Source organism: Dicentrarchus labrax, unplaced genomic scaffold (genome assembly GCF_905237075.1).
Source record: "Dicentrarchus labrax unplaced genomic scaffold, dlabrax2021, whole genome shotgun sequence".
Classification (NCBI taxonomy): Eukaryota; Metazoa; Chordata; class Actinopteri; family Moronidae; genus Dicentrarchus; species Dicentrarchus labrax.
This window is the reverse complement of record NW_026136729.1, coordinates 1-70290: the sequence shown is the minus strand read 5'-3', so window position 1 is coordinate 70290 and position 70290 is coordinate 1. Positions and strand designations below refer to the sequence as shown.

Below are 70290 nucleotides of genomic sequence, written 5' to 3'. Positions count from 1 at the left end.
TCCTGAGGTGGAAACTGGCAGATAGGTGCTTCTGGAAGAGAATGGCAGCTTGTGTGAAAAAGCTTGTTTTCTCAGTCTGACAAGCTCATTCGGCACACTTAGGTGGAAAAACACCAAAGTCCCACAGAATTGCATGTGAAACAAGAAAAAGCCAGAATTACATGGGAAACGAAGAAAAGTCACTTTTAATAGTTTTGTGCATTACAGCCAAACTAAGTGACAGAGCCACACAAATCCACTCTATAATGTACAAGTCGCCGCTGTGAGGCTTCCTGAGGTGGAAACTGACAGATAGGTGCTTCTGGAAGAGAATGGCAGCTTGTGTGAAAAAGCTTGTTTTCTCAGCCTGAGAAGCTCATTCGGCACACTTAGGTGGAAAAACACCAAAGTCACACAGAATTGCATGTGAAACAAGAAAAAGCCAGAATTACATGGGAAACGCAGAAAAGTCACTTTTAATAGTTTTGTGCATTACAGCCAAACTAAGTGACAGAGCCACACAAATCCACTCTATAATGTACAAGTCGCCGCTGTGAGGCTTCCTGAGGTGGAAACTGACAGATAGGTGCTTCTGGAAGAGAATGGCAGCTTGTGTGAAAAAGCTTGTTTTCTCAGCCTGGCACACTTAGGTGGAAAAACACCAAAGTCCCACAGAATTGCATGTGAAACAAGAAAAAGCCAGAATTGCATGTGAAACAAGAAAAAGCCAGAATTACATGGGAAACGCAGAAAAGTCACTTTTAATAGTTTTGTGCATTACGGCCAAACTAAGTGACAGAGCCACACAAAACCACTCTATAATGTACAAGTCGCCGCTGTGAGGCTTCCTGAGGTGGAAACTGGCACATAGGTGCTTCTGGAAGAGAATGGCAGCTTGTGTCAAAAGCTTGTTTTCTCAGCCTGAGAAGCTCATTTGGCACACTTAGGTGGAAAAACACCAAAGTCCCACAGAATTGCATGTGAAACAGGAAAAAGACAGAATTACATGGGAAACGCAAAAAAGTCACTTTTAATAGTTTTGTCCATTACAGCTGAACTTTGTGAGAGAGCCACACCAAACCATTTCATGCATCAATTTCATAATGCCACTGTGAAGCTTTGCAAGTCCAGAATGAATTATTCTGTGGTCAAGTGTGCCCTCTTCTGTCTAAAAAGTGTAATTTCAGTTGGAACACAGAGAACCACTCTATAATGTACAAGTCACCGCTGTGAAGCTTCCTGAGGTGGAAACTGGCAGATAGGTGCTTCTGGAAGAGAATGGCAGCTTGTGTGAAAAAACTTGTTTTCTCAGTCTGACAAGCTCATTCGGCACACTTAGGTGGAAAAACACCAAAGTCCCACAGAATTGCATGTGAAACAAGAAAAAGCCAGAATTACATGGGAAACGCAGAAAAGTCACTTTTAATAGTTTTGTGCATTACAGCCAAACTAAGTGACAGACCCACACAAATCCACTCTATAATGTACAAGTCGCCGCTGTGAGGCTTCCTGAGGTGGAAACTGGCACATAGGTTCTTCTGGAAGAGAATGGCAGCTTGTGTGAAAAAGCTTGTTTTCTCAGCCTGAGAAGCTCATTCGGCACACTTAGGTGGAAAAACACCAAAGTCCCACAGAATTGCATGTGAAACAAGAAAAAGCCAGAATTGCATGTGAAACAAGAAAAAGCCAGAATTACATGGGAAACGCAGAAAAGTCATTTTTAATAGTTTTGTCCATTACAGCTAAACTAAGTGAGAGAGCCACACCAAACCACTTCATCCATCACTTTAATTATGCCACTGTGAAGCTTTGCAAGTCCAAAATGAATTATTCTGTGGTCAAGTATTCCCTCTTTTGTCGAAAAGGCGTAACTGCAGTTGGAACACAGAAAACCACTCTATAATGTAAAATTCACCGCTGTGAAGCTTTCTGAGGTGGAAACTGACAGATAAGGGGCAGAACTCAGGTTGCTGATGCGTGCAACTGCATAAAGGGTGGGCCCTGGGGTGATACCAGTGGGTACTAGATTGTAGTGCAGTGTCTCTTCAGCAGTGTGAAACCACATTATTTTCCAATGATGAGACATCCACTCACCCGCCGGCTCCACTGTCTCTGCCATCAGCTGCTCGGCCTCCACCGCTGTGTCTGTATCGTCCTCTTCCCCTGAGGAAGAGGAATCAGGCACTGGCTGGTACTCCTCATCAGTGGTGTTGCTGTCGTCCTCTGAGGAGGGTGTCCAATCATCTTCAGGATGCCGCTGTAAAGCTTCCTGAGGTGGAAACTGGCAGATAGGTGCTTCTGGAAGAGAATGGCAGCTTGTGTGAAAAAGCTTGTTTTTTCAGCCCTGCACACTTAGGTGGAAAAACACCAAAGTCCCACAGAATTGCATGTGAAACAGCAAAAAGCCAGAATTACATGGGAAACGCAAAAAAGTAACTTTTAATATTTTTGTCCATTACAGCCAAACTAAGTGAGAGAGCCACACCAAACCACTCTATAATGTACAAGTCGCCGCTGTGAAGCTTCCTGAGGTGGAAACTGGAAGATAGGTGCTTCTGGAAGAGAATGGCAGCTTGTGTGAAAAAGCTTGTTTTCTCAGCCTGGCACACTTAGGTGGAAAAACACCAAAGTCCCACAGAATTACATGTGAAACAGGAAAAAGACAGAATTACATGGAAAACGCAAAAAGTCCCTTTTCATAGTTTTGTCCATTACAGCTAAACTAAGTGAGAGAGCCACACCAAACCACTTCATCCATCACTTTAATTATGCCACTGTGAAGCTTTGCAAGTCCAAAATGAATTATTCTATGGTCAAGTATTCCCTCTTTTGTCGAAAAGGTGTAACTGCAGTTGGAACACAGAAAACCACTGTATAATGTAAAATTCACCTTTGTGAAGCTTTCTGAGGTGGAAACTGACAGATAAGGGGCAGAACTCAGGTTGCTGATGCGTGCAACTGCATAAAGGGTGGGCCCTGGGGTGATACCAGTGGGTACTAGATTGTAGTGCAGTGTCTCTTCAGCAGTGTGAAACCACATTATTTTCCAATGATGAGACATCCACTCACCCGCCGGCTCCACTGTCTCTGCCATCAGCTGCTCGGCCTCCACCGCTGTGTCTGTATCGTCCTCTTCCCCTGAGGAAGAGGAATCAGGCACTGGCTGGTACTCCTCATCAGTGGTGTTGCTGTCATCCTCTGAGGAGGGTGTCCAATCATCTTCAGGATGCCGCTGTAAAGCTTCCTGAGGTGGAAACTGGCAGATAGGTGCTTCTGGAAGAGAATGGCAGCTTGTGTGAAAAAGCTTGTTTTTTCAGCCCTGCACACTTAGGTGGAAAAACACCAAAGTCCCACAGAATTGCATGTGAATCAGGAAAAAGCCAGTATTACATGGGAAACGCAAAAAATTCACTTTTCATAGTTTTGTCCATTACAGCTAAACTAAGTGAGAGAGCCACACCAAACCACTTCATCCATCACTTTAATTATGCCACTGTGAAGCTTTGCAAGTCCAAAATGAATTATTCTGTGGTCAAGTATTCCCTCTTTTGTCGAAAAGGCGTAACTGCAGTTGGAACACAGAAAACCACTATATAATGTAAAATTCACCGCTGTGAAGCTTTCTGAGGTGGAAACTGACAGATAAGGGGCAGAACTCAGGTTGCTGATGCGTGCAACTGCATAAAGGGTGGGCCCTGGGGTGATACCAGTGGGTACTGGATTGTAGTGCAGTGTCTCTTCAGCAGTGTGAAACCACATAATTTTCCAATGATGAGACATCCACTCACCCGCCGGCTCCACTGTCTCTGCCATCAGCTGCTCGGCCTCCACCGCTGTGTCTGTATCGTCCTCTTCCCCTGAGGAAGAGGAATCAGGCACTGGCTGGTACTCCTCATCAGTGGTGTTGCTGTCATCCTCTGAGGAGGGTGTCCAATCATCTTCAGGATGCCGCTGTAAAGCTTCCTGAGGTGGAAACTGGCAGATAGGTGCTTCTGGAAGAGAATGGCAGCTTGTGTGAAAAAGCTTGTTTTTTCAGCCCTGCACACTTAGGTGGAAAAACACCAAAGTCCCACAGAATTGCATGTGAAACAGCAAAAAGCCAGAATTACATGGGAAACGAAAAAAAGTCACTTTTAATATTTTTGTCCATTACAGCCAAACTAAGTGAGAGAGCCACACCAAACCACTCTATAATGTACAAGTCGCCGCTGTGAAGCTTCCTGAGGTGGAAACTGGCAGATAGGTGCTTCTGGAAGAGAATGGCAGCTTGTGTGAAAAAGCTTGTTTTCTCAGCCTGGAATGCACACTTAGGTGGAAAAACATCAAAGTCCCACAGAATTACATGTGAAACAGGAAAAAGACAGAATTACATGGAAAACGCAAAAAGTCACTTTTCATAGTTTTGTCCATTACAGCTAAACTAAGTGAGAGAGCCACACCAAACCACTTCATCCATCACTTTAATTATGCCACTGTGAAGCTTTGCAAGTCCAAAATGAATTATTCTATGGTCAAGTGTGCCCTCTTCTGTCTAAAAAGTGTAATTTCAGTTGGAACACAGAGAACCACTCTATAATGTACAAGTCACCGCTGTGAAGCTTCCTGAGGTGGAAACTGGCAGATAGGTGCTTCTGGAAGAGAATGGCAGCTTGTGTGAAAAAGCTTGTTTTCTCAGTCTGACAAGCTCATTCGGCACACTTAGGTGGAAAAACACCAAAGTCCCACAGAATTGCATGTGAAACAAGAAAAAGCCAGAATTACATGGGAAACGAAGAAAAGTCACTTTTAATAGTTTTGTGCATTACAGCCAAACTAAGTGACAGAGCCACACAAATCCACTCTATAATGTACAAGTCGCCGCTGTGAGGCTTCCTGAGGTGGAAACTGACAGATAGGTGCTTCTGGAAGAGAATGGCAGCTTGTGTGAAAAAGCTTGTTTTCTCAGCCTGAGAAGCTCATTCGGCACACTTAGGTGGAAAAACACCAAAGTCACACAGAATTGCATGTGAAACAAGAAAAAGCCAGAATTACATGGGAAACGCAGAAAAGTCACTTTTAATAGTTTTGTGCATTACAGCCAAACTAAGTGACAGAGCCACACAAATCCACTCTATAATGTACAAGTCGCCGCTGTGAGGCTTCCTGAGGTGGAAACTGACAGATAGGTGCTTCTGGAAGAGAATGGCAGCTTGTGTGAAAAAGCTTGTTTTCTCAGCCTGGCACACTTAGGTGGAAAAACACCAAAGTCCCACAGAATTGCATGTGAAACAAGAAAAAGCCAGAATTGCATGTGAAACAAGAAAAAGCCAGAATTACATGGGAAACGCAGAAAAGTCATTTTTAATAGTTTTGTGCATTACGGCCAAACTAAGTGACAGAGCCACACAAAACCACTCTATAATGTACAAGTCGCCGCTGTGAGGCTTCCTGAGGTGGAAACTGGCACATAGGTGCTTCTGGAAGAGAATGGCAGCTTGTGTCAAAAAGCTTGTTTTCTCAGCCTGAGAAGCTCATTTGGCACACTTAGGTGGAAAAACACCAAAGTCCCACAGAATTGCATGTGAAACAGGAAAAGACAGAATTACATGGGAAACGCAAAAAAGTCACTTTTAATAGTTTTGTCCATTACAGCTGAACTTTGTGAGAGAGCCACACCAAACCATTTCATGCATCAATTTCATAATGCCACTGTGAAGCTTTGCAAGTCCAGAATGAATTATTCTGTGGTCAAGTGTGCCCTCTTCTGTCTAAAAAGTGTAATTTCAGTTGGAACACAGAGAACCACTCTATAATGTACAAGTCACCGCTGTGAAGCTTCCTGAGGTGGAAACTGGCAGATAGGTGCTTCTGGAAGAGAATGGCAGCTTGTGTGAAAAAACTTGTTTTCTCAGTCTGACAAGCTCATTCGGCACACTTAGGTGGAAAAACACCAAAGTCCCACAGAATTGCATGTGAAACAAGAAAAAGCCAGAATTACATGGGAAACGCAGAAAAGTCACTTTTAATAGTTTTGTGCATTACAGCCAAACTAAGTGACAGACCCACACAAATCCACTCTATAATGTACAAGTCGCCGCTGTGAGGCTTCCTGAGGTGGAAACTGGCACATAGGTTCTTCTGGAAGAGAATGGCAGCTTGTGTGAAAAAGCTTGTTTTCTCAGCCTGAGAAGCTCATTCGGCACACTTAGGTGGAAAAACACCAAAGTCCCACAGAATTGCATGTGAAACAAGAAAAAGCCAGAATTGCATGTGAAACAAGAAAAAGCCAGAATTACATGGGAAACGCAGAAAAGTCATTTTTAATAGTTTTGTCCATTACAGCTAAACTAAGTGAGAGAGCCACACCAAACCACTTCATCCATCACTTTAATTATGCCACTGTGAAGCTTTGCAAGTCCAAAATGAATTATTCTGTGGTCAAGTATTCCCTCTTTTGTCGAAAAGGCGTAACTGCAGTTGGAACACAGAAAACCACTCTATAATGTAAAATTCACCGCTGTGAAGCTTTCTGAGGTGGAAACTGACAGATAAGGGGCAGAACTCAGGTTGCTGATGCGTGCAACTGCATAAAGGGTGGGCCCTGGGGTGATACCAGTGGGTACTAGATTGTAGTGCAGTGTCTCTTCAGCAGTGTGAAACCACATTATTTTCCAATGATGAGACATCCACTCACCCGCCGGCTCCACTGTCTCTGCCATCAGCTGCTCGGCCTCCACCGCTGTGTCTGTATCGTCCTCTTCCCCTGAGGAAGAGGAATCAGGCACTGGCTGGTACTCCTCATCAGTGGTGTTGCTGTCGTCCTCTGAGGAGGGTGTCCAATCATCTTCAGGATGCCGCTGTAAAGCTTCCTGAGGTGGAAACTGGCAGATAGGTGCTTCTGGAAGAGAATGGCAGCTTGTGTGAAAAAGCTTGTTTTTTCAGCCCTGCACACTTAGGTGGAAAAACACCAAAGTCCCACAGAATTGCATGTGAAACAGCAAAAAGCCAGAATTACATGGGAAACGCAAAAAAGTAACTTTTAATATTTTTGTCCATTACAGCCAAACTAAGTGAGAGAGCCACACCAAACCACTCTATAATGTACAAGTCGCCGCTGTGAAGCTTCCTGAGGTGGAAACTGGAAGATAGGTGCTTCTGGAAGAGAATGGCAGCTTGTGTGAAAAAGCTTGTTTTCTCAGCCTGGCACACTTAGGTGGAAAAACACCAAAGTCCCACAGAATTACATGTGAAACAGGAAAAAGACAGAATTACATGGAAAACGCAAAAAGTCCCTTTTCATAGTTTTGTCCATTACAGCTAAACTAAGTGAGAGAGCCACACCAAACCACTTCATCCATCACTTTAATTATGCCACTGTGAAGCTTTGCAAGTCCAAAATGAATTATTCTATGGTCAAGTATTCCCTCTTTTGTCGAAAAGGTGTAACTGCAGTTGGAACACAGAAAACCACTGTATAATGTAAAATTCACCTTTGTGAAGCTTTCTGAGGTGGAAACTGACAGATAAGGGGCAGAACTCAGGTTGCTGATGCGTGCAACTGCATAAAGGGTGGGCCCTGGGGTGATACCAGTGGGTACTAGATTGTAGTGCAGTGTCTCTTCAGCAGTGTGAAACCACATTATTTTCCAATGATGAGACATCCACTCACCCGCCGGCTCCACTGTCTCTGCCATCAGCTGCTCGGCCTCCACCGCTGTGTCTGTATCGTCCTCTTCCCCTGAGGAAGAGGAATCAGGCACTGGCTGGTACTCCTCATCAGTGGTGTTGCTGTCATCCTCTGAGGAGGGTGTCCAATCATCTTCAGGATGCCGCTGTAAAGCTTCCTGAGGTGGAAACTGGCAGATAGGTGCTTCTGGAAGAGAATGGCAGCTTGTGTGAAAAAGCTTGTTTTTTCAGCCCTGCACACTTAGGTGGAAAAACACCAAAGTCCCACAGAATTGCATGTGAATCAGGAAAAAGCCAGTATTACATGGGAAACGCAAAAAATTCACTTTTCATAGTTTTGTCCATTACAGCTAAACTAAGTGAGAGAGCCACACCAAACCACTTCATCCATCACTTTAATTATGCCACTGTGAAGCTTTGCAAGTCCAAAATGAATTATTCTGTGGTCAAGTATTCCCTCTTTTGTCGAAAAGGCGTAACTGCAGTTGGAACACAGAAAACCACTATATAATGTAAAATTCACCGCTGTGAAGCTTTCTGAGGTGGAAACTGACAGATAAGGGGCAGAACTCAGGTTGCTGATGCGTGCAACTGCATAAAGGGTGGGCCCTGGGGTGATACCAGTGGGTACTGGATTGTAGTGCAGTGTCTCTTCAGCAGTGTGAAACCACATAATTTTCCAATGATGAGACATCCACTCACCCGCCGGCTCCACTGTCTCTGCCATCAGCTGCTCGGCCTCCACCGCTGTGTCTGTATCGTCCTCTTCCCCTGAGGAAGAGGAATCAGGCACTGGCTGGTACTCCTCATCAGTGGTGTTGCTGTCATCCTCTGAGGAGGGTGTCCAATCATCTTCAGGATGCCGCTGTAAAGCTTCCTGAGGTGGAAACTGGCAGATAGGTGCTTCTGGAAGAGAATGGCAGCTTGTGTGAAAAAGCTTGTTTTCTCAGCCTGAGAAGCTCATTCGGCACACTTAGGTGGAAAAACACCAAAGTCCCACAGAATTGCATGTGAAACAAGAAAAAGCCAGAATTACATGGGAAACGCAGAAAAGTCACTTTTAATAGTTTTGTGCATTACAGCCAAACTAAGTGACAGACCCACACAAATCCACTCTATAATGTACAAGTCGCCGCTGTGAGGCTTCCTGAGGTGGAAACTGGCACATAGGTTCTTCTGGAAGAGAATGGCAGCTTGTGTGAAAAAGCTTGTTTTCTCAGCCTGAGAAGCTCATTCGGCACACTTAGGTGGAAAAACACCAAAGTCCCACAGAATTGCATGTGAAACAAGAAAAAGCCAGAATTGCATGTGAAACAAGAAAAAGCCAGAATTACATGGGAAACGCAGAAAAGTCATTTTTAATAGTTTTGTCCATTACAGCTAAACTAAGTGAGAGAGCCACACCAAACCACTTCATCCATCACTTTAATTATGCCACTGTGAAGCTTTGCAAGTCCAAAATGAATTATTCTGTGGTCAAGTATTCCCTCTTTTGTCGAAAAGGCGTAACTGCAGTTGGAACACAGAAAACCACTCTATAATGTAAAATTCACCGCTGTGAAGCTTTCTGAGGTGGAAACTGACAGATAAGGGGCAGAACTCAGGTTGCTGATGCGTGCAACTGCATAAAGGGTGGGCCCTGGGGTGATACCAGTGGGTACTAGATTGTAGTGCAGTGTCTCTTCAGCAGTGTGAAACCACATTATTTTCCAATGATGAGACATCCACTCACCCGCCGGCTCCACTGTCTCTGCCATCAGCTGCTCGGCCTCCACCGCTGTGTCTGTATCGTCCTCTTCCCCTGAGGAAGAGGAATCAGGCACTGGCTGGTACTCCTCATCAGTGGTGTTGCTGTCATCCTCTGAGGAGGGTGTCCAATCATCTTCAGGATGCCGCTGTAAAGCTTCCTGAGGTGGAAACTGGAAGATAGGTGCTTCTGGAAGAGAATGGCAGCTTGTGTGAAAAAGCTTGTTTTCTCAGCCTGGCACACTTAGGTGGAAAAACACCAAAGTCCCACAGAATTACATGTGAAACAGGAAAAAGACAGAATTACATGGAAAACGCAAAAAAGTCCCTTTTCATAGTTTTGTCCATTACAGCTAAACTAAGTGAGAGAGCCACACCAAACCACTTCATCCATCACTTTAATTATGCCACTGTGAAGCTTTGCAAGTCCAAAATGAATTATTCTGTGGTCAAGTATTCCCTCTTTTGTCGAAAAGGTGTAACTGCAGTTGGAACACAGAAAACCACTGTATAAAGTAAAATTCACCGCTGTGAAGCTTTCTGAGGTGGAAACTGACAGATAAGGGGCAGAACTCAGGTTGCTGATGCGTGCAACTGCATAAAGGGTGGGCCCTGGGGTGATACCAGTGGGTACTGGATTGTAGTGCAGTGTCTCTTCAGCAGTGTGAAACCACATAATTTTCCAATGATGAGACATCCACTCACCCGCCGGCTCCACTGTCTCTGCCATCAGCTGCCCGGCCTCCACCGCTGTGTCTGTATCGTCCTCTTCCCCTGAGGAAGAGGAATCAGGCACTGGCTGGTACTCCTCATCAGTGGTGTTGCTGTCATCCTCTGAGGAGGGTGTCCAATCATCTTCAGGATGCCGCTGTAAAGCTTCCTGAGGTGGAAACTGGCAGATAGGTGCTTCTGGAAGAGAATGGCAGCTTGTGTGAAAAAGCTTGTTTTCTCAGCCTGGCACACTTAGGTGGAAAAACACCAAAGTCCCACAGAATTGCATGTGAAACAGGAAAAAGCCAGTATTACATGGGAAACACAAAAAATTCACTTTTCATAGTTTTGTCCATTACAGCTAAACTAAGTGAGAGAGCCACACCAAACCACTTCATCCATCACTTTAATTATGCCACTGTGAAGCTTTGCAAGTCCAAAATGAATTATTCTGTGGTCAAGTATTCCCTCTTTTGTCGAAAAGGCGTAACTGCAGTTGGAACACAGAAAACCACTCTATAATGTAAAATTCACCGCTGTGAAGCTTTCTGAGGTGGAAACTGACAGATAAGGGGCAGAACTCAGGTTGCTGATGCGTGCAACTGCATAAAGGGTGGGCCCTGGGGTGATACCAGTGGGTACTAGATTGTAGTGCAGTGTCTCTTCAGCAGTGTGAAACCACATTATTTTCCAATGATGAGACATCCACTCACCCGCCGGCTCCACTGTCTCTGCCATCAGCTGCTCGGCCTCCACCACTGTGTCTGTATCGTCCTCTTCCCCTGAGGAAGAGGAATCAGGCACTGGCTGGTACTCCTCATCAGTGGTGTTGCTGTCATCCTCTGAGGAGGGTGTCCAATCATCTTCAGGATGCCGCTGTAAAGCTTCCTGAGGTGGAAACTGGCAGATAGGTGCTTCTGGAAGAGAATGGCAGCTTGTGTGAAAAAGCTTGTTTTTTCAGCCCTGCACACTTAGGTGGAAAAACACCAAAGTCCCACAGAATTGCAGGTGAAACAGCAAAAAGCCAGAATTACATGGGAAACGCAAAAAAGTCACTTTTAATATTTTTGTCCATTACAGCCAAACTAAGTGAGAGAGCCACACCAAACCACTCTATAATGTACAAGTCGCCGCTGTGAAGCTTCCTGAGGTGGAAACTGGCAGATAGGTGCTTCTGGAAGAGAATGGCAGCTTGTGTGAAAAAGCTTGTTTTCTCAGCCTGGCACACTTAGGTGGAAAAACACCAAAGTCCCACAGAATTACATGTGAAACAGGAAAAAGACAGAATTACATGGAAAACGCAAAAAAGTCACTTTTCATAGTTTTGTCCATTACAGCTAAACTAAGTGAGAGAGCCACACCAAACCACTTCATCCATCACTTTAATTATGCCACTGTGAAGCTTTGCAAGTCCAAAATGAATTATTCTGTGGTCAAGTATTCCCTCTTTTGTCGAAAAGGCGTAACTGCAGTTGGAACACAGAAAACCACTCTATAATGTAAAATTCACCGCTGTGAAGCTTTCTGAGGTGGAAACTGACAGATAAGGGGCAGAACTCAGGTTGCTGATGCGTGCAACTGCATAAAGGGTGGGCCCTGGGGTGATACCAGTGGGTACTGGATTGTAGTGCAGTGTCTCTTCAGCAGTGTGAAACCACATAATTTTCCAATGATGAGACGTCCACTCACCCGCCGGCTCCACTGTCTCTGCCATCAGCTGCTCGGCCTCCACCGCTGTGTCTGTATCGTCCTCTTCCCCTGAGGAAGAGGAATCAGGCACTGGCTGGTACTCCTTATCAGTGGTGTTGCTGTCATCCTCTGAGGAGGGTGTCCCCTCATCTTCAGGAGAGGACGTGTCCTTATCTTGGGTAGAAGATGTCTCCTCCTCAAGCGCAGAGGATTTCTCCCCACCTTCCCTGACCGAGCCCATCACATACTCAAGTGCTTCATTCAGTGAATATGACCTTTTCGCCATCTTGCCAGAGAAAGAATGATCTGGGAGCTGTTAGGCTCACTTATAGCATTAGTACTGACTGCACCTGCATAAACTCCAGGACAGATTTATAAACATTGTCAGACTTTGTTTTTGTTCACCCCGAAGTCAAGATGACCTGTGTTCCTTTTTTTTTTTTTTTTTGGAGAGCAGCTATTTGAGTATGTAAGGGCTATTGTGTAGTTGTGTGTGGCATTCTTTTACAAAAAGATCAAAGCTACAGGTGTTTTCAACTTGTGCATCAAAGCCAAGTTTGCCTTGGAAACTCAAAGCTCAATAGCCTGTACCAAAAGAAATTCACTGAAACTTGGAGGTATGCTACACTGTAATTTATGTCACTCTATCTTGCAAATACATATTTATAGGCAAATTTTTTTTCATGCACAAACACACATCATTATCTGACATCCTTAAGATCACACCTATGTCAAAATTGTGTCATTCATTTGCTCCATTGGAGTGCAGTAAGCCATCATACGCCCCTAGTGGAAACTAAGAATATTACCTGAAATTGCTCCCTTGGCAAAAAATGGACAAATGACATAATCTGGTAGAAAACATTAAAAACTAAAATTTTCAATTGTTGAGTTTAGAATGAAAGCCATTTTACCTAAAATTATATGATTTAATACTGCACATCACAAGGAATTTTAAAAAAAATGTTGTCATGGGTTTCAATTGGCCAAAAGTGTCCATGATAGAGCCACGAGGTACAATTGGAGATATACAGTATAATATTGACATATTTAAAGAGCAGGTTTTGAAAATTAAAAAATCTGAAAAAATCCAGACCCTTGGGCAATAACATTCCATATGCATTAACACAGCTAAAATGGTCAAAAAAAAGGAAGTGAATTGGACACAAACGGCCAGCATAGAGTACAGACGGTTAATAGTTTTGTCCATTACAGCTAAACTAAGTGAGAGAGCCACACCAAACCACTCTATAATGTACAAGTCGCCGCTGTGAAGCTTCCTGAGGTGGAAACTGGCACATAGGTGCTTCTGGAAGAGAATGGCAGCTTGTGTGAAAAAGCTTGTTTTCTCAGCCTAAGAAACTCATTTGGCACACTTAGGTGGAAATACACCAAAGTCCCACAGAATTGCATGTGATACAAGAAAAAGCCAGAATTACATGGGAAACGCAAAAGAGTCACTTTTAATAGTTTTGTGCATTACAGCCAAACTAAGTGAGAGAGCCACACCAAACCACTCTATAATGTACAAGTCGCCGCTGTGAAGCTTCCTGAGGTGGAAACTGGCAGATAGGTGCTTCTGGAAGAGAATGGCAGCTTGTGTTAAAAAGCTTGTTTTCTCAGCCTGAGAAGCTCATTCGGCACACTTAGGTGGAAAAACACCAAAGTCCCACAGAATTGCATGTGAAACAGGAAAAAGCCAGAATTACATGGGAAACGCAAAATAGTCAATTTTCATAGTTTTGTCCATTACAGTCAAACTAAATGAGAGAGCCACACCAAACCACTTCATCCATCACTTTAATTATGCCACTGTGAAAGCTTTGCAAGTCCAAAATGAATTATTCTGTGGTCAAGTATTCCCTCTTTTGTCGAAAAGGCGTAACTGCAGTTGGAACACAGAAAACCATTCTATAATGTAAAATTCACCGCTGTGAAGCTTTCTGAGGTGGAAACTGACAGATAAGGGGTAGAACTCAGGTTGCTGATGCGTGCAACTGCATAAAGGGTGGGCCCTGGGGTGATACCAGTGGGTACTGGATTGTAAGTGCAGTGTCTCTTCAGCAGTGTGAAACCACATAATTTTCCAATGATGAGACATCCACTCACCCTGGCTCCACTGTCTCTGCCATCAGCTGCTCGGCCTCCACCGCTGTGTCTGTATCGTCCTCTTCCCCTGAGGAAGAGGAATCAGGCACTGGCTGGTACTCCTCATCAGTGGTGTTGCTGTCATCCTCTGAGGAGGGTGTCCAATCATCTTCAGGATGCCGCTGTGAAGCTTCCTGAGGTGGAAACTGGCAGATAGGTGCTTCTGGAAGAGAATGGCAGCTTGTGTGAAAAAGCTTGTTTTCTCAGCCTGGCACACTTAGGTGGAAAAACACCAAAGTCCCACAGAATTGAATGTGAAACAGGAAAAAGCCAGAATTACATGGGAAATGCAAAAAAGTCACTTTTAATATTTTTGTCCATTACAGCTGAACTAAGTGAGAGAGCCACACCAAACCACTTATGCATCACTTTAATTATGCCACTGTGAAGCTTTGCAAGTCCAGAATGAATTATTCTGTGGTCAAGTGTGCCCTCTTTTGTCGAAAAAGCATAACTGCATTTGGAACACAGAAAACCACTCTATAATGTACAAGTCACCGCTGTGAAGCTTCCTGAGGTGGAAACTGGCAGATAGGTGCTTCTGGAAGAGAATGGCAGCTTGTGTGAAAAAGCTTGTTTTTTCAGCCTGGCACACTCATGTGGAAAAACACCAAAGTCCCACAGAATTGCATGTGAAACAGGAAAAAGCAAGAATTACATGGTAAACGCAAAAAAGTCACTTTTAATAGTTTTGTTCATTACAGCCAAACTAAGTGAGAGAGCCACATCAAACCACTCTATAATGTACAAGTCACCGCTGTGAAGCTTCCTGAGGTGGAAACTGGCAGATAGGTGCATCTGGAAGAGAATGGCAGCTTGTGTGAAAAAGCTTGTTTTTTCAGCCTGGCACACTCATGTGGAAAAACACCAAAGTCCCACAGAATTGCATGTGAAACAGGAAAAAGCCAGAATTACATGGGAAACGCAAAAAAGTCACTTTTAATATTTTTGTCCATTACAGCCAAACTAAGTGAGAGAGCCACACCAAACCACTCTATAATGTACAAGTCGTCGCTGTGAAGCTTCCTGAGGTGGAAACTGGCAGATAAATGCTTCTGGAAGATAGTGGCAGCTTGTGTGAAAAAGCTTGTTTTCTCAGCCTGTCACACTTGGGTGGAAAAACACCAAAGTCCCACAGAATTGCATGTAAAACGAAAAAGCCAGAATTACATGGGAAACGCAAAAAAGTCACTTTTAATAGTTTTGTGTATTACAACCAAACTAAGTGAGAGACCCACACCAAACCACTCCATAATGTACAAGTCACCGCTGTGAAGCTTCCTGAGGTGGAAACTGGCAGATAGGTGCTTCTGGAAGAGAATGGCAGCTTGTGTGAAAAAGCTTGTTTTTTCAGCCTGGCACACTTATGTGGAAAAACACCAAAGTCCCACAGAATTGCATGTGAAACAGGAAAAAGCAAGAATTACATGGGAAACGCAAAAAAGTCACTTTTAATAGTTTTGTTCATTACAGCCAAACTAAGTGAGAGAGCCACACCAAACCACTCTATAATGTACAAGTCGACGCTGTGAAGCTTCCTGAGGTGGAAACTGGCAGATAGGTGCTTCTGGAAGAGAACGGCAGCTTGTGTGAAAAAGCTTGTTTTCTCAGCCTGAGAAGCTCATTCGGCACACTTAGGTGGAAAAACACCAAAGTCCCACAGAATTGCATGTGAAACAGGAAAAAGCCAGAATTACATGTGAACCGCAAAAAAGTCACTTTTAATAGTTTTGTCCATTACAGCTGAACTAAGTGAGAGAGCCACACCAAACCACTTATGCATCACTTTAATTATGCCACTGTGAAGCTTTGCAAGTCCAGAATGAATTATTCTGTGGTCAAGTCTGCCCTCTTTTGTCGAAAAAGCGTAACTGCATTTGGAACACAGAAAACCACTCTATAATGTACAAGTCACTGCTGTGAAGCTTCCTGAGGTGGAAACTGGCAGATAGGTGCTTCTGGAAGAGAATGGCAGCTTGTGTGAAAAAGCTTGTTTTCTCAGCTGTTGTTCGACGTCATCCCGAGCACATGGTTACTTATCATATGGCGAATTAAAGGCCCCTGCACGCATTTAAAGCAAGGAGACCTGTTTTGTTAAATGTGCATTAATATTTGTATCGTTTTGGCCTCCTGAATGGCTCCAGGTTTAAAAAGTCAAGTTAAAAAGTATTTAAATAGACATGACAAGGTTTTAATCAATTCAATATTTATTAGGAATGGTCAAAATGTATAATAGATAAGCTGGGAAAGTGCAATGTAGCAGCAGCATTACACACAGTAACAACACACAGACATATCAAAAAAATCAACATAGAATGCAATATAAAAAATGGATAAATAACCAGTATAATTGCAGTGCAAACTAAAAATAAAAAATATAAGGTGCAGTGAACAGATGAAACATATAAGGTGCTTGGATAATAGTACAGTAAATATTTAAAAAAAAAAACTTTTAATGTCTTTTTAAACTCTTCTCAGCCAGCCACAGCTCCACAGTCTTCCCTTCATAGAAAGCACAGAAGTGCTCTCCCCCATATTGGCTGTGGCCAAAGTCTTTCTGCTGTGGCTGGCCACAGAGTTGGCAGATCCGCAGTTTGTGGGGCTTCCTCACTTTCCCACCTGGTTTCTCTGGTTTCTCATGCCTCTGTTTGAGGTTCCAGGCTGTTGTTCTGGGGAGCTTCTGTAGCTCACCAGGGCCAAGCTGTTCCCTGATCTACTCTTGCACTGTGCGTCCTCCAGGGCCCTCTTCCACAGCACAAAAGTATTGGCCCTTGAGGTAAGTGTGGCCACCATCCACCGTGCATGCTTGGCCACGGATGTTGCAGGGGTCACCAGGTTTGTGCTGTGGCTTTCCCCTGGTACTTTGGAGGACTTTTTTGTCTTTTGCTGCTTTAATTTTGCGCCTGTACACAGTGCAACGGGTGGGCTTGCTGGTCCCCGCCACTGGCTCTGCTGCCTGAAGCCGTCAAGGAGAGGAGCTGGAGGAGGAGGAGGAGGAGGAGGATGTGCAGTCGTAGTCCACTTAAATACAAATACAATACAGAACTCTGTTAGTCAAGGTACATAGAAACACAGATGCAGTTTAACAAAGTATATTTCTAACAAACCTAATGAAGTGACGTGTTTGGTTTTCCGCGTTGCTTTTCTGCCTTCCATTCTGTCCAACTAAACCCTCAGCACCCCCTGTTGTTTTACAGTGTCCATTTGAGGCCCATTCTCACCTAGTCTCTAGGTAAACCTTTGAACCTGACCCTGGGTTGACCCCTTGACCCTAGTTTTAAGTGAGGAGAGGGAATGATGTATTGTGTGACTGTTACCTGTGGGAATTTAGTGATATCAGGCACCTAGTCTAGATACCTAGTCTTCCCTATATTTATTTAATTTCTTAAAGACCGAAAGAAGCAGGAGAAAGCATTGGTTTAAAAAAGAAAAGTTTATTTAAAACAAAAACAATTAAGACAGCAATATACAACTATATAGATATATATTGGAATTTCCCCATTGTGGGACAAATAAAGGAATATCTTATATAAGACAACTATATACACAATATTTATTTAGCAAACATAATTGACAAACTAAATACACTATATACACAATATTTACAAATCCCTCCCTCCCAAACACACACACACACACACACAAAGCGTTCGCTCAGAGAGGGGAGCCGCCCCATCACTCACTCACACACACACACACACAAAAGTGAAGTGTTCGCTCAGGCAGGGGGGGCTGCTCCATCACGCCCCTTCACCTCTGCCAGCCACTGCTCCACAGTTCTCCCTTTCCCCTCGGCCCGGGAGCAGAAGGTCTCCTTCTTGTAGCGGCTGTGGCCAAACGCCCGCGTCTTCGGTTGGCCACTGCGCCTGCAGTTAAAGTGGGAGACCTTCTTTGCTGGTTTTAAGTGTTCTCCCAGCTCCCGGCACAACGCTCTTTCTCCTCCTGGAGCTTGCGCCTCCAGGCGGTGTTCCTTGGCACTGGTGGAGCAGTGGCAGCTGTGGCTGTGGAGGGGATGTCACCGGCCTCCGCGCTGACGCTGGTGGACAGGACGGCGTCCGCGCTGGAGGCTTGTGGGGTGGCTGATGAGGAGGAGGAGTAGGCAGTGGAGGAGCTGGCGACGATGAGGTCCAGGACCAGAAGCGTCCGTGGGCAGGCGGTGCTGGAGGGGCTGGTCTGGCTGCTCAGGCTGCTGCAGCACAGTCGGTGGGGCAGGCAGGGGCTCCGCTGCAGTCTGGGGAGTGCTGGGCCCCAGGACTGCAATGGTGATGGTGTCCCTCATCATGGCCTTGCTCCTCTGGTTGTGCCTTAAAAAACAGAATGTAACAAATGCACATTAGTAATCATGACATCACACACACACACTCACACAGTGCCACTTCAAATCAGATGTGAGAGAAAGGATCAGGTCTTACCATTGCGTCAGGGTCCGCCGATTGACATCATATAGCTGGATGCGGGTGCTCGTCATGAGGGCTGCACAACTATAAACATTCTCGCGAATTGTTAGATAGTCCCTCATGACGGCACCCCAGCGAGGAATCCAGACCCCGGCAATCTTCCTGCCCTCGCTGCAGTGGAGGATGCTGAGGTCCAGCAGGACAGCCTCCACAAGCCTCGACACATCGGGAGACTGCGCCGCTCCCGCCCCCCTTGCCCAGGACCGCACTACATAGACAGAGAGAGAGAGAGAGAGAGAGAGAGAGAGAGAGAGAGTGAGTCAGTGAGTTAATTAGTGACTGACAGGACAGGACAAGAACCAAAAAAAGCTTGGAAATTTATTGTGACTGCTTACCGCTTCACACTATCCACACCCCTGGCATGTGAGCGTGCCGCTGGGTGGTCCGGAATCGGCCTTGGACAAGCCGGCCCTGGTGACGGGGGGGGGAATTTGACCGCTGCCTTGTCCCAATCACTCAACTTCAGCCAGAGAGCGGTGATCTCTCTGGCTTGCCTGGGAGTGACGTAGCGGCGGTGGCGCAGTTCCACGAGGGCCTGGGCCAGGGCCACGACGTGCTGGTAGCTGCCTCCACCTGGCCCGATAACATCCTCCTCCTCCTCCTCCTCCTCCTCCCCCAGCCTGCTGCACCTCCATTTGGTCCACGCGGGTGAGGTTTGAGGACTGAAGGAGAGCGCTGTGGTGTTCGAGGAGACGAATCTCCTCTGGTTCCTCCTCCTCGAACTCTTCATCACTGCCCCCCCCACCCCCCCCCGGCTTCGTCCTCATCAGTCCCTCCTGGAGCGTCAGGATCATCCAGGTCCTTCTGCAGCACAGCGCCCGTCTGGGAGAACAGGTACTCCACCCCAATGAGTTCCCCTGTGGGCACACAGAGACACAGATGTTAAATGACAGACACCTAAGACAGGTGTTAAACGTTACCGTTACCTCAGACAGATTTATGACTTACCTGTGTACTCCCTGGGCATGGTGTACGTGTCGACCAGCGTGAGCCCAAGAAGCTCTTGGGTCAGCTGGTTGAAGCTGTGCTGCAGCTGGGCACTGTAGCAACGCAGCGCCGACCTCTGTCCTCCCTCGATTCTCGTTCCACCGCACCAGGCCCTCCAGCAGGTACACCTGGAAGTGTACATCACTTGCAGATTGTCCTAAGCAGAAACAAAGCAACACAGTTAGTGTGAGAACAAATAAACACACAAATACATAATTGAGTCTGTGTTGTAAACCACACATGTACTTACCTGGGATGAAGCGGCACAGGTGCAGGTGGAACGATTCCAGGGAAGTGGAGCCTCGGCCGCACCGGTAGACGGGGAGCCTCACCCCGCCTTTGGTGAGCTCTCCCGTCTTGGTGTAGAGGTCCACTCCCGCAGGGTCCTGGATGCAGTCGAGGTGTCGGCGCTGCGTGCTCCAGATCTCCTCCATTCGGGCGCGGTCGATCAAAGGGACGCCCATGCTGTCCGTCACGTGCCAGAAGGTGTCCAGCACCTCTTGGACCAGCCGCTCCGTCTCCACTGCACCCCTGGTGCGGCGCCGGCAGTGACGGGCGAGCTCCTTGGCGGACAGCTTGACCTCCTGGGCGTCCCTCCCCTCCTCGGACTGCTTGGCTCCTCTCAGGCGGGACACGTCTTCGGCGTCCCACTCAAAAATGGCGAAGGAGAGCCTCGCCATGAAGAGGCCGTAGAGCTGGTGGCTGTCGGTGGTCACCCCTCTGGCGAAACGCCGCATGAGGTGCCACACGTCGAGCCTGACGACCAGCTCGTGCCACTCGTGGAACAGCTTGGACGTTTGACACTGTCCCACGGTGGCACAGCAGTCCCGGTCCACGTACAGGACCCTTGGAGGGGCCTTCCCGGCTTCGCGGTACCATGCCATGTCGACAAGTCCGCCCCCCCTCAGCTGCGGTGAGGACGGACATGAGCACCTGCCCGTACTCATTGCCGACGTTGGTGACCCAGGCGGCCGTCCCGGCAGCACCGCCCGCAAGCTTTTTGGTGATCTGTGTGACACAGCAACACAACAACATTCAGACACATGACAAAACAAACATTACACTGGGTACACGGCACGCTGTGGTGGATAACAAAACCTACCTTCTTGGTGGAGTCCATCTTCAAAAGATCACCAAAGATGGAAGTGACTCTGGCTCTCGTCTCGTCGAGCCTCGTCAAGGCGTCCCTGACGTAGACGTTGATGAGCCAGAGCACTGTGGGCACCGGGTGCATGGTTGGGAGCGACGACGCCGCCAGCGGCGCAGCGCCCGGTACCCGAAGCTTGCGGAGCACGGAAAGGTACAGCATCGACCGCGCCATCCACTCTCTGGTGTGCTGCTCCACCAGAGAGGCACGGAGGCGAGACGCACTGTTGCCCAAAGTGCGCTCCTTCATGAGCCCGATCACAGCTCTGTCGCAGGACAACCTGGGAGGGGAAAGAGGTGATCAGAGGTTACTGGAGAAAACCACAGAAATACATTACTGTTGCTGTTACTGTTTACATTACTTACTTGTACGTGAGAACTGCTGGAAACTGCTCACGATGGGCCATGTCCAGCTGTCCCAAGATGTCCTGCGACCATCCCGGCATCTTCTTGTGACAGGAGCTGCATTCCAGGTACTCCGTGCCCATGAAGTACCAGCAGCTCCTGTCCAAGACCCTCCTCACCGTCTTGTAGAGGCCAGCTCCCGCAAGCTTGCCCCCACAGGCGACGATGGGGCAGCGGAGGTGGTACGCCCACATCCTGTAGGGCACCCACAGGAAAAAGGGACTCTGGAAAAAGGGGTGGGCTGTGGCGGGTGGCTGGGTGTAGAGGGGCCGGGCACCTGGTGGGTGCCACCACAGGCGGAGTTCAGATGTGAGGACACCCTGCCCGTTGGGTGCCCTCCTGAACAGTGCCCTGCCCACCCAGTCGTGCTGCTCTTCGGGGAGCGTCAGCCTCCAGCCACGTGGTAGCAGCTGAAACACACAGCAGTGTCAGACCGTTAGTGTACTGAACACAGACACACACACACTACAACACAATATGTCATCACTGAGCATACCTGTGCGCCGGGGCCTGACCTCTCCCCACAGGTGTTGTCCTGAAGGGGACGTTCCGGTGGCTGGGAGAGAGAGAAGGGGGGGCACGGCTGATGGGGCATCCCTGCACGGGTCGACCTCCATGGCGGCAGCGAGCAGGTCAGCATCCGAGGGTCCATCCTGGGGACCAACAGCGTCCAGGGGTGGTTGTGGTGGTTGTGCTGCCAGGGCTGCCTTCTCTGCATCCCGGGCCTGCACATATTTTTTTAAGTCCACCAACCTGGACGCTTTGGCTGTGGGTGCCGCCTGCCTCACAAACTGTACATAGCTAAAAAGAGAACAGAAATGCAATGGGTAAAAAAGTCACGCACACACACAGACATACACACACAGACAGACACAGATACACACACAGACACACACAGACACAGACACACAGATACACACAGACACACACAGACACACACAGACACACACACACACACACACACACACACAAAAAAAACAAACAAACAACTTACCTTGCCCGCTCACGGTCCGTCGACTCGTACAGGGTCTTGTAGGTCAGGTCACTATGAACACCGAACCCCACCAGCGTGTCGTCCACGCCCCTCATGGTCTGGGGACTGCCCTCGAGCATCCTACGCCTGTCGATGGCTGCCACCATCGGCGGGAACAGCCTGGCGTAGGAGACGAGGGCGTCTTTGTGCACCATGAGGGCATTCTGCTGACTAGTGCCCCCTTTGTCTCTCTCTCCCTCGTGGGACACACAGATGGTGACTGCGTATCCCACGTCATTCTCCAGCAGCCACCGGAACGTCTGACCACGGTACTGGCCGAGCTGCAGCTCGCTCTCGGCCAGCACCTGATGGTGATCGGTGGGGTTACCTCCCTTCTGCACCACCCTGTCTCTTGCCTCAGAGCGCACCAGCTCAGGGGTCTTAACCACCACCAGGGCAGTGGCAGAGGCAGAGGCCCCCCCTCTGGCGGCGGCTCAAGGCCAGCGCCTCCTGAGAGGCCCGCAGGGTCAGGTCAAGGTTTGCCTCAAAGCGGAAAATAGGCTGCATTTTCTAGAAAGACAAGAAATAAGATTTAAGTCAGTAATCTGCTACACATGCACTGTTTACATCCTACTGACAGTCTATTACTGTACTCAATGATACTGTGCCCATTCATTAACATACATTCAACATCAGGCGTCCTGTTTACACATTTAAACCATATTTACACTTTGAATTTTGACTTCAAACTGTAGTAACTACATCTACAGGGTCTAAGGAAGATAATCAGGTAGTCTGTTTAAAGATTAAATACATTGTGAGAGATCGCCAGCCCTCAGAAAAGTAGTAACTAAAATGACCTCATTCACCTCCTTGTTTTTAGCTAGCAAAATCACGGCTGGTCTGTTTACACATTTAAACCATATTTACACTTCAAATTTTGACTCCACCTCGTTGTACCAGCATACCAAGGGTCTTAAGAAGTGAGCCAAGTTGTCTCATCACGTTTTTAAAGCGTTTCCAGAGATCGTCAGCTCATCACAGCAGTGGCTAAATGCTCATTCATTCCCAACGCTTAGCATGCTAATAGCGATTTATATGCTAACGCATCTAAAGCACAGTTAAACTTTAAATATCAACTCCACACAATAGCAGTACAATATCCTAGGTCTCAACAAGTAAACCCAGTATGGGAATATTATTTTAAACACATTTCACCGATCGGTAATGACATCGGCGGCAGTCCTAACTTACGCTAACGTTACATTGGCTCGCTGTTTCACTGCTAACTGATTACTGTATAATATATAAGCTGCCTTTTCAATGTAGCACATAATTTTACAAACAATAAAGTTTGTCTAACCTTATAATATTGTGTGAATGTCCGTCCGTCCGCTCACTCAAACGCCGCTCAGTCCGAATGAATGAATGACACTGACCGTGGCTGTGGCTTTGGGGGTGGGCGGGACATGCGGCGAGCTGTCGAATCACAGCACAGCACCCAAATGGAACAGACCAATGGGGTTGACCTGGCCTTCACCCATTGGCCTGTTCCATTTGAGCATGAGCCAATGATAGCCTCTGAAATCGGTAGGTGGGGACATTTATGTGGAACACAGGTACAGAGACGAAGGCTGTCCCAGAGCAGAGGCGCTCCCCCAGCGTTCTTCTCTGTTTTGGTCGGCACCCGCGCATGCGCACTAGAGCGCAAAAGACGCGCGGTCGACGTGCGGAACGGCACTCCCGCTCGCCGGTTCGAATCCCGACGGAGGCAAACTGCGAAACGCGTGCATAGCGTCGAAATGTCTTCTCTAAATATAAAAAAATGATTAAAACATGCTTGGAACCGTTGTATAGAGTCTATAAATGATAATGAATTTGCATATTTCCAAGGCCAGGCAATGCAATAATAAATGGATTTTTCATTTACAGTACGGTTTATCTCCTGTGTCTTCATTTTATTGAGAATATGTATCATCAGTGTTTATTGAGAATATGTATCATCAGTGTTTATTGCTTTAAATTTGATATAGGACAAGAGAACAATGATACCAGTATAAAATGATGACAATTTATTTGAAATATGAAGTCAGATGTCCAGGATACAGGACAGTGCAGCATATCAGTGTGGAAAGGGCTTTACAAATAAAATACAATTCTCAGTAAAAAAGGGTAAATAAATTATTTATGTATAAATTAAAGTTACATGCTGTGTATGATTTGTTTCCCCTTTTTCTTCAGTGAAATAAATATCAATTAAATATATTGTTGTTGTGTTCTGCATCTTCACAACAACAACATCAAACACAGCAGAAGTACAGAGCAAAATAGATTATTTAAACTACAATCCAATAATAATAATAATAATAATAATAATAATAATAATAAATGGTGATGCAGAACAGAGCAGTGGCACAAGGCAATCACAGCAGGCAGACACATAGTATAAGAGCTCAGCACAGATATGCATGGATACATAACACAGGGGCATTACAGTGTGAAGTACCTGTACATACAAGGCTTTTTATTTTTTTGGCAGCAACAGAGCCAGTGGCAACAGCAGATGAACCAGCACAAATGGCAGTCCGATATCTTGCGTCGCAGCTACTGGATGTAACTGATGTAACAGTGATCACATTAATGAACATACCCACATGTCCAAAATATAAAAAATAAAAAAACTTGTCAGTGCATAGAATCAGAACAGCACAGAGGCATGACAGCGTGTTATACAGGTGTGAATGGGACACACAATGATTTCCCCCCCTTAAACCATATGACAGGCAGCAGACACACAGCAGGCCTATAAGACTTGTCAGTGCATAGAATCAGAACAGCACAGAGGCATGACAGCGTGTTATACAGGTGTGAATGGGACACACATTTTTTTCCAAGCAGAGTGTCACTGTGCTGTAGAAGAGTTGTGGCAGGGTGGGTGGACCGGTGTTGGTAGAAAGCCTCCACACTGCGGCAAAGTCCCGGTCCTTGTGGAGGGGAAAGTCAATGTCTTTTAAAAAAAAACACACACACACAACACTGCAAACAACTATATACACCTGCCCCAGCAAGAGTGCGAAATCAGTCCGGGGCTCGATTGCATGTGAAACAGGAAAAAGCCAGAATTACATGGGAAACGCTAAAAAGTCACTTTTAATAGTTTTGTCCATTACAGCCAAACTAAGTGAGAGAGCCACACCAAACCACTCTATAATGTACAAGTCGCCGCTGTGAAGCTTCCTGAGGTCGAAACTGGCAGATAGGTGCTTCCAGAAGAGAATGGCAGCTTGTGTGAAAAAGCTTGTTTTCTCAGCCTGAGAAGCTCATTCAGCACACTTAGTTGGAAAAACACCAAAGTCCCACAGAATTGCATGTGAAAAAGGAAAAAGCCAGAATTACATGGGAAAAGCAAAAAAGTCAATTTTAATATTTTTGTTCATTACAGCCAAACTAAGTGAGAGAGCCACACCAAACCACTTATGCATCACTTTAATTATGCCACTGTGAAGCTTTGCAAGTCCAGAATGAATTATTCTGTGGTCAAGTGTGCCCTCTTTTGTCGAAAAAGCGTAACTGCATTTGGAAGACAGAAAACCACTCTATAATGTACAATTCACCGCTGTGAAGCTTCCTGAGGTGGAAACTGGCAGATAGGTGCTTCTGGAAGAGAATGGCAGCTTGTGTGAAAAAGCTTGTTTTCTCAGCCTGAGAAGCTCATTCAGCACACTTAGTTGGAAAAACACCAAAGTCCCACAGAATTGCATGTGAAAAAGGAAAAAGCCAGAATTACATGGGAAAAGCAAAAAAGTCAATTTTAATATTTTTGTTCATTACAGCCAAACTAAGTGAGAGAGCCACACCAAACCACTTATGCATCACTTTAATTATGCCACTGTGAAGCTTTGCAAGTCCAGAATGAATTATTCTGTGGTCAAGTGTGCCCTCTTTTGTCGAAAAAGCGTAACTGCATTTGGAAGACAGAAAACCACTCTATAATGTACAATTCACCGCTGTGAAGCTTCCTGAGGTGGAAACTGGCAGATAGGTGCTTCTGGAAGAGAATGGCAGCTTGTGTGAAAAAGCTTGTTTTCTCAGCCTGAATGCACACTTAGGTGGAAAAACACCAAAGTCCCACAGAATTGCACTGTGAAACAGGAAAAAGCCAGAATTACATGGGAAACGCAAAAAAGTCACTTTTAATAGTTTTGTCCATTACAGCCAAACTAAGTGAGAGAGCCACACCAAACCACTTATGCATCACTTTAATTATGCCACTGTGAAGCTTTGCAAGTCCAGAATGAATTATTCTGTGGTCAAGTGTGCCCTTTTCAAAAAGCGTAACTGCATTTGGAAGACAGAAAACCACTCTATAATGTACAAGTCACCGCTGTGAAGCTTCCTGAGGTGGAAACTGGCAGATAGGTGCTTCTGGAAGAGAATGGCAGCTTGTGTGAAAAAGCTTGTTTTCTCAGCCTGGCACACTTATGTGGAAAAACACCAAAGTCCCACAGAATTGCATGTGAAACAGGAAAAAGCCAGAATTACATGGGAAACGCAAAAAAGTCACTTTTAATAGTTTTGTCCATTACAAATAAGGAGAGAGCCACAAACATAGCATCACTTTAATAGCCACTGTGAAGCTTTGCAAGTCCAAATGAATATTGTGGCAAGTGTGCCTTTTTAAACTAACTCATTTGAACAAAAAACCACTCTATAATGTACAAGTCACCGCTGTGAAGCTTCCTGAGGTGGAAACTGGCAGATAGGTGCTTCTGGAAGAGAATGGCAGCTTGTGTGAAAAAGCTTGTTTTTTCAGCCTGAGAAGCTCATTCGCACACTCAGGTGGAAAAACACCAAAGTCCCACAGAATTGCATGTGAAACAGGAAAAAGCCAGAATTACATGGGAAACGCAAAAAGTCACTTTTAATAGTTTTGTGCATTACAGCCAAACTAAGTGAGAGAGCCACACCAAACCACTCTATAATGTACAAGTCACCGCTGTGAAGCTTCCTGAGGTGGAAACTGGCAGATAGGTGCTTCTGGAAGACAATGGCAGCTTAAATGAAAAAGCTTCTTTTCTCAGCTGTTGTTCGACGTCATCCCGAGCACATGGTTACTTATCATATGGCGAATTAAAGGCACCTGCACGCATTTAAAGCAAGGAGACCTGTTTTGTTAAATGTGCATTAATATTTGTATCGTTTTGGCCTCCTGAATGGCTCCAGGTTTAAAAAGTCAAGTTAAAAAGTATTTAAATAGACATGACAAGGTTTTAATCAATTCAATATTTATTAGGAATGGTCAAAATGTATAATAGATAAGCTGGGAAAGTGCAATGTAGCAGCAGCATTACACACAGTAACAACACACAGACATATCAAAAAAATCAACATAGAATGCAATATAAAAAATGGATAAATAACCAGTATAATTGCAGTGCAAACTAAAAATAAAAAATATAAGGTGCAGTGAACAGATGAAACATATAAGGTGCTTGGATAATAGTACAGTAAATATTTAAAAAAAAAAACTTTTAATGTCTTTTTAAACTCTTCTCAGCCAGCCACAGCTCCACAGTCTTCCCTTCATAGAAAGCACAGAAGTGCTCTCCCCCATATTGGCTGTGGCCAAAGTCTTTCTGCTGTGGCTGGCCACAGAGTTGGCAGATCCGCAGTTTGTGGGGCTTCCTCACTTTCCCACCTGGTTTCTCTGGTTTCTCATGCCTCTGTTTGAGGTTCCAGGCTGTTGTTCTGGGGAGCTTCTGTAGCTCACCAGGGCCAAGCTGTTCCCTGATCTACTCTTGCACTGTGCGTCCTCCAGGGCCCTCTTCCACAGCACAAAAGTATTGGCCCTTGAGGTAAGTGTGGCCACCATCCACCGTGCATGCTTGGCCACGGATGTTGCAGGGGTCACCAGGTTTGTGCTGTGGCTTTCCCCTGGTACTTTGGAGGACTTTTTTGTCTTTTGCTGCTTTAATTTTGCGCCTGTACACAGTGCAACGGGTGGGCTTGCTGGTCCCCGCCACTGGCTCTGCTGCCTGAAGCCGTCAAGGAGAGGAGCTGGAGGAGGAGGAGGAGGAGGAGGTGCAGTCGTAGTCCACTTAAATACAAATACAATACAGAACTCTGTTAGTCAAGGTACATAGAAACACAGATGCAGTTTAACAAAGTATATTTCTAACAAACCTAATGAAGTGACGTGTTTGGTTTTCCGCGTTGCTTTTCTGCCTTCCATTCTGTCCAACTAAACCCTCAGCACCCCCTGTTGTTTTACAGTGTCCATTTGAGGCCCATTCTCACCTAGTCTCTAGGTAAACCTTTGAACCTGACCCTGGGTTGACCCCTTGACCCTAGTTTTAAGTGAGGAGAGGGAATGATGTATTGTGTGACTGTTACCTGTGGGAATTTAGTGATATCAGGCACCTAGTCTAGATACCTAGTCTTCCCTATATTTATTTAATTTCTTAAAGACCGAAAGAAGCAGGAGAAAGCATTGGTTTAAAAAAGAAAAGTTTATTTAAAACAAAAACAATTAAGACAGCAATATACAACTATATAGATATATATTGGAATTTCCCCATTGTGGGACAAATAAAGGAATATCTTATATAAGACAACTATATACACAATATTTATTTAGCAAACATAATTGACAAACTAAATACACTATATACACAATATTTACAAATCCCTCCCTCCCAAACACACACACACACACACACACAAAAGCGTTCGCTCAGAGAGGGGAGCCGCCCCATCACTCACTCACACACACACACACACACAAAAGTGAAGTGTTCGCTCAGGCAGGGGGCTGCTCCATCACGCCCCTTCACCTCTGCCAGCCACTGCTCCACAGTTCTCCCTTTCCCCTCGGCCCGGGAGCAGAAGGTCTCCTTCTTGTAGCGGCTGTGGCCAAACGCCCGCGTCTTCGGTTGGCCACTGCGCCTGCAGTTAAAGTGGGAGACCTTCTTTGCTGGTTTTAAGTGTTCTCCCAGCTCCCGGCACAACGCTCTTTCTCCTCCTGGAGCTTGCGCCTCCAGGCGGTGTTCCTTGGCACTGGTGGAGCAGTGGCAGCTGTGGCTGTGGAGGGGATGTCACCGGCCTCCGCGCTGACGCTGGTGGACAGGACGGCGTCCGCGCTGGAGGCTTGTGGGGTGGCTGATGAGGAGGAGGAGGAGGCAGTGGAGGAGCTGGCGACGATGAGGTCCAGGACCAGAAGCGTCCGTGGGCAGGCGGTGCTGGAGGGGCTGGTCTGGCTGCTCAGGCTGCTGCAGCACAGTCGGTGGGGCAGGCAGGGGCTCCGCTGCAGTCTGGGGAGTGCTGGGCCCCAGGACTGCAATGGCGATGGTGTCCCTCATCATGGCCTTGCTCCTCTGGTTGTGCCTTAAAAAACAGAATGTAACAAATGCACATTAGTAATCATGACATCACACACACACACTCACACAGTGCCACTTCAAATCAGATGTGAGAGAAAGGATCAGGTCTTACCATTGCGTCAGGGTCCGCCGATTGACATCATATAGCTGGATGCGGGTGCTCGTCATGAGGGCTGCACAACTATAAACATTCTCGCGAATTGTTAGATAGTCCCTCATGACGGCACCCCAGCGAGGAATCCAGACCCCGGCAATCTTCCTGCCCTCGCTGCAGTGGAGGATGCTGAGGTCCAGCAGGACAGCCTCCACAAGCCTCGACACATCGGGAGACTGCGCCGCTCCCGCCCCCTTGCCCAGGACCGCACTACATAGACAGAGAGAGAGAGAGGAGAGAGAGAGAGAGAGAGATGAGTCAGTGAGTTAATTAGTGACTGACAGGACAGGACAAGAACCAAAAAAAGCTTGGAAATTTATTGTGACTGCTTACCGCTTCACACTATCCACACCCCTGGCATGTGAGCGTGCCGCTGGGTGGTCCGGAATCGGCCTTGGACAAGCCGGCCCTGGTGACGGGGGGGGGAATTTGACCGCTGCCTTGTCCCAATCACTCAACTTCAGCCAGAGAGCGGTGATCTCTCTGGCTTGCCTGGGAGTGACGTAGCGGCGGTGGCGCAGTTCCACGAGGGCCTGGGCCAGGGCCACGACGTGCTGGTAGCTGCCTCCACCTGGCCCGATAACATCCTCCTCCTCCTCCTCCTCCTCCTCCTCCTCCTCAGCCTGCTGCACCTCCATTTGGTCCACGCGGGTGAGGTTTGAGGACTGAAGGAGAGCGCTGTGGTGTTCGAGGAGACGAATCTCCTCTGGTTCCTCCTCCTCGAACTCTTCATCACTGCCCCCCCCCCCCCCGGCTTCGTCCTCATCAGTCCCTCCTGGAGCGTCAGGATCATCCAGGTCCTTCTGCAGCACAGCGCCCGTCTGGGAGAACAGGTACTCCACCCCAATGAGTTCCCCTGTGGGCACACAGAGACACAGATGTTAAATGACAGACACCTAAGACAGGTGTTAAACGTTACCGTTACCTCAGACAGATTTATGACTTACCTGTGTACTCCCTGGGCATGGTGTACGTGTCGACCAGCGTGAGCCCAAGAAGCTCTTGGGTCAGCTGGTCGAAGCTGTGCTGCAGCTGGGCACTGTAGCAACGCAGCGCCGACCTCTGTCCTCCCTCGATTCTCGTTCCACCGCACCAGGCCCTCCAGCAGGTACACCTGGAAGTGTACATCACTTGCAGATTGTCCTAAGCAGAAACAAAGCAACACAGTTAGTGTGAGGACAAATAAACACACAAATACATAATTGAGTCTGTGTTGTAAACCACACATGTACTTACCTGGGATGAAGCGGCACAGGTGCAGGTGGAACGATTCCAGGGAAGTGGAGCCTCGGCCGCACCGGTAGACGGGGAGCCTCACCCCGCCTTTGGTGAGCTCTCCCGTCTTGGTGTAGAGGTCCACTCCCGCAGGGTCCTGGATGCAGTCGAGGTGTCGGCGCTGCGTGCTCCAGATCTCCTCCATTCGGGCGCGGTCGATCAAAGGGACGCCCATGCTGTCCGTCACGTGCCAGAAGGTGTCCAGCACCTCTTGGACCAGCCGCTCCGTCTCCACTGCACCCCTGGTGCGGCGCCGGCAGTGACGGGCGAGCTCCTTGGCGGACAGCTTGACCTCCTGGGCGTCCCTCCCCTCCTCGGACTGCTTGGCTCCTCTCAGGCGGGACACGTCTTCGGCGTCCCACTCAAAAATGGCGAAGGAGAGCCTCGCCATGAAGAGGCCGTAGAGCTGGTGGCTGTCGGTGGTCACCCCTCTGGCGAAACGCCGCATGAGGTGCCACACGTCGAGCCTGACGACCAGCTCGTGCCACTCGTGGAACAGCTTGGACGTTTGACACTGTCCCACGGTGGCACAGCAGTCCCGGTCCACGTACAGGACCCTTGGAGGGGCCTTCCCGGCTTCGCGGTACCATGCCATGTCGACAAGTCCGCCCCCCCTCAGCTGCGGTGAGGACGGACATGAGCACCTGCCCGTACTCATTGCCGACGTTGGTGACCCAGGCGGCCGTCCCGGCAGCACCGCCCGCAAGCTTTTTGGTGATCTGTGTGACACAGCAACACAACAACATTCAGACACATGACAAAACAAACATTACACTGGGTACACGGCACGCTGTGGTGGATAACAAAACCTACCTTCTTGGTGGAGTCCATCTTCAAAAGATCACCAAAGATGGAAGTGACTCTGGCTCTCGTCTCGTCGAGCCTCGTCAAGGCGTCCCTGACGTAGACGTTGATGAGCCAGAGCACTGTGGGCACCGGGTGCATGGTTGGGAGCGACGACGCCGCCAGCGGCGCAGCGCCCGGTACCCGAAGCTTGCGGAGCACGGAAAGGTACAGCATCGACCGCGCCATCCACTCTCTGGTGTGCTGCTCCACCAGAGAGGCACGGAGGCGAGACGCACTGTTGCCCAAAGTGCGCTCCTTCATGAGCCCGATCACAGCTCTGTCGCAGGACAACCTGGGAGGGGAAAGAGGTGATCAGAGGTTACTGGAGAAAACCACAGAAATACATTACTGTTGCTGTTACTGTTTACATTACTTACTTGTACGTGAGAACTGCTGGAAACTGCTCACGATGGGCCATGTCCAGCTGTCCCAAGATGTCCTGCGACCATCCCGGCATCTTCTTGTGACAGGAGCTGCATTCCAGGTACTCCGTGCCCATGAAGTACCAGCAGCTCCTGTCCAAGACCCTCCTCACCGTCTTGTAGAGGCCAGCTCCCGCAAGCTTGCCCCCACAGGCGACGATGGGGCAGCGGAGGTGGTACGCCCACATCCTGTAGGGCACCCACAGGAAAAAGGGACTCTGGAAAAAGGGGTGGGCTGTGGCGGGTGGCTGGGTGTAGAGGGGCCGGGCACCTGGTGGGTGCCACCACAGGCGGAGTTCAGATGTGAGGACACCCTGCCCGTTGGGTGCCCTCCTGAACAGTGCCCGGCCCACCCAGTCGTGCTGCTCTTCGGGGAGCGTCAGCCTCCAGCCACGTGGTAGCAGCTGAAACACACAGCAGTGTCAGACCGTTAGTGTACTGAACACAGACACACACACACTACAACACAATATGTCATCACTGAGCATACCTGTGCGCCGGGGCCTGACCTCTCCCCACAGGTGTTGTCCTGAAGGGGACGTTCCGGTGGCTGGGAGAGAGAGAAGGGGGGGCACGGCTGATGGGGCATCCCTGCACGGGTCGACCTCCATGGCGGCAGCGAGCAGGTCAGCATCCGAGGGTCCATCCTGGGGACCAACAGCGTCCAGGGGTGGTTGTGGTGGTTGTGCTGCCAGGGCTGCCTTCTCTGCATCCCGGGCCTGCACATATTTTTTTAAGTCCACCAACCTGGACGCTTTGGCTGTGGGTGCCGCCTGCCTCACAAACTGTACATAGCTAAAAAAGAGAACAGAAATGCAATGGGTAAAAAAGTCACGCACACACACAGACATACACACACAGACACAGATACACACACAGACACACACAGACACAGACACACAAGACACACACACACACACACAGACACACACAGACACACACACACACACACACACACACACAAACAAACAAACAACTTACCTTGCCCGCTCACGGTCCGTCGACTCGTACAGGGTCTTGTAGGTCAGGTCACTATGAACACCGAACCCCACCAGCGTGTCGTCCACGCCCCTCATGGTCTGGGGACTGCCCTCGAGCATCCTACGCCTGTCGATGGCTGCCACCATCGGCGGGAACAGCCTGGCGTAGGAGACGAGGGCGTCTTTGTGCACCATGAGGGCATTCTGCTGACTAGTGCCCCCTTTGTCTCTCTCTCCCTCGTGGGACACACAGATGGTGACTGCGTATCCCACGTCATTCTCCAGCAGCCACCGGAACGTCTGACCACGGTACTGGCCGAGCTGCAGCTCGCTCTCGGCCAGCACCTGATGGTGATCGGTGGGGTTACCTCCCTTCTGCACCACCCTGTCTCTTGCCTCAGAGCGCACCAGCTCAGGGGTCTTAACCACCACCAGGGCAGTGGCAGAGGCAGAGGCCCCCCTCTGGCGGCGGCTCAAGGCCAGCGCCTCCTGAGAGGCCCGCAGGGTCAGGTCAAGGTTTGCCTCAAAGCGGAAAATAGGCTGCATTTTCTAGAAAGACAAGAAATAAGATTTAAGTCAGTAATCTGCTACACATGCACTGTTTACATCCTACTGACAGTCTATTACTGTACTCAATGATACTGTGCCCATTCATTAACATACATTCAACATCAGGCGTCCTGTTTACACATTTAAACCATATTTACACTTTGAATTTTGACTTCAAACTGTAGTAACTACATCTACAGGGTCTAAGGAAGATAATCAGGTAGTCTGTTTAAAGATTAAATACATTGTGAGAGATCGCCAGCCCTCAGAAAAGTAGTAACTAAAATGACCTCATTCACCTCCTTGTTTTTAGCTAGCAAAATCACGGCTGGTCTGTTTACACATTTAAACCATATTTACACTTCAAATTTTGACTCCACCTCGTTGTACCAGCATACCAAGGGTCTTAAGAAGTGAGCCAAGTTGTCTCATCACGTTTTTAAAGCGTTTCCAGAGATCGTCAGCTCATCACAGCAGTGGCTAAATGCTCATTCATTTCCAACGCTTAGCATGCTAATAGCGATTTATATGCTAACGCATCTAAAGCACAGTTAAACTTTAAATATCAACTCCACACAATAGCAGTACAATATCCTAGGTCTCAACAAGTAAACCCAGTATGGGAATATTATTTTAAACACATTTCACCGATCGGTAATGACATCGGCGGCAGTCCTAACTTACGCTAACGTTACATTGGCTCGCTGTTTCACTGCTAACTGATTACTGTATAATATATAAGCTGCCTTTTCAATGTAGCACATAATTTTACAAACAATAAAGTTTGTCTAACCTTATAATATTGTGTGAATGTCCGTCCGTCCGCTCACTCAAACGCCGCTCAGTCCGAATGAATGAATGACACTGACCGTGGCTGTGGCTTTGGGGGGTGGGCGGGACATGCGGCGAGCTGTCGAATCACAGCACAGCACCCAAATGGAACAGACCAATGGGGTTGACCTGGCCTTCACCCATTGGCCTGTTCCATTTGAGCATGAGCCAATGATAGCCTCTGAAATCGGTAGGTGGGGACATTTATGTGGAACACAGGTACAGAGACGAAGGCTGTCCCAGAGCAGGCGCTCCCCCAGCGTTCTTCTCTGTTTTGGTCGGGCACCCCGCGCATGCGCACTAGAGCGCAAAGACGCGCGGTCGACGTGCGGAACGGCACTCCCGCTCGCCGGTTCGAATCCCGACGGAGGCAAACTGCGAAACGCGTGCATAGCGTCGAAATGTCTTCTCTAAATATAAAAAAATGATTAAAACATGCTTGGAACCGTTGTATAGAGTCTATAAATGATAATGAATTTGCATATTTCCAAGGCCAGGCAATGCAATAATAAATGGATTTTTCATTTACAGTACGGTTTATCTCCTGTGTCTTCATTTTATTGAGAATATGTATCATCAGTGTTTATTGAGAATATGTATCATCAGTGTTTATTGCTTTAAATTTGATATAGGACAAGAGAACAATGATACCAGTATAAAATGATGACAATTTATTTGAAATATGAAGTCAGATGTCCAGGATACAGGACAGTGCAGCATATCAGTGTGGAAAGGGCTTTACAAATAAAATACAATTCTCAGTAAAAAAGGGTAAATAAATTATTTATGTATAAATTAAAGTTACATGCTGTGTATGATTTGTTTCCCCTTTTTCTTCAGTGAAATAAATATCAATTAAATATATTGTTGTTGTGTTCTGCATCTTCACAACAACAACATCAAACACAGCAGAAGTACAGAGCAAAATAGATTATTTAAACTACAATCCAATAATAATAATAATAATAATAATAATAATAATAAAAATGGTGATGCAGAACAGAGCAGTGGCACAAGGCAATCACAGCAGGCAGACACATAGTATAAGAGCTCAGCACAGATATGCATGGATACATAACACAGGGGCATTACAGTGTGAAGTACCTGTACATACAAGGCTTTTTATTTTTTTGGCAGCAACAGAGCCAGTGGCAACAGCAGATGAACCAGCACAAATGGCAGTCCGATATCTTGCGTCGCAGCTACTGGATGTAACTGATGTAACAGTGATCACATTAATGAACATACCCACATGTCCAAAATATAAAAAATAAAAAAACTTGTCAGTGCATAGAATCAGAACAGCACAGAGGCATGACAGCGTGTTATACAGGTGTGAATGGGACACACATTTTTTTTCCAAGCAGAGTGTCACTGTGCTGTAGAAGAGTTGTGGCAGGGTGGGTGGACCGGTGTTGGTAGAAAGCCTCCACACTGCGGCAAAGTCCCGGTCCTTGTGGAGGGGAAAGTCAATGTCTTTTAAAAAAAAACACACACACACAACACTGCAAACAACTATATACACCTGCCCCAGCAAGAGTGCGAAATCAGTCCGGGGCTCGATTGCATGTGAAACAGGAAAAAGCCAGAATTACATGGGAAACGCTAAAAAGTCACTTTTAATAGTTTTGTCCATTACAGCCAAACTAAGTGAGAGAGCCACACCAAACCACTCTATAATGTACAAGTCGCCGCTGTGAAGCTTCCTGAGGTCGAAACTGGCAGATAGGTGCTTCCAGAAGAGAATGGCAGCTTGTGTGAAAAAGCTTGTTTTCTCAGCCTGAGAAGCTCATTCAGCACACTTAGTTGGAAAAACACCAAAGTCCCACAGAATTGCATGTGAAAAAGGAAAAAGCCAGAATTACATGGGAAAAGCAAAAAAGTCAATTTTAATATTTTTGTTCATTACAGCCAAACTAAGTGAGAGAGCCACACCAAACCACTTATGCATCACTTTAATTATGCCACTGTGAAGCTTTGCAAGTCCAGAATGAATTATTCTGTGGTCAAGTGTGCCCTCTTTTGTCGAAAAAGCGTAACTGCATTTGGAAGACAGAAAACCACTCTATAATGTACAATTCACCGCTGTGAAGCTTCCTGAGGTGGAAACTGGCAGATAGGTGCTTCTGGAAGAGAATGGCAGCTTGTGTGAAAAAGCTTGTTTTCTCAGCCTGAGAAGCTCATTCAGCACACTTAGTTGGAAAAACACCAAAGTCCCACAGAATTGCATGTGAAAAAGGAAAAAGCCAGAATTACATGGGAAAAGCAAAAAAGTCAATTTTAATATTTTTGTTCATTACAGCCAAACTAAGTGAGAGAGCCACACCAAACCACTTATGCATCACTTTAATTATGCCACTGTGAAGCTTTGCAAGTCCAGAATGAATTATTCTGTGGTCAAGTGTGCCCTCTTTTGTCGAAAAAGCGTAACTGCATTTGGAAGACAGAAAACCACTCTATAATGTACAATTCACCGCTGTGAAGCTTCCTGAGGTGGAAACTGGCAGATAGGTGCTTCTGGAAGAGAATGGCAGCTTGTGTGAAAAAGCTTGGTTTCTCAGCCTGGCACACTTAGGTGGAAAAACACCAAAGTCCCACAGAATTGCACTTGAAACAGGAAAAAGCCAGAATTACATGGGAAACGCAAAAAAGTCACTTTTAATAGTTTTGTCCATTAGAGCCAAACTAAGTGAGAGAGCCACATCAAACCACTCTATAATGTACAAGTCACCGCTGTGAAGCTTCCTGAGGTGGAAACTGGCAGATAGGTGCTTCTGGAAGAGAATGGCAGCTTGTGTGAAAAAGCTTGTTTTTTCAGCCTGGCACACTCATGTGGAAAAACACCAAAGTCCCACAGAATTGCATGTGAAACAGGAAAAAGCAAGAATTACATGGGAAACGCAAAAAAGTCACTTTTAATAGTTTTGTCCATTACAGCTGAACTAAGTGAGAGAGCCACACCAAACCACTTATGCATCACTTTAATTATGCCACTGTGAAGCTTTGCAAGTCCAGAATGAATTATTCTGTGGTCAAGTGTGCCCTCTTTTGTCGAAAAAGCGTAACTGCATTTGGAACACAGAAAACCACTCTATAATGTACAAGTCACCGCTGTGAAGCTTCCTAAGGTGGAAACTGGCAGATAGGTGCTTCCAGAAGAGAATGGCAGCTTGTGTGAAAAAGCTTGTTTTCTCAGCCTGAGAAGCTCATTCAGCACACTTAGGTGGAAAAACACCAAAGTCCCACAGAATTGCATGTGAAACAGGAAAAAGCCAGAATTACATGGGGAACGCAAAAAAGTCACTTTTAATAGTTTTGTGCATTACAGCCAAACTAAGTGAGAGAGCCACACCAAACCACTCTATAATGTACTAGTCACCGCTGTGAAGCTTCCTGAGGTGGAAACTGGCAGATAGGTGCTTCTGGAAGACAATGGCAGCTTAAATGAAAAAGCTTCTTTTCTCAGCTGTTGTTCGACGTCATCCCGAGCACATGGTTACTTATCATATGGCGAATTAAAGGCACCTGCACGCATTTAAAGCAAGGAGACCTGTTTTGTTAAATGTGCATTAATATTTGTATCGTTTTGGCCTCCTGAATGGCTCCAGGTTTAAAAAGTCAAGTTAAAAAGTATTTAAATAGACATGACAAGGTTTTAATCAATTCAATATTTATTAGGAATGGTCAAAATGTATAATAGATAAGCTGGGAAAGTGCAATGTAGCAGCAGCATTACACACAGTAACAACACACAGACATATCAAAAAAATCAACATAGAATGCAATATAAAAAATGGATAAATAACCAGTATAATTGCAGTGCAAACTAAAAATAAAAAATATAAGGTGCAGTGAACAGATGAAACATATAAGGTGCTTGGATAATAGTACAGTAAATATTTAAAAAAAAAAAAACTTTTAATGTCTTTTTAAACTCTTCTCAGCCAGCCACAGCTCCACAGTCTTCCCTTCATAGAAAGCACAGAAGTGCTCTCCCCCATATTGGCTGTGGCCAAAGTCTTTCTGCTGTGGCTGGCCACAGAGTTGGCAGATCCGCAGTTTGTGGGGCTTCCTCACTTTCCCACCTGGTTTCTCTGGTTTCTCATGCCTCTGTTTGAGGTTCCAGGCTGTTGTTCTGGGGAGCTTCTGTAGCTCACCAGGGCCAAGCTGTTCCCTGATCTACTCTTGCACTGTGCGTCCTCCAGGGCCCTCTTCCACAGCACAAAAGTATTGGCCCTTGAGGTAAGTGTGGCCACCATCCACCGTGCATGCTTGGCCACGGATGTTGCAGGGGTCACCAGGTTTGTGCTGTGGCTTTCCCCTGGTACTTTGGAGGACTTTTTTGTCTTTTGCTGCTTTAATTTTGCGCCTGTACACAGTGCAACGGGTGGGCTTGCTGGTCCCCGCCACTGGCTCTGCTGCCTGAAGCCGTCAAGGAGAGGAGCTGGAGGAGGAGGAGGAGGAGGAGGATGTGCAGTCGTAGTCCACTTAAATACAAATACAATACAGAACTCTGTTAGTCAAGGTACATAGAAACACAGATGCAGTTTAACAAAGTATATTTCTAACAAACCTAATGAAGTGACGTGTTTGGTTTTCCGCGTTGCTTTTCTGCCTTCCATTCTGTCCAACTAAACCCTCAGCACCCCCTGTTGTTTTACAGTGTCCATTTGAGGCCCATTCTCACCTAGTCTCTAGGTAAACCTTTGAACCTGACCCTGGGTTGACCCCTTGACCCTAGTTTTAAGTGAGGAGAGGGAATGATGTATTGTGTGACTGTTACCTGTGGGAATTTAGTGATATCAGGCACCTAGTCTAGATACCTAGTCTTCCCTATATTTATTTAATTTCTTAAAGACCGAAAGAAGCAGGAGAAAGCATTGGTTTAAAAAAGAAAAGTTTATTTAAAACAAAAACAATTAAGACAGCAATATACAACTATATAGATATATATTGGAATTTCCCCATTGTGGGACAAATAAAGGAATATCTTATATAAGACAACTATATACACAATATTTATTTAGCAAACATAATTGACAAACTAAATACACTATATACACAATATTTACAAATCCCTCCCTCCCAAACACACACACACACACACACACACACACACACACAAAACAAAAAAGCGTTCGTTCAGAGAGGGGGAGCCGCCCCATCACTCACTCACACACACACACACACACAAAGTGAAGTGTTCGCTCAGGCAGGGGGGGCTGCTCCATCACGCCCCTTCACCTCTGCCAGCCACTGCTCCACAGTTCTCCCTTTCCCCTCGGCCCGGGAGCAGAAGGTCTCCTTCTTGTAGCGGCTGTGGCCAAACGCCCGCGTCTTCGGTTGGCCACTGCGCCTGCAGTTAAAGTGGGAGACCTTCTTTGCTGGTTTTAAGTGTTCTCCCAGCTCCCGGCACAACGCTCTTTCTCCTCCTGGAGCTTGCGCCTCCAGGCGGTGTTCCTTGGCACTGGTGGAGCAGTGGCAGCTGTGGCTGTGGAGGGGATGTCACCGGCCTCCGCGCTGACGCTGGTGGACAGGACGGCGTCCGCGCTGGAGGCTTGTGGGGTGGCTGATGAGGAGGAGGAGGAGGCAGTGGAGGAGCTGGCGACGATGAGGTCCAGGACCAGAAGCGTCCGTGGGCAGGCGGTGCTGGAGGGGCTGGTCTGGCTGCTCAGGCTGCTGCAGCACAGTCGGTGGGGCAGGCAGGGGCTCCGCTGCAGTCTGGGGAGTGCTGGGCCCCAGGACTGCAATGGCGATGGTGTCCCTCATCATGGCCTTGCTCCTCTGGTTGTGCCTTAAAAAACAGAATGTAACAAATGCACATTAGTAATCATGACATCACACACACACACTCACACAGTGCCACTTCAAATCAGATGTGAGAGAAAGGATCAGGTCTTACCATTGCGTCAGGGTCCGCCGATTGACATCATATAGCTGGATGCGGGTGCTCGTCATGAGGGCTGCACAACTATAAACATTCTCGCGAATTGTTAGATAGTCCCTCATGACGGCACCCCAGCGAGGAATCCAGACCCCGGCAATCTTCCTGCCCTCGCTGCAGTGGAGGATGCTGAGGTCCAGCAGGACAGCCTCCACAAGCCTCGACACATCGGGAGACTGCGCCGCTCCCGCCCCCTTGCCCAGGACCGCACTACATAGACAGAGAGAGAGAGAGAGAGAGAGAGAGAGAGAGAGAGAGTGAGTCAGTGAGTTAATTAGTGACTGACAGGACAGGACAAGAACCAAAAAAAGCTTGGAAATTTATTGTGACTGCTTACCGCTTCACACTATCCACACCCCTGGCATGTGAGCGTGCCGCTGGGTGGTCCGGAATCGGCCTTGGACAAGCCGGCCCTGGTGACGGGGGGGGGAATTTGACCGCTGCCTTGTCCCAATCACTCAACTTCAGCCAGAGAGCGGTGATCTCTCTGGCTTGCCTGGGAGTGACGTAGCGGCGGTGGCGCAGTTCCACGAGGGCCTGGGCCAGGGCCACGACGTGCTGGTAGCTGCCTCCACCTGGCCCGATAACATCCTCCTCCTCCTCCTCCTCCTCCTCCTCCTCCTCCTCAGCCTGCTGCACCTCCATTTGGTCCACGCGGGTGAGGTTTGAGGACTGAAGGAGAGCGCTGTGGTGTTCGAGGAGACGAATCTCCTCTGGTTCCTCCTCCTCGAACTCTTCATCACTGCCCCCCCACCCCCCCCCGGCTTCGTCCTCATCAGTCCCTCCTGGAGCGTCAGGATCATCCAGGTCCTTCTGCAGCACAGCGCCCGTCTGGGAGAACAGGTACTCCACCCCAATGAGTTCCCCTGTGGGCACACAGAGACACAGATGTTAAATGACAGACACCTAAGACAGGTGTTAAACGTTACCGTTACCTCAGACAGATTTATGACTTACCTGTGTACTCCCTGGGCATGGTGTACGTGTCGACCAGCGTGAGCCCAAGAAGCTCTTGGGTCAGCTGGTCGAAGCTGTGCTGCAGCTGGGCACTGTAGCAACGCAGCGCCGACCTCTGTCCTCCCTCGATTCTCGTTCCACCGCACCAGGCCCTCCAGCAGGTACACCTGGAAGTGTACATCACTTGCAGATTGTCCTAAGCAGAAACAAAGCAACACAGTTAGTGTGAGGACAAATAAACACACAAATACATAATTGAGTCTGTGTTGTAAACCACACATGTACTTACCTGGGATGAAGCGGCACAGGTGCAGGTGGAACGATTCCAGGGAAGTGGAGCCTCGGCCGCACCGGTAGACGGGGAGCCTCACCCCGCCTTTGGTGAGCTCTCCCGTCTTGGTGTAGAGGTCCACTCCCGCAGGGTCCTGGATGCAGTCGAGGTGTCGGCGCTGCGTGCTCCAGATCTCCTCCATTCGGGCGCGGTCGATCAAAGGGACGCCCATGCTGTCCGTCACGTGCCAGAAGGTGTCCAGCACCTCTTGGACCAGCCGCTCCGTCTCCACTGCACCCCTGGTGCGGCGCCGGCAGTGACGGGCGAGCTCCTTGGCGGACAGCTTGACCTCCTGGGCGTCCCTCCCCTCCTCGGACTGCTTGGCTCCTCTCAGGCGGGACACGTCTTCGGCGTCCCACTCAAAAATGGCGAAGGAGAGCCTCGCCATGAAGAGGCCGTAGAGCTGGTGGCTGTCGGTGGTCACCCCTCTGGCGAAACGCCGCATGAGGTGCCACACGTCGAGCCTGACGACCAGCTCGTGCCACTCGTGGAACAGCTTGGACGTTTGACACTGTCCCACGGTGGCACAGCAGTCCCGGTCCACGTACAGGACCCTTGGAGGGGCCTTCCCGGCTTCGCGGTACCATGCCATGTCGACAAGTCCGCCCCCCCTCAGCTGCGGTGAGGACGGACATGAGCACCTGCCCGTACTCATTGCCGACGTTGGTGACCCAGGCGGCCGTCCCGGCAGCACCGCCCGCAAGCTTTTTGGTGATCTGTGTGACACAGCAACACAACAACATTCAGACACATGACAAAACAAACATTACACTGGGTACACGGCACGCTGTGGTGGATAACAAAACCTACCTTCTTGGTGGAGTCCATCTTCAAAAGATCACCAAAGATGGAAGTGACTCTGGCTCTCGTCTCGTCGAGCCTCGTCAAGGCGTCCCTGACGTAGACGTTGATGAGCCAGAGCACTGTGGGCACCGGGTGCATGGTTGGGAGCGACGACGCCGCCAGCGGCGCAGCGCCCGGTACCCGAAGCTTGCGGAGCACGGAAAGGTACAGCATCGACCGCGCCATCCACTCTCTGGTGTGCTGCTCCACCAGAGAGGCACGGAGGCGAGACGCACTGTTGCCCAAAGTGCGCTCCTTCATGAGCCCGATCACAGCTCTGTCGCAGGACAACCTGGGAGGGGAAAGAGGTGATCAGAGGTTACTGGAGAAAACCACAGAAATACATTACTGTTGCTGTTACTGTTTACATTACTTACTTGTACGTGAGAACTGCTGGAAACTGCTCACGATGGGCCATGTCCAGCTGTCCCAAGATGTCCTGCGACCATCCCGGCATCTTCTTGTGACAGGAGCTGCATTCCAGGTACTCCGTGCCCATGAAGTACCAGCAGCTCCTGTCCAAGACCCTCCTCACCGTCTTGTAGAGGCCAGCTCCCGCAAGCTTGCCCCCACAGGCGACGATGGGGCAGCGGAGGTGGTACGCCCACATCCTGTAGGGCACCCACAGGAAAAAGGGACTCTGGAAAAAGGGGTGGGCTGTGGCGGGTGGCTGGGTGTAGAGGGGCCGGGCACCTGGTGGGTGCCACCACAGGCGGAGTTCAGATGTGAGGACACCCTGCCCGTTGGGTGCCCTCCTGAACAGTGCCCGGCCCACCCAGTCGTGCTGCTCTTCGGGGAGCGTCAGCCTCCAGCCACGTGGTAGCAGCTGAAACACACAGCAGTGTCAGACCGTTAGTGTACTGAACACAGACACACACACACTACAACACAATATGTCATCACTGAGCATACCTGTGCGCCGGGGCCTGACCTCTCCCCACAGGTGTTGTCCTGAAGGGGACGTTCCGGTGGCTGGGAGAGAGAGAAGGGGGGGCACGGCTGATGGGGCATCCCTGCACGGGTCGACCTCCATGGCGGCAGCGAGCAGGTCAGCATCCGAGGGTCCATCCTGGGGACCAACAGCGTCCAGGGGTGGTTGTGGTGGTTGTGCTGCCAGGGCTGCCTTCTCTGCATCCCGGGCCTGCACATATTTTTTTAAGTCCACCAACCTGGACGCTTTGGCTGTGGGTGCCGCCTGCCTCACAAACTGTACATAGCTAAAAAAGAGAACAGAAATGCAATGGGTAAAAAAGTCACGCACACACACAGACATACACACACAGACACAGATACACACACAGACACACACAGATACACACACAGACACACACACACACACACACACACACACACACACACACACACACACACACACACACAAACAAACAAACAACTTACCTTGCCCGCTCACGGTCCGTCGACTCGTACAGGGTCTTGTAGGTCAGGTCACTATGAACACCGAACCCCACCAGCGTGTCGTCCACGCCCCTCATGGTCTGGGGACTGCCCTCGAGCATCCTACGCCTGTCGATGGCTGCCACCATCGGCGGGAACAGCCTGGCGTAGGAGACGAGGGCGTCTTTGTGCACCATGAGGGCATTCTGCTGACTAGTGCCCCCTTTGTCTCTCTCTCCCTCGTGGGACACACAGATGGTGACTGCGTATCCCACGTCATTCTCCAGCAGCCACCGGAACGTCTGACCACGGTACTGGCCGAGCTGCAGCTCGCTCTCGGCCAGCACCTGATGGTGATCGGTGGGGTTACCTCCCTTCTGCACCACCCTGTCTCTTGCCTCAGAGCGCACCAGCTCAGGGGTCTTAACCACCACCAGGGCAGTGGCAGAGGCAGAGGCCCCCCTCTGGCGGCGGCTCAAGGCCAGCGCCTCCTGAGAGGCCCGCAGGGTCAGGTCAAGGTTTGCCTCAAAGCGGAAAATAGGCTGCATTTTCTAGAAAGACAAGAAATAAGATTTAAGTCAGTAATCTGCTACACATGCACTGTTTACATCCTACTGACAGTCTATTACTGTACTCAATGATACTGTGCCCATTCATTAACATACATTCAACATCAGGCGTCCTGTTTACACATTTAAACCATATTTACACTTTGAATTTTGACTTCAAACTGTAGTAACTACATCTACAGGGTCTAAGGAAGATAATCAGGTAGTCTGTTTAAAGATTAAATACATTGTGAGAGATCGCCAGCCCTCAGAAAAGTAGTAACTAAAATGACCTCATTCACCTCCTTGTTTTTAGCTAGCAAAATCACGGCTGGTCTGTTTACACATTTAAACCATATTTACACTTCAAATTTTGACTCCACCTCGTTGTACCAGCATACCAAGGGTCTTAAGAAGTGAGCCAAGTTGTCTCATCACGTTTTTAAAGCGTTTCCAGAGATCGTCAGCTCATCACAGCAGTGGCTAAATGCTCATTCATTTCCAACGCTTAGCATGCTAATAGCGATTTATATGCTAACGCATCTAAAGCACAGTTAAACTTTAAATATCAACTCCACACAATAGCAGTACAATATCCTAGGTCTCAACAAGTAAACCCAGTATGGGAATATTATTTTAAACACATTTCACCGATCGGTAATGACATCGGCGGCAGTCCTAACTTACGCTAACGTTACATTGGCTCGCTGTTTCACTGCTAACTGATTACTGTATAATATATAAGCTGCCTTTTCAATGTAGCACATAATTTTACAAACAATAAAGTTTGTCTAACCTTATAATATTGTGTGAATGTCCGTCCGTCCGCTCACTCAAACGCCGCTCAGTCCGAATGAATGAATGACACTGACCGTGGCTGTGGCTTTGGGGGTGGGCGGGACATGCGGCGAGCTGTCGAATCACAGCACAGCACCCAAATGGAACAGACCAATGGGGTTGACCTGGCCTTCACCCATTGGCCTGTTCCATTTGAGCATGAGCCAATGATAGCCTCTGAAATCGGTAGGTGGGGACATTTATGTGGAACACAGGTACAGAGACGAAGGCTGTCCCAGAGGCGCTCCCCCAGCGTTCTTCTCTGTTTTGGTCGGCAGAAGGTGTCCAGCACCTCTTGGACCAGCCGCTCCGTCTCCACTGCACGAAGGTGTCCAGCACCTCTTGGACCAGCCGCTCCGTCTCCACTGCACCCCTGGTGGCGCATGCGCACTAGAGCGCAAAAGACGCGCGGTCGACGTGCGGAACGGCACTCCCGCTCGCCGGTTCGAATCCCGACGGAGGCAAACTGCGAAACGCGTGCATAGCGTCGAAATGTCTTCTCTAAATATAAAAAAATGATTAAAACATGCTTGGAACCGTTGTATAGAGTCTATAAATGATAATGAATTTGCATATTTCCAAGGCCAGGCAATGCAATAATAAATGGATTTTTCATTTACAGTACGGTTTATCTCCTGTGTCTTCATTTTATTGAGAATATGTATCATCAGTGTTTATTGAGAATATGTATCATCAGTGTTTATTGCTTTAAATTTGATATAGGACAAGAGAACAATGATACCAGTATAAAATGATGACAATTTATTTGAAATATGAAGTCAGATGTCCAGGATACAGGACAGTGCAGCATATCAGTGTGGAAAGGGCTTTACAAATAAAATACAATTCTCAGTAAAAAAGGGTAAATAAATTATTTATGTATAAATTAAAGTTACATGCTGTGTATGATTTGTTTCCCCTTTTTCTTCAGTGAAATAAATATCAATTAAATATATTGTTGTTGTGTTCTGCATCTTCACAACAACAACATCAAACACAGCAGAAGTACAGAGCAAAATAGATTATTTAAACTACAATCCAATAATAATAATAATAATAATAATAATAATAATAATAATGGTGATGCAGAACAGAGCAGTGGCACAAGGCAATCACAGCAGGCAGACACATAGTATAAGAGCTCAGCACAGATATGCATGGATACATAACACAGGGGCATTACAGTGTGAAGTACCTGTACATACAAGGCTTTTTATTTTTTTGGCAGCAACAGAGCCAGTGGCAACAGCAGATGAACCAGCACAAATGGCAGTCCGATATCTTGCGTCGCAGCTACTGGATGTAACTGATGTAACAGTGATCACATTAATGAACATACCCACATGTCCAAAATATAAAAAATTAAAAAAACTTGTCAGTGCATAGAATCAGAACAGCACAGAGGCATGACAGCGTGTTATACAGGTGTGAATGGGACACACAATGATTTCCCCCCCTTAAACCATATGACAGGCAGCAGACACACAGCAGGCCTATAAGACTTGTCAGTGCATAGAATCAGAACAGCACAGAGGCATGACAGCGTGTTATACAGGTGTGAATGGGACACACATTTTTTTTCCAAGCAGAGTGTCACTGTGCTGTAGAAGAGTTGTGGCAGGGTGGGTGGACCGGTGTTGGTAGAAAGCCTCCACACTGCGGCAAAGTCCCGGTCCTTGTGGAGGGGAAAGTCAATGTCTTTTAAAAAAAAAACACACACACACAACACTGCAAACAACTATATACACCTGCCCCAGCAAGAGTGCGAAATCAGTCCGGGGCTCGATTGCATGTGAAACAGGAAAAAGCCAGAATTACATGGGAAACGCAAAAAAGTCACTTTTAATAGTTTTGTCCATTACAGCCAAACTAAGTGAGAGAGCCACACCAAACCACTCTATAATGTACAAGTCGCCGCTGTGAAGCTTCCTGAGGTCGAAACTGGCAGATAGGTGCTTCCAGAAGAGAATGGCAGCTTGTGTGAAAAAGCTTGTTTTCTCAGCCTGAGAAGCTCATTCAGCACACTTAGTTGGAAAAACACCAAAGTCCCACAGAATTGCATGTGAAAAAGGAAAAAGCCAGAATTACATGGGAAAAGCAAAAAAGTCAATTTTAATATTTTTGTTCATTACAGCCAAACTAAGTGAGAGAGCCACACCAAACCACTTATGCATCACTTTAATTATGCCACTGTGAAGCTTTGCAAGTCCAGAATGAATTATTCTGTGGTCAAGTGTGCCCTCTTTTGTCGAAAAAGCGTAACTGCATTTGGAAGACAGAAAACCACTCTATAATGTACAATTCACCGCTGTGAAGCTTCCTGAGGTGGAAACTGGCAGATAGGTGCTTCTGGAAGAGAATGGCAGCTTGTGTGAAAAAGCTTGTTTTCTCAGCCTGAGAAGCTCATTCAGCACACTTAGTTGGAAAAACACCAAAGTCCCACAGAATTGCATGTGAAAAAGGAAAAAGCCAGAATTACATGGGAAAAGCAAAAAAGTCAATTTTAATATTTTTGTTCATTACAGCCAAACTAAGTGAGAGAGCCACACCAAACCACTTATGCATCACTTTAATTATGCCACTGTGAAGCTTTGCAAGTCCAGAATGAATTATTCTGTGGTCAAGTGTGCCCTCTTTTGTCGAAAAAGCGTAACTGCATTTGGAAGACAGAAAACCACTCTATAATGTACAATTCACCGCTGTGAAGCTTCCTGAGGTGGAAACTGGCAGATAGGTGCTTCTGGAAGAGAATGGCAGCTTGTGTGAAAAAGCTTGGTTTCTCAGCCTGGCACACTTAGGTGGAAAAACACCAAAGTCCCACAGAATTGCACTTGAAACAGGAAAAAGCCAGAATTACATGGGAAACGCAAAAAAGTCACTTTTAATAGTTTTGTCCATTAGAGCCAAACTAAGTGAGAGAGCCACACCAAACCACTCTATAATGTACAAGTCACCGCTGTGAAGCTTCCTGAGGTGGAAACTGGCAGATAGGTGCTTCTGGAAGAGAATGGCAGCTTGTGTGAAAAAGCTTGTTTTCTCAGCCTGAGAATGCACACTCATGTGGAAAAACACCAAAGTCCCACAGAATTGCATGTGAAACAGGAAAAAGCAAGAATTACATGGGAAACGCAAAAAAGTCACTTTTAATAGTTTTGTCCATTACAGCTGAACTAAGTGAGAGAGCCACACCAAACCACTTATGCATCACTTTAATTATGCCACTGTGAAGCTTTGCAAGTCCAGAATGAATTATTCTGTGGTCAAGTGTGCCCTCTTTTGTCGAAAAAGCGTAACTGCATTTGGAACACAGAAAACCACTCTATAATGTACAAGTCACCGCTGTGAAGCTTCCTAAGGTGGAAACTGGCAGATAGGTGCTTCCAGAAGAGAATGGCAGCTTGTGTGAAAAAGCTTGTTTTCTCAGCCTGAGAAGCTCATTCAGCACACTTAGGTGGAAAAACACCAAAGTCCCACAGAATTGCATGTGAAACAGGAAAAAGCCAGAATTACATGGGGAACGCAAAAAAGTCACTTTTAATAGTTTTGTGCATTACAGCCAAACTAAGTGAGAGAGCCACACCAAACCACTCTATAATGTACTAGTCACCGCTGTGAAGCTTCCTGAGGTGGAAACTGGCAGATAGGTGCTTCTGGAAGACAATGGCAGCTTAAATGAAAAAGCTTCTTTTCTCAGCTGTTGTTCGACGTCATCCCGAGCACATGGTTACTTATCATATGGCGAATTAAAGGCACCTGCACGCATTTAAAGCAAGGAGACCTGTTTTGTTAAATGTGCATTAATATTTGTATCGTTTTGGCCTCCTGAATGGCTCCAGGTTTAAAAAGTCAAGTTAAAAAGTATTTAAATAGACATGACAAGGTTTTAATCAATTCAATATTTATTAGGAATGGTCAAAATGTATAATAGATAAGCTGGGAAAGTGCAATGTAGCAGCAGCATTACACACAGTAACAACACACAGACATATCAAAAAAATCAACATAGAATGCAATATAAAAAATGGATAAATAACCAGTATAATTGCAGTGCAAACTAAAAATAAAAAATATAAGGTGCAGTGAACAGATGAAACATATAAGGTGCTTGGATAATAGTACAGTAAATATTTAAAAAAAAAAACTTTTAATGTCTTTTTAAACTCTTCTCAGCCAGCCACAGCTCCACAGTCTTCCCTTCATAGAAAGCACAGAAGTGCTCTCCCCCATATTGGCTGTGGCCAAAGTCTTTCTGCTGTGGCTGGCCACAGAGTTGGCAGATCCGCAGTTTGTGGGGCTTCCTCACTTTCCCACCTGGTTTCTCTGGTTTCTCATGCCTCTGTTTGAGGTTCCAGGCTGTTGTTCTGGGGAGCTTCTGTAGCTCACCAGGGCCAAGCTGTTCCCTGATCTACTCTTGCACTGTGCGTCCTCCAGGGCCCTCTTCCACAGCACAAAAGTATTGGCCCTTGAGGTAAGTGTGGCCACCATCCACCGTGCATGCTTGGCCACGGATGTTGCAGGGGTCACCAGGTTTGTGCTGTGGCTTTCCCCTGGTACTTTGGAGGACTTTTTTGTCTTTTGCTGCTTTAATTTTGCGCCTGTACACAGTGCAACGGGTGGGCTTGCTGGTCCCCGCCACTGGCTCTGCTGCCTGAAGCCGTCAAGGAGAGGAGCTGGAGGAGGAGGAGGAGGAGGAGGATGTGCAGTCGTAGTCCACTTAAATACAAATACAATACAGAACTCTGTTAGTCAAGGTACATAGAAACACAGATGCAGTTTAACAAAGTATATTTCTAACAAACCTAATGAAGTGACGTGTTTGGTTTTCCGCGTTGCTTTTCTGCCTTCCATTCTGTCCAACTAAACCCTCAGCACCCCCCGTTGTTTTACAGTGTCCATTTGAGGCCCATTCTCACCTAGTCTCTAGGTAAACCTTTGAACCTGACCCTGGGTTGACCCCTTGACCCTAGTTTTAAGTGAGGAGAGGGAATGATGTATTGTGTGACTGTTACCTGTGGGAATTTAGTGATATCAGGCACCTAGTCTAGATACCTAGTCTTCCCTATATTTATTTAATTTCTTAAAGACCGAAAGAAGCAGGAGAAAGCATTGGTTTAAAAAAGAAAAGTTTATTTAAAACAAAAACAATTAAGACAGCAATATACAACTATATAGATATATATTGGAATTTCCCCATTGTGGGACAAATAAAGGAATATCTTATATAAGACAACTATATACACAATATTTATTTAGCAAACATAATTGACAAACTAAATACACTATATACACAATATTTACAAATCCCTCCCTCCCAAACACACACACACACACACACACACACACACACACACACACACAAAAAGCGTTCGTTCAGAGAGGGGAGCCGCCCCATCACTCACTCACACACACACACACACAAAGTGAAGTGTTCGCTCAGGCAGGGGGGCTGCTCCATCACGCCCCTTCACCTCTGCCAGCCACTGCTCCACAGTTCTCCCTTTCCCCTCGGCCCGGGAGCAGAAGGTCTCCTTCTTGTAGCGGCTGTGGCCAAACGCCCGCGTCTTCGGTTGGCCACTGCGCCTGCAGTTAAAGTGGGAGACCTTCTTTGCTGGTTTTAAGTGTTCTCCCAGCTCCCGGCACAACGCTCTTTCTCCTCCTGGAGCTTGCGCCTCCAGGCGGTGTTCCTTGGCACTGGTGGAGCAGTGGCAGCTGTGGCTGTGGAGGGGATGTCACCGGCCTCCGCGCTGACGCTGGTGGACAGGACGGCGTCCGCGCTGGAGGCTTGTGGGGTGGCTGATGAGGAGGAGGAGGAGGCAGTGGAGGAGCTGGCGACGATGAGGTCCAGGACCAGAAGCGTCCGTGGGCAGGCGGTGCTGGAGGGGCTGGTCTGGCTGCTCAGGCTGCTGCAGCACAGTCGGTGGGGCAGGCAGGGGCTCCGCTGCAGTCTGGGGAGTGCTGGGCCCCAGGACTGCAATGGCGATGGTGTCCCTCATCATGGCCTTGCTCCTCTGGTTGTGCCTTAAAAAACAGAATGTAACAAATGCACATTAGTAATCATGACATCACACACACACACTCACACAGTGCCACTTCAAATCAGATGTGAGAGAAAGGATCAGGTCTTACCATTGCGTCAGGGTCCGCCGATTGACATCATATAGCTGGATGCGGGTGCTCGTCATGAGGGCTGCACAACTATAAACATTCTCGCGAATTGTTAGATAGTCCCTCATGACGGCACCCCAGCGAGGAATCCAGACCCCGGCAATCTTCCTGCCCTCGCTGCAGTGGAGGATGCTGAGGTCCAGCAGGACAGCCTCCACAAGCCTCGACACATCGGGAGACTGCGCCGCTCCCGCCCCCTTGCCCAGGACCGCACTACATAGACAGAGAGAGAGAGAGAGAGAGAGAGAGAGAGAGAGAGTGAGTCAGTGAGTTAATTAGTGACTGACAGGACAGGACAAGAACCAAAAAAAGCTTGGAAATTTATTGTGACTGCTTACCGCTTCACACTATCCACACCCCTGGCATGTGAGCGTGCCGCTGGGTGGTCCGGAATCGGCCTTGGACAAGCCGGCCCTGGTGACGGGGGGGGGAATTTGACCGCTGCCTTGTCCCAATCACTCAACTTCAGCCAGAGAGCGGTGATCTCTCTGGCTTGCCTGGGAGTGACGTAGCGGCGGTGGCGCAGTTCCACGAGGGCCTGGGCCAGGGCCACGACGTGCTGGTAGCTGCCTCCACCTGGCCCGATAACATCCTCCTCCTCCTCCTCCTCCTCCTCCTCCTCCTCCTCCCCGCCTGCTGCACCTCCATTTGGTCCACGCGGGTGAGGTTTGAGGACTGAAGGAGAGCGCTGTGGTGTTCGAGGAGACGAATCTCCTCTGGTTCCTCCTCCTCGAACTCTTCATCACTGCCCCCCACCCCCCCCCCGGCTTCGTCCTCATCAGTCCCTCCTGGAGCGTCAGGATCATCCAGGTCCTTCTGCAGCACAGCGCCCGTCTGGGAGAACAGGTACTCCACCCCAATGAGTTCCCCTGTGGGCACACAGAGACACAGATGTTAAATGACAGACACCTAAGACAGGTGTTAAACGTTACCGTTACCTCAGACAGATTTATGACTTACCTGTGTACTCCCTGGGCATGGTGTACGTGTCGACCAGCGTGAGCCCAAGAAGCTCTTGGGTCAGCTGGTCGAAGCTGTGCTGCAGCTGGGCACTGTAGCAACGCAGCGCCGACCTCTGTCCTCCCTCGATTCTCGTTCCACCGCACCAGGCCCTCCAGCAGGTACACCTGGAAGTGTACATCACTTGCAGATTGTCCTAAGCAGAAACAAAGCAACACAGTTAGTGTGAGAACAAATAAACACACAAATACATAATTGAGTCTGTGTTGTAAACCACACATGTACTTACCTGGGATGAAGCGGCACAGGTGCAGGTGGAACGATTCCAGGGAAGTGGAGCCTCGGCCGCACCGGTAGACGGGGAGCCTCACCCCGCCTTTGGTGAGCTCTCCCGTCTTGGTGTAGAGGTCCACTCCCGCAGGGTCCTGGATGCAGTCGAGGTGTCGGCGCTGCGTGCTCCAGATCTCCTCCATTCGGGCGCGGTCGATCAAAGGGACGCCCATGCTGTCCGTCACGTGCCAGAAGGTGTCCAGCACCTCTTGGACCAGCCGCTCCGTCTCCACTGCACCCCTGGTGCGGCGCCGGCAGTGACGGGCGAGCTCCTTGGCGGACAGCTTGACCTCCTGGGCGTCCCTCCCCTCCTCGGACTGCTTGGCTCCTCTCAGGCGGGACACGTCTTCGGCGTCCCACTCAAAAATGGCGAAGGAGAGCCTCGCCATGAAGAGGCCGTAGAGCTGGTGGCTGTCGGTGGTCACCCCTCTGGCGAAACGCCGCATGAGGTGCCACACGTCGAGCCTGACGACCAGCTCGTGCCACTCGTGGAACAGCTTGGACGTTTGACACTGTCCCACGGTGGCACAGCAGTCCCGGTCCACGTACAGGACCCTTGGAGGGGCCTTCCCGGCTTCGCGGTACCATGCCATGTCGACAAGTCCGCCCCCCCTCAGCTGCGGTGAGGACGGACATGAGCACCTGCCCGTACTCATTGCCGACGTTGGTGACCCAGGCGGCCGTCCCGGCAGCACCGCCCGCAAGCTTTTTGGTGATCTGTGTGACACAGCAACACAACAACATTCAGACACATGACAAAACAAACATTACACTGGGTACACGGCACGCTGTGGTGGATAACAAAACCTACCTTCTTGGTGGAGTCCATCTTCAAAAGATCACCAAAGATGGAAGTGACTCTGGCTCTCGTCTCGTCGAGCCTCGTCAAGGCGTCCCTGACGTAGACGTTGATGAGCCAGAGCACTGTGGGCACCGGGTGCATGGTTGGGAGCGACGACGCCGCCAGCGGCGCAGCGCCCGGTACCCGAAGCTTGCGGAGCACGGAAAGGTACAGCATCGACCGCGCCATCCACTCTCTGGTGTGCTGCTCCACCAGAGAGGCACGGAGGCGAGACGCACTGTTGCCCAAAGTGCGCTCCTTCATGAGCCCGATCACAGCTCTGTCGCAGGACAACCTGGGAGGGGAAAGAGGTGATCAGAGGTTACTGGAGAAAACCACAGAAATACATTACTGTTGCTGTTACTGTTTACATTACTTACTTGTACGTGAGAACTGCTGGAAACTGCTCACGATGGGCCATGTCCAGCTGTCCCAAGATGTCCTGCGACCATCCCGGCATCTTCTTGTGACAGGAGCTGCATTCCAGGTACTCCGTGCCCATGAAGTACCAGCAGCTCCTGTCCAAGACCCTCCTCACCGTCTTGTAGAGGCCAGCTCCCGCAAGCTTGCCCCCACAGGCGACGATGGGGCAGCGGAGGTGGTACGCCCACATCCTGTAGGGCACCCACAGGAAAAAGGGACTCTGGAAAAAGGGGTGGGCTGTGGCGGGTGGCTGGGTGTAGAGGGGCCGGGCACCTTGGTGGGTGCCACCACAGGCGGAGTTCAGATGTGAGGACACCCTGCCCGTTGGGTGCCCTCCTGAACAGTGCCCGGCCCACCCAGTCGTGCTGCTCTTCGGGGAGCGTCAGCCTCCAGCCACGTGGTAGCAGCTGAAACACACAGCAGTGTCAGACCGTTAGTGTACTGAACACAGACACACACACACTACAACACAATATGTCATCACTGAGCATACCTGTGCGCCGGGGCCTGACCTCTCCCCACAGGTGTTGTCCTGAAGGGGACGTTCCGGTGGCTGGGAGAGAGAGAAGGGGGGGCACGGCTGATGGGGCATCCCTGCACGGGTCGACCTCCATGGCGGCAGCGAGCAGGTCAGCATCCGAGGGTCCATCCTGGGGACCAACAGCGTCCAGGGGTGGTTGTGGTGGTTGTGCTGCCAGGGCTGCCTTCTCTGCATCCCGGGCCTGCACATATTTTTTTAAGTCCACCAACCTGGACGCTTTGGCTGTGGGTGCCGCCTGCCTCACAAACTGTACATAGCTAAAAAAGAGAACAGAAATGCAATGGGTAAAAAAGTCACGCACACACACAGACATACACACACAGACACAGATACACACACAGACACACACAGACACAGACACACAGATACACACACAGACACACACACACACACACACACACACACACACACACACACACACACACACACACACAAACAAACAACAACTTACCTTGCCCGCTCACGGTCCGTCGACTCGTACAGGGTCTTGTAGGTCAGGTCACTATGAACACCGAACCCCACCAGCGTGTCGTCCACGCCCCTCATGGTCTGGGGACTGCCCTCGAGCATCCTACGCCTGTCGATGGCTGCCACCATCGGCGGGAACAGCCTGGCGTAGGAGACGAGGGCGTCTTTGTGCACCATGAGGGCATTCTGCTGACTAGTGCCCCCTTTGTCTCTCTCTCCCTCGTGGGACACACAGATGGTGACTGCGTATCCCACGTCATTCTCCAGCAGCCACCGGAACGTCTGACCACGGTACTGGCCGAGCTGCAGCTCGCTCTCGGCCAGCACCTGATGGTGATCGGTGGGGTTACCTCCCTTCTGCACCACCCTGTCTCTTGCCTCAGAGCGCACCAGCTCAGGGGTCTTAACCACCACCAGGGCAGTGGCAGAGGCAGAGGCCCCCCTCTGGCGGCGGCTCAAGGCCAGCGCCTCCTGAGAGGCCCGCAGGGTCAGGTCAAGGTTTGCCTCAAAGCGGAAAATAGGCTGCATTTTCTAGAAAGACAAGAAATAAGATTTAAGTCAGTAATCTGCTACACATGCACTGTTTACATCCTACTGACAGTCTATTACTGTACTCAATGATACTGTGCCCATTCATTAACATACATTCAACATCAGGCGTCCTGTTTACACATTTAAACCATATTTACACTTTGAATTTTGACTTCAAACTGTAGTAACTACATCTACAGGGTCTAAGGAAGATAATCAGGTAGTCTGTTTAAAGATTAAATACATTGTGAGAGATCGCCAGCCCTCAGAAAAGTAGTAACTAAAATGACCTCATTCACCTCCTTGTTTTTAGCTAGCAAAATCACGGCTGGTCTGTTTACACATTTAAACCATATTTACACTTCAAATTTTGACTCCACCTCGTTGTACCAGCATACCAAGGGTCTTAAGAAGTGAGCCAAGTTGTCTCATCACGTTTTTAAAGCGTTTCCAGAGATCGTCAGCTCATCACAGCAGTGGCTAAATGCTCATTCATTCCCAACGCTTAGCATGCTAATAGCGATTTATATGCTAACGCATCTAAAGCACAGTTAAACTTTAAATATCAACTCCACACAATAGCAGTACAATATCCTAGGTCTCAACAAGTAAACCCAGTATGGGAATATTATTTTAAACACATTTCACCGATCGGTAATGACATCGGCGGCAGTCCTAACTTACGCTAACGTTACATTGGCTCGCTGTTTCACTGCTAACTGATTACTGTATAATATATAAGCTGCCTTTTCAATGTAGCACATAATTTTACAAACAATAAAGTTTGTCTAACCTTATAATATTGTGTGAATGTCCGTCCGTCCGCTCACTCAAACGCCGCTCAGTCCGAATGAATGAATGACACTGACCGTGGCTGTGGCTTTGGGGGTGGGCGGGACATGCGGCGAGCTGTCGAATCACAGCACAGCACCCAAATGGAACAGACCAATGGGGTTGACCTGGCCTTCACCCATTGGCCTGTTCCATTTGAGCATGAGCCAATGATAGCCTCTGAAATCGGTAGGTGGGGACATTTATGTGGAACACAGGTACAGAGACGAAGGCTGTCCCAGAGCAGAGGCGCTCCCCCAGCGTTCTTCTCTGTTTTGGTCGGCACCCGCGCATGCGCACTAGAGCGCAAAAGACGCGCGGTCGACGTGCGGAACGGCACTCCCGCTCGCCGGTTCGAATCCCGACGGAGGCAAACTGCGAAACGCGTGCATAGCGTCGAAATGTCTTCTCTAAATATAAAAAAATGATTAAAACATGCTTGGAACCGTTGTATAGAGTCTATAAATGATAATGAATTTGCATATTTCCAAGGCCAGGCAATGCAATAATAAATGGATTTTTCATTTACAGTACGGTTTATCTCCTGTGTCTTCATTTTATTGAGAATATGTATCATCAGTGTTTATTGAGAATATGTATCATCAGTGTTTATTGCTTTAAATTTGATATAGGACAAGAGAACAATGATACCAGTATAAAATGATGACAATTTATTTGAAATATGAAGTCAGATGTCCAGGATACAGGACAGTGCAGCATATCAGTGTGGAAAGGGCTTTACAAATAAAATACAATTCTCAGTAAAAAAGGGTAAATAAATTATTTATGTATAAATTAAAGTTACATGCTGTGTATGATTTGTTTCCCCTTTTTCTTCAGTGAAATAAATATCAATTAAATATATTGTTGTTGTGTTCTGCATCTTCACAACAACAACATCAAACACAGCAGAAGTACAGAGCAAAATAGATTATTTAAACTACAATCCAATAATAATAATAATAATAATAATAATAATAATAATAAATGGTGATGCAGAACAGAGCAGTGGCACAAGGCAATCACAGCAGGCAGACACATAGTATAAGAGCTCAGCACAGATATGCATGGATACATAACACAGGGGCATTACAGTGTGAAGTACCTGTACATACAAGGCTTTTTATTTTTTTGGCAGCAACAGAGCCAGTGGCAACAGCAGATGAACCAGCACAAATGGCAGTCCGATATCTTGCGTCGCAGCTACTGGATGTAACTGATGTAACAGTGATCACATTAATGAACATACCCACATGTCCAAAATATAAAAAATAAAAAAACTTGTCAGTGCATAGAATCAGAACAGCACAGAGGCATGACAGCGTGTTATACAGGTGTGAATGGGACACACATTTTTTTTCCAAGCAGAGTGTCACTGTGCTGTAGAAGAGTTGTGGCAGGGTGGGTGGACCAGTGTTGGTAGAAAGCCTCCACACTGCGGCAAAGTCCCGGTCCTTGTGGAGGGGAAAGTCAATGTCTTTTTAAAAAAAAACACACACACAACACTGCAAACAACTATATACACCTGCCCCAGCAAGAGTGCGAAATCAGTCCGGGTCTCGACCCTGGTCCCTCTCCTTCATCTCCCTCAGCCAGTCCTCCACACTCTTACCCGCCGCAGCAGAGCAAAAATGTCCACTGCCGTAACGGGTGTGTCCGGTCTCCCTCCGCTTTGGCTGGCCGCACTTCCTGCACTTCTGTACTTGTGGCACGCCGGCCCGGGCAGAGACACCTGTTCCTGGCGGTGCCGCTGCCCTCTGCTCGGCCTTCTTCCTCCTCAGCCATTCAGTTTTGTACGTAGAGAGAGGCTGAGGAGGAGGAGCAGGAGGTGCTGCCTGCACTGCTTGTTGTCCTTGCTGTCCTGGCAGCAGCTGCAGTGCAGGCAGCTGAGGGCCGGCGTGACGTGCGGCGGCCAGCGGCAAAGGGAGGACGTGTGGGGCTGGCGTTGTCCGAGGGAGCGTTGGGATGGGGGGGGGGGGATGGGGAGCACCCTCACACTCTGCTGGGGCAGTGAGAGGTCCAGGAGGAGAGGCTGTGTAGCTGCAAAAGGTCCCGTTGCAGCTGCTGCAGCAGCTGTTGGTGGTACGGCCAGGACAGCAGCTGAGGGGGCAGGCGGTAAAGGCGCCAGTAGCCGTCTGCACACAGACACCGGTGCTGCCACAGCCGGTGCTGCTGCCAGAGTTACCGCCGCCCTTGCCGCTGCTGTCGTCGCCTGGCCTGCAGGCACCACCGTTGCTGCTGCTGCCGGAGGACGATCCACCGCCGGTGCTCCTTGGCCCGGCGCTGCCGCTGTTGCTGTCGCTGGCGCCACCGCTGCCGCCGCCGAGCCCGCTACCGCTGGTGGTCGTCCCTCTGCTGCAACGCCTGGAGCTAGCACAGCCATCTCCTTCTCCCGCTGCGTCCTGGTGAACCTGAGAACGGATTTCAACATAGTATTTTAGTTACATGTACAATTTTGAGAGCATGTAATTCAAGCATGTCATTACCATAACATATAACACTGTCCAAAGCATCAAACATACCACAGCGAGAGGGTCCTGCTATTCAGCTCATAGAGCTGGATGGGCGCCCGAGCCATCAGCCTCTGGTGGCCCAGCACAAGGTCCCGGATGTGCTGGTACCGAAGCAGTTATGCTGTCCCACCGCGACCGCCGGGCACCGCTCACACGGGTGCCTGAGGGGCACACGCGGCAGAGCTGGATGCACACTGCCTCTACCAGCCGGCTTGCACTGGGACTGCTGGCAGGTCCAGAGGTCTGTCCGACCAGGCAGCTGCGGACAACGGACAAAAACAATGATGGATATGAGCATGCTGTGAACATTACAATAGCTCGTGTGTACGTCAGGGAAACGTGTGATGGAAGTGTAGCCTTACCGTCTCATGTTCTCCACACCAGGTATACTGGTGCGGCTAGGCTTCGCTGCCTTGAAGCGCCCCCGAGCTGGCCTGTCCCTGTAGCGGGGAGGGTAAACTACTCGGTCCCTGTCGAATTTTGACAGGGCCTCGTAGAGCCTGATTAGCTCATCTACCCTCCCCTCGGACAAGGCCGGTTCGAAACGCAACCCCACCAAGGCCGTGGCCAACTGGACCACGGCCAGGTACCCCGGCTGGTCATCTGGTCCTCTGTAGTCCTGCAGACACACAAGCAGAGACAGAAAACAATCAGTCAGATGAATGGGAGGAAAAGAGCGCAGTGTGGTGATGTGAGATGCAGAGGTGGCGTGCCTACCTCAGACGCAGGGGGCGTCCAGAGGAACAGCCGACATGCGAAGAAGGCAGCTGGTGAGGCGGGTGGCTGAGTATAACTCGGCCGGGGCTGAGGGGGATCCCACCACAGCTTGAGGTCCGTGGTGAGTTTAGTCCTCCCCTTGCTGTCTGGCTGGAACAGCTCCCGGCCGATCCACTCCTGCTCTTCCACGGTGAGAGCTGTCCGCCAGCTCTCAGGCAACCGGGCCTGTGAGGAAAAAAACAACACAAACAAACAAACACACTGTAAGGAGGCTGAGTCGGTGCTACATGCAGTTTGACAGTCGACTCCACTGAGTTGTGCGTCCATGAGTACAGGTGGGTGTGTGTGTGTGTGTGTGTGTGTGTGTGTGTTTGTACCTCAGCCGAAGCAGGAGTGGGAGCTGCGGGCTGCTCCACATTCCTCTCCTTCCTCTTCCATCTCCACCTCCTCCGACGGTGCCGGAGGAGGTGGAGATGGAGGCGTCACCACCAGCGGGAGCGGGAGAGTCTGAAGGACCTGTACGTCAGCTTCAGACACAGTCACACACAACAAAATAGATTCAGCACAATGATAGTCATGGGACAAGACTAAGTGAGTCTGAGTGTTGATGACATGCAGTATGCCAGTGATTAGGGCAGAAGGTTTAGTGCTACAAGATGCAGCAGAGCCAAGGGAAGTAGACATGTGAAGGCGTTTAATCAAATCTACATTACCGCCACATGAGTGAGGATGGCACTACCACCTACGAAGATGGCTATATTACCTGCCAAACCTACCTTTGTCCTTCAAGCATCAGCTGTAGCGACCAGTAAATGAAACAATTACAGTTAATACAAACACACTGACAGAAGAATATATATTGATGGCAAATGTGACACGTCCAGTTTGGTGCCAGTTACCTGTTTCTATGTCAGTGGCCATCTGGACCAGTTCCTCGTCCGTCACCTCTGTGGCGTGGGGCGGCGGCGGAACCGAGGGGCGCTGGTCTCTGAAGGATGTAGACACCGCTATGGGGGGGGTTGGGCAATGGTTAGTAAATCATGTACAGTGAACTGTACTCTGTTGTGTTAAAGAGAAAGAAAGAGATCTACCTCGAACTGCAGGCTGTGCAGGTGTGGTCATCAGCTTCCTGACCTTGGCCTGCAGCTCACCTGGGCCCATGGGACGCCGGCGGCGATCTTGGAGGCGATCGGCTTGTGTGGCTACAGCGCGGTGGAAGCAGCGGCCTTGCTGGGGCCACTGCTGGTGGTGGTGGGGGCGCTGCTGCTGATGCTGCGGCTGCTGGTGGGTGGAGGGGGGGTAGCAGCCGCAGCTGCCGCCTCTGCCGACCGCTCCGCGTCTCGGCCCAGGATGTACTTCCTGGCGGCGTCCATTGCAGTCCCAGGGTGCAGTGTCTTCCCTCGAAGCCACTTGACAAATCTACAACATGGACGGCATCACATTAGTGAACAATAATGACATACAGCAATTCACAATCCATTGTGTGTAGCACCAATCACTCACCCTTGGCGGTCCTTATCAGAGGACTCGTACAGGTCCTTCAGGGTGTCCTCTTTAAACTTCCCAAAGCCAACAAGGGCCTCGCCCTCACACCCGGGCTGACTGGCACGAGCCCGGGCCTCCTCGTGCGCCCGGTGGAATCTTATGTGTTCAGCGAACTCCGGGTGGGTGCACGAGTACTGGGCGAGAGCGTCCTTGTTGGCCATAAGGGGGGCTGTCGGAGGCACTCTTCTCCCGCTCCCGCTGGTGGCTGGCGACCAACTGTACCGTGTAGCCCACGTCGTTCTCCAGGAGCCAACGGAACGTTTGACCCTGGTACTTCCCAAACTGGATGCTGTGGCAGCTCAGCACCAGCATGTGGTTCCCAGGGTCACCGCCCGTGGAGACGACGTGGGCTTGTGCCTCCTTCTCCACCTCCTCCGGCTTCTTGGCCCTCGCAGCAGCGGCGGCCCCGCGTGGCCCCTTGGCGGCGATGTAGGCCACCGCCTCACCAGAGGCCCGCAGGAGAAGCTGCTGCGAGGCTGTGAATTGCAGTTTTGCAAAAACCATTTCTACAATGACAAGAAATGACACAGCACAGCATTAAAGGAGCATTACAGGTTAAACTACATATTAACTGCTATATTACCAGGAATATCACACATAAGATTAATGATATACTGGTACTTCACATTCACTATTGAAACATTACCGTTAACAAACTAACATCACGTGACACAACAGGTAAATAATGAGCCCAGGGTTAGCCCCCTATGCATTGGCAGCCATTAAACAAACAGGCTTATTGTTAATGTATAAAACATACACTTAAACTTTATCTTTTGATTTCACCTGGTGATATTATAACCTTAAGGCTCTAAGGACATTAACTGTATAGTCTTTTCATACTTTAATTTTGTTTTCAGAGATCGTCACATGTTGTAATTATACTGTAGCATCCTAGCTACAGCTACGTTACATTACATTACATAATGGCGATCTCTCAAAATGTATTTAATCTTTAAACAGATTATGTGCTACAGCGAAAAGGCAGCTTATATATTATACAGTAATCAGTTAGCAGTGAAACAGCGAGCCAATGTAACGTTAGCGTAAGTTAGCACTGCCGCCGATGTCATTACCGATCGGTGAAATGTGTTTAAAATAGTATTCCCATACTGTGTTTACTTGTTGAGACCTAGGATGTTGTACTGCTATTGTGTGGAGTTGATATTTAAAGTTTAACTGTGCTTTAGATGCGTTAGCATATAAATCGCTATTAGCATGCTAAGCGTTGGAAATGAATGAGCATTTAGCCACTGCTGTGATGAGCTGACGATCTCTGGAAACGCTTTAAAAACGTGATGAGACAACTTGGCTCACTTCTTAAGACCCTTGGGATGCTGGTACAACGATGTGGAGTCAAAATTTGAAGTGTAAATATGGTTTAAATGTGTAAACAGACCAGCCGCGATTTTGCTAACTAAAAACAAGGAGGTGAATGGGGTCATTTTAGTTACTACTTTTCTGAGGGCTGGCGATCTCTCACAATGTATTTAATCTATAAACAGACTACCTGATTATCTTCCTTAGACCCTGTAGATGTAGTTACTACAGTTTGGAGTCGAAATTCGAAGTATAAATATGGTTTAAATGTGTAAACAGGACGCCTGACGTCCACGTTCAATATTAGCATAAGCTAACCAGAGAGTGCCGGCAGAACGTAATAAAACATTAACTCCATTCAGTACATCGTAACAGTACAGTGGGGTCGCTGTGTTATATCAGTACATTAATATTCTATTTATTTTGGTTTTACTCACTCTCTCAGATCTCACTGCTCTCTCAAATACACACGGGGATTTCTGTCCGTCGCATACGGCAGCCGGTGAGGTTAAGAGGTGGGCGTTAACGTCTAACGCTCGACTAACGCTCGACAATCCGAGCTGCTGATTGGCCCAGAGCTGACAACGCTCGACTAGCGCTCGACAGCACTGGCTGCTCATTGGCCCAGAGCTGACAACGTTCGACTAACGCTCGACAGCACTGGCTGCTGCTCATTGGCTGGCATACAGAGACCATTGCTGGTCATATTGCGCGAAGAAGCAAGGGAGCCGTGCGGAGCGCCGAGGGCGGCGCGCGCAGCCGGCCCCCCGGCCCCCGGTCGGCCGCATTTCCCCGGGCTCGTGTGATAAAAAGCAGCCCCAAAGAGCCTCTCCTTCTATTTCTCCCGATTATAACGCCAAAGAATTGGAACGATCCCCCCTTTCCCCCCCCTTCTCTCGACATGTGTCAGTCAAAAGCTGTTGTCCTACGTCATCCCGAGCACATGGCTACTTATCATACGGCGGCGACACGGAGAATTAAAGGCCCCGCACGCATTTAAAGCGACGAGACCTGTTTGGTTAAATGTACATTAATATTTGAATGGTTTTGGCCTCATGAATGGCTCCAGGTTTGTTTGGTTAAATGTACATTAATATTTGAATGGTTTTGGCCTCATGAATGGCTCCAGGTTTAAAAAGTTAAGTTAAAAAATATTTAAATAGAGAAGACAAGGATTTAATCAATTAAATGTTTATTAGAAAGGTTAAAAATGTATAACATAAGCAGGGAAATTGCAGTGTAGAAGCAGCATTACACACAGTAACAACAAACACACACACACACACACACACACACACACACACAATCAAAAAAAGCAATATAGAATGCAATATAAAAAATGTATAAATAACCAGTATAATGCAGTCCAAAGTAAAAATAAAAAATATAAGGTGCAATGAACAGATGAAACATATAAGGTGCTTGGATGATACAGTACAGTTGGATAATTTTAATGTTTTTTTGACCTCTTCTCAGCCAGCCACAGCTCCACAGTCTTCCCTTCATAAAGAGCACAGAAGTGCTCTCCCCCATATTGGCTGTGGCCAAAGTCTTTCTGCTGTGGCTGGCCACAGAGCTGGCAGATCCTCAGTTTGTGGGGCTTCCTCACTTTCCCCCCCGGTTTCTCTGGTTTCTCATACCTTCATTTGAGGTTCCAGGCTGTTGTTCTGGGGAGCTTCTGCAGCTCACCAGGGCCAAGCTGTTCCCTGGTCCACTCTTGCACTGTGCGTCCTCCAGGGCCCTCTTTCACAGCACAAAAGTATTGGCCCTTGAAGTACGCGTGGCCACCATCCACCGTGCGTGCTTGGTCACAGATGTAGCAGGGGTCCCCAGGCTGGTGCTGTGGCTTTCCCCTGCTACTTTGGAGGACTTTTTTGTCCTTTGCCGCTTTAATTTTGCGCCTGTAGACAGTGCAACGGGTGGGCTTGCTGGTCCCCGCCACTGGCTCTGCTGCCTGAAGCTGTCGAGGAGAGGAGCTGGAGGAGGAGGAGGATGACGAGGAGGATGAGGAGGCTGAGGAGGAGGAGGATGAGGAGGATGTGCAGTCGTAGTCCCCTAAAATATAAAATACAATACAGAACTCTGTTAGTCAAGGTACATAGAAACACATATGTAGTTTTAAAAAGTGTATTTGTAACAAACCTAATGAAGTGACATGTCTGGTTTTTCGCTTTGCTTTTCTGCCTTCCATTCTGTCCAAATAAAATGCTTGAATGAATTGACTGTCTGTTTTTTGCCTTTTTTTTGAAACCCCTCTTGGGGGAGACACACCTACCAGTTCGGCCCTCTCTCAGTCCGGTCAAACCCCCAAGTTCTCGCAGGAGATAAGAGCCCCCCTGTTGTTTTAATCAGGAAGCCAGGAGGTGAGAAGTGAAGGCCCCTCGGCACCCCCTGTTGTTTTACAATGTCCACTTGTAAAAGGCCAATTCTCACCTAGTCTCTAAGTAAGCCTTTGAACCTGACCTGGTTGACCCCTTGACCCTAGTTTCAAGTGAGGAGAGGGAATGATGTATTGTGACTGTAACTTGTGGGGATTTACTGATATCAGGCACCTATTCTAGATACCTAGTCTTCCCTATATTTATTTAATTTCTTAAAGGCAGAAAGAAGCAGGAGAAAGCATTGGTTTAAAAAAAGAAAAGTTTATTTAAACTAAAACAATTAAGACAACTATATACAACTATATAGATATTGGAATTTGCCCATTGTGGGACAAATAAAAAGGTATAACTTATATATGACAACTATATACATAATATTAATTTAACAAACACAACTGACTAACTAAATACACTATATACACAATATTTACAAATCCCTCCCTCCCAAACACACACACACACAAACAAAGTGTTCGCTCAGGGAGGGGGAGCTGCCCCATCACACACACTCACACACACACACACAAAGTGTTCGCTCAGGGAGGGGGAGCTGCCCCATCACACACACTCACACACACACACACACACAAAGTGTTCGCTCAGGGAGGGGAGCTGCCCCATCACACACTCACACACACACACACACAAAGTGTTCGCTCAGGGAGGGGGGGCTGCACCATCACGCCCCTTCACCTCTGCCAGCCACTGCTCCACAGTTCTCCCTTTCCCGTCGGCCCGGGAGCAGAAGGTCTCCGTCTTGTAGCGGCTGTGGCCAAACGCCCGCGTCTTTGGTTGGCCACAGTGCCTGCAGTTGAAGTGGGAGACCTTCTTTGCTGGTTTCATATATTCTCCCAGCTCCCGGGCACGACGCTCTTTCTCCTCCTGGAGCTTGCGCCTCCAGGCAGTGTTTCTAGGCACTGGTGGAGCAGTGGCAGCTGTGGCTGTGGAGGGGGTGACACCTGCCTCTGCGCTGGCGGACGGGACGGCGTCTGCGCTGGCACTGGTGGACGGACGGCGTCCGCGCTGACACTGGTGGAGGCTTGTGGGGTGGCTGAGGAGGAGGAGGAGGAGGAGGTGGTGGCAGTTGAGGAGCTGGCGACGATGAGGTCGTATAGCTCCGGGGCCAGCGGCCCTCTGATGGTGGCAGCCAGACCAGAAGCGTCCGCAGGCAGGCGGTGCTGGAGGGGCTGGTCTGGCTGCTCAGGCTGCTGCAGCACAGTCCGTGGGGCAGGCAGGGGCTCCGCTGCAGTCTGGGAAGCGCTGGGCCCCGGGACTGCAATGGCGATGGTGTCCCTCATCATCGCCTTGCTCCTCTTGGTGTGCCTTAAAAAACAGAATGTAACAAATGCACATTAGTAATCATGACATCACACACACACACACACACACACACACACACACACACACACACACACACACACACACACACACACACACACACAAATGCCACTTCAGATCAGATGTGAGAGAAAGGATCAGGTCTTAACATTGCGTCAGGGTCCGCTGATTGACCTCATACAGCTGGATGCGGGTGCCTGCATGAGGGCTGCACAACTATAAACATTCTCTCGAATTGTTTGATAGTCCCTCATGACGGCACTCCAGCGATGAATGCGGACCCCGGCAATCGTCCTCCCCTCACTGCAGTGGAGGATGCTGAGGTCCAGCAGGACAGCCTCCACAAGCCTCGACACATCGGGAGACTGCGCCGCTCCCGCCCCCTTGCCCAGGACCGCACTACATTGACACACACAGAGAGAGAGAGAGAGAGAGAGAGAGAGAGAGAGAGAGTGAGTTAGTTAGTGACTGACAGCACAGAACAAGAACCAAACAAAGCTTGGAAATTTATTGTGACTGCTTACCGCTTCACACTATCCACCCCTGGTGTGTGAGCGTGCCGCTGGGTGGTCCTGAATCGGCCCTGGACGAGCCGGTCCTGGTGACGGGGGGGGAATGTGACCGCCGCCTTGTCCCAGTCACTCAATTTCAGCCAGAGAGCGGTGACCTCTCTGGCTTGCCTGGGAGTGACGTAGCGGCGGTGGCGCAGTTCCACGAGGGCCTGGGCCAGGGCCACGACGTGCTGGTAGCTGCCTCGACCGTCTGGCCCGATAACGTCCTCCTCCTCAGCCTGCTGCACCTCCATTAGGTCCAAGCGGGGGGGGCGGGTGAGGTTTGAGGACTGAAGGAGAGCGCTGTGGTGTTCGAGGAGACGAATCTCCTCTGGCTCCTCTTCCTCCTCCTCCTCCTCCTCCTCCTCCTCCTCGAACCCTTCATCACTGCCCCCCCCCGCTTCCTCCTCATCAGTCCCTGGAGTGTCAGGAGATGTTAAATGACAGACACCTAAGACAGGTGTTAAACGTTACCGTTACCTCAGACAGATTTATGACTTACCTGTGTACTCCCTGGGCACGGTGTAAGTGTCGACCAGCGTGAGCCCAAGAAGCTCTTGGGTCAGCTGGTCGAAGCTGTGCTGCAGCTGGGCACTGTAGCAACGCAGCGCCGACCTCTGTCCTCCCTCAACTGCCGCCCTGCCTCGATTCTCGTTCCACCGCACCAGGCCCTCCAGCAGGTAACCCTAACCCTAACCCTAACCCTAACCCTTTCCCCCTTTCATTTCCCCTCTGAAGAAGTGCCGGCGAGGCACGAAACGTCAGGGGATCCTGCTCTGTCAGCGGAGCCGCTGCCGCTCCTTAAACTTTTTAATTAGTCTCTTTATTATTCGGAACCAGGACCCTCGTTGGTTTTTTAAATTTAAATCATTAAAAGTTACGTTTTAATAGCACCCGGTGTGAACACCTTGCCTACCTGAGCGCTTCATCCTCCTCTCCCGCAACTGTCGGCTTCCTCCTCTGTTGGATTAAAAAGAAATAAGACTTTTTCCACCCAGTCTACTCCACAGAGAACCCGGAAACACGGAACGACATGACGCAGAAACCGCAACAACCGCATGCAGCGAGATGGACGCAGGTGGGTCACACACACACACGGGTGCACACAGGGCGGAGGGCAGCGGACCCCGACACGAGCGGGGTCGGGGGGGAGCAGGCAGACCCGCGGCTGCAACTTACAGGACCCCTCCCTCTCTCTCTTTTTCTTTTTCTCCCCACACACAGAGCGGACCGGAAAGCAGACACAGCAGCACACACGGCACAAACAACACCGCACATACGAACACACACACACCAATTAAACAGGCACTGGACACATCCACCCGTTTTGCAGCTAAACATCACTTAAAACTTATACAAGCCACACATCATCACAACAACATACAGCAGGCTTTTGAGGAGGGCGAAATTCCTAAAGGGATGTTACGCAAAACACTCCAACTGGCCAGCTTCATAAAACCATCCTCTCCATCACAAAACACAACAGACACACTCAAAGAAAACACACTCACTTGGTTATGGCAAAACATGCACATTTTATTAGCACATTACAAAGACATAATCACACATCTCCTTAACACCCCTGGCAACGAGTTGGCGTTTACAGTAGCCACACAATGGGCTCTTAGACGCTACGGCAACAGAATCGATCCAGACACAATTACATTTGCACATGATCTGCTCTTCACCACAGCCACTCTTTCTAACCCTTCCTCCCCCCTGAAATATTGTGATTCAGATGAGGATTTTTCTTTTTCCCTCCCTCCTCACCTGCCTAACACGGAGCCCTCTTTTCCTCAGCCTAACCACATCTCTCCACAGCCTCTGGACAACACCCCAGTCCCAGACTACCACTCACCTCCTACTTCCCCCCACAGGCGCTGCCCCCAGAGGACGGTGAATGCCATGGCTCCCGAGGACTGCTGTCAGCCTGGAGTAACAAACATAATTACTCAAAAAAACAATAATGACACACAGGGCTCCCAGTCCCGCAGTAGCACCCCAACACCTACCTGCGTTCATGCAGAGTCTGGCCTGGGGTCAGTATTAAACGGCACCTTCCATCTCCCGGCGCCCGCGCCCAGATCACATCAGGGTGGGGAGAGCGCACCCACTGAGGCAGAGGCGGCTCCCCGGTGTAACACAGAATCTGTGAGGAAAAATGAAATGATGAGTAATTTAGGTCAAAAAGTCAACATGACAGACTACTATTCCAACTCTGATCTTTCCTCACCCATTCCAAAAATACACCTGCCGGGGAGACGTACCGAGCCGAGGGGCTCTCCCCACCGGGGCGCGGGCGCATGCGCAGACACAGCCTCTGACCCCACTTACCATCAGGCCAGAGACAACCGCAAGCTGCGGGACTGGGAATTCAAAATTAATAAACCAATTGCCATACTGGGGGATTCAAACATACACAGAATCCCCAAATTTAACCACCCTTTTGTCCAGGCTGACAGCTACCCGGGAGCCTCCTTCTATCATTTCTGGAAGATTCTGGAAAAAACACCAATTAACAGAAACCCAAAAGTGCTGATCCTCTCGGTGGGCCTAAATAACAGGGCTCAGGATCCCCACAACACCTCTGTGAAACAGCTCAGAACTGTGGTCAACAAGGCTTGCTCGGCCTTCCCTAATGCTTCCATAATCGTTCCTATTATCAACCATTCACCACATCTACCAGCAATAGAACAGCACAATCTGGCAATAATCAATAATCACATAATAAAACACTATACACATTTCTCAGCTTTCCCGGACCAGGATTTCATAACACAAACTGACAACATACAGTGGACTACAGAGACAGCCAGTGCTATCTTCTCCCACTGGCTAGGGGAGCTGGACAACTTAATTTCAGACCTACATGACACATAGATTAATTACAGCACATCACACACAAGATAATTCACAACACATTACATCATAGTTATTCAACATGTTATTACAACCTTATACATAACTCATACGGCACCATGGACTTTTACCAATTTCAAATGTATCACTTACCTCTTAAATTCACATTGGGAAGGCCGAGCTTGACGTGTTGTATCATCATCATCATCATCATCATCATCCCTACTCATTTTCATTACCATCTCCTCACCTCATTATTCACCTGAACCTGTATGCAGGATAGAGAGCGGAGGGAACTCGGCCCGTTACCATCTCCGGACCAACACATCAGACTTGGAAAATTAAGAGTGACACTATTCAATAATTCAACTCACTATAATTTTATTTAAACAATACCAATAAAAAATCATGAATGTCACAATCTCCACTTTCTCTGTCTGGATTTGTCCTTTTTACATTCTGTCCCATATGCATATTGACTCTCTCACACCACTAATTTGTAATAACCAACTTACCTTGTGTTCTGATTGTCATTTCTCATATGCATAATACTTCCTGAGCTGCACCTTTGACAGTGTAAACACACCTGGAATTAGCACGTTGCATCACGATTTAATTTTACACAATTTATTTCGTTGATGTGTTGCCTCCTGTGTTTCACCAGTTTTTATTTTATTTTCTTTCTGAAATTATTTCTTAAAAAATATATTTTATTTCCAGGGAGGCGGGGTCTGCACGACGGACCGCACGCCCCCAGGCCAGTGCACCAGAGCCCTGAT

At 48.6% G+C, this 70290-nt stretch overlaps 4 protein-coding genes across 8 annotated transcripts; all 4 read right to left on the bottom strand.

The window, feature by feature from the left end:
- Positions 1-16355: 16355 nt before the first annotated feature.
- LOC127359472 (corepressor interacting with RBPJ 1-like) lies at positions 16356-64677 on the bottom strand. 4 transcript variants are annotated; one of them, XR_007882643.1, is made up of 3 exons: positions 64525-64677; positions 63849-64437; positions 16356-16406 (listed from the first exon to the last, which is right to left on the bottom strand). XR_007882643.1 is itself a non-coding variant. In XM_051393255.1 (2 exons), exons 1-2 carry the CDS (start codon positions 64571-64573, stop codon positions 64025-64027), a joined length of 462 nt encoding a protein of 153 aa, XP_051249215.1. In that variant the 5' UTR covers positions 64574-64677; the 3' UTR covers positions 63616-64024. The 4 variants fall into 4 exon arrangements, 1 of the variants encoding a protein (XP_051249215.1); XR_007882642.1 differs by lacking the exon at positions 16356-16406 and adding an exon at positions 27403-27453; XR_007882641.1 differs by lacking the exon at positions 16356-16406 and adding an exon at positions 49307-49357.
- On the bottom strand, positions 28741-30183 carry LOC127359471 (uncharacterized). The gene is made up of 3 exons (XM_051393254.1): positions 29773-30183; positions 29398-29649; positions 28741-29289 (listed from the first exon to the last, which is right to left on the bottom strand). The coding sequence occupies exons 1-3, from the start codon at positions 30075-30077 to the stop codon at positions 29001-29003; spliced, it is 846 nt and encodes a 281-aa protein (XP_051249214.1). The 5' UTR covers positions 30078-30183; the 3' UTR covers positions 28741-29000.
- Positions 58603-60678, bottom strand: LOC127359469 (uncharacterized). Its single transcript, XM_051393250.1, has 8 exons — positions 60609-60678; positions 60445-60524; positions 60007-60044; positions 59895-59961; positions 59518-59742; positions 59163-59419; positions 58810-59059; positions 58603-58698 (listed from the first exon to the last, which is right to left on the bottom strand). The coding sequence occupies exons 1-7, from the start codon at positions 60676-60678 to the stop codon at positions 58837-58839; spliced, it is 960 nt and encodes a 319-aa protein (XP_051249210.1). The 3' UTR covers positions 58603-58698; positions 58810-58836.
- A 698-nt stretch (positions 64678-65375) lies between the features above and the next one.
- LOC127359470 (uncharacterized) lies at positions 65376-68692 on the bottom strand. Of its 2 annotated transcripts, none has more exons than XM_051393251.1 (4): positions 68665-68692; positions 66626-68582; positions 66276-66500; positions 65376-66086 (listed from the first exon to the last, which is right to left on the bottom strand). In XM_051393251.1, the coding sequence occupies exons 2-4, from the start codon at positions 66904-66906 to the stop codon at positions 65603-65605; spliced, it is 990 nt and encodes a 329-aa protein (XP_051249211.1). In that variant the 5' UTR covers positions 66907-68582; positions 68665-68692; the 3' UTR covers positions 65376-65602. The 2 variants fall into 2 exon arrangements, with proteins under 2 accessions (XP_051249211.1, XP_051249213.1); XM_051393253.1 differs by lacking the exon at positions 68665-68692 and having other exon boundaries at positions 66626-67612; positions 68511-68582.
- Between the last annotated feature and the right edge of the window lie 1598 nt (positions 68693-70290).

What these genes read in the sequence shown, in the direction of transcription:
- LOC127359469 (XM_051393250.1), bottom strand. Translation starts at nt 60,678, where the DNA reads ATGGGCCCAGGTGAGCTGCAGGCCAAGGTCAGGAAGCTGATGACCACA. An exon ending in AGACTCTCCCGCTCCCGCTG is followed by an intron (nt 59,962 to 60,006) that starts GTGGTGACGCCT and finishes CCGTCGGAGGAG; the next exon opens with GTGGAGATGGAAGAGGAAGG. An exon ending in CCACTCCTGCTTCGGCTGAG is followed by an intron (nt 59,743 to 59,894) that starts GTACAAACACAC and finishes TTTTCCTCACAG; the next exon opens with GCCCGGTTGCCTGAGAGCTG.
- LOC127359472 (XM_051393255.1), bottom strand. Translation starts at nt 64,573, where the DNA reads ATGGAAGGCAGAAAAGCAAAGCGAAAAACCAGACATGTCACTTCATTA. An exon ending in CAGACATGTCACTTCATTAG is followed by an intron (nt 64,438 to 64,524) that starts GTTTGTTACAAA and finishes TTTATATTTTAG; the next exon opens with GGGACTACGACTGCACATCC.
- LOC127359471 (XM_051393254.1), bottom strand. Translation starts at nt 30,077, where the DNA reads ATGGAGGTGCAGCAGGCTGAGGAGGAGGAGGAGGAGGAGGAGGAGGAG. An exon ending in GGTGTGGATAGTGTGAAGCG is followed by an intron (nt 29,650 to 29,772) that starts GTAAGCAGTCAC and finishes CTGTCTATGTAG; the next exon opens with TGCGGTCCTGGGCAAGGGGG. An exon ending in CGGCGGACCCTGACGCAATG is followed by an intron (nt 29,290 to 29,397) that starts GTAAGACCTGAT and finishes CTGTTTTTTAAG; the next exon opens with GCACAACCAGAGGAGCAAGG.
- LOC127359470 (XM_051393251.1), bottom strand. Translation starts at nt 66,906, where the DNA reads ATGGAGGTGCAGCAGGCTGAGGAGGAGGACGTTATCGGGCCAGACGGT. An exon ending in GGGGTGGATAGTGTGAAGCG is followed by an intron (nt 66,501 to 66,625) that starts GTAAGCAGTCAC and finishes GTGTCAATGTAG; the next exon opens with TGCGGTCCTGGGCAAGGGGG. An exon ending in CCCGCATCCAGCTGTATGAG is followed by an intron (nt 66,087 to 66,275) that starts GTCAATCAGCGG and finishes CTGTTTTTTAAG; the next exon opens with GCACACCAAGAGGAGCAAGG.